This window comes from Pistacia vera, unplaced genomic scaffold, assembly GCF_008641045.1.
Source record: "Pistacia vera cultivar Batoury unplaced genomic scaffold, PisVer_v2 Contig838, whole genome shotgun sequence".
NCBI classification, from domain to species: domain Eukaryota; kingdom Viridiplantae; phylum Streptophyta; class Magnoliopsida; order Sapindales; family Anacardiaceae; genus Pistacia; species Pistacia vera.
Genome location: NW_022196710.1, coordinates 440,581 through 512,669, shown reverse-complemented (window position 1 = coordinate 512,669; position 72,089 = coordinate 440,581). Strand labels below are relative to the sequence as shown.

The window sequence follows — 72,089 nt, the reverse complement described above, 5'->3', positions numbered from 1 at the left end:
AATCTTACCTTTTTTCCCATCACCATAGGTAACATGGCTTCTTCCCAAGTTCAAGATTAATTAACAAGGCTTTGTTACCTGTCATGTGTCTTGAACACCCACTGTCAACATACCACAAGTCATTTTGAAAAGCAAGTAATGAAGTATGAGTAACAAGACAGTTAGCACTAAGCTTAGGTTTCCACATTTTGCCATTTTTGAAAAAATTGTTTTGATGTGTGACCCAAGAGACTGAAGTAGTGACCTTGCTGACTTAAATCATTATTTTCAATGCATCTTTTCAATACATGAGTTCAAAACAGTTTAGTCTGATATGACCTTCTTTTGGAAAAATGACAGATAGGAACAATCTTTTTACCATCAAGGTCTGATCATGTGGGTAGCAAAGTTTTTTGAACTAATTCAGTGGCTTTCACAAAGGTGCACTCCAGGTTGGAGGTGCTAGCACTATGAGAGAATCCCAAACCTGTTTTATCACCAAAGATCTTCCCTTGTCCAAGAACTCATCACGCTTGTATGAACCTCTTTAACCTTCAACAATGACCTTGCCCTAAGTTAGTTTATTTAAAGCTTGATTCAATAAAATTTCTTTATGGACAAATAGATAACAAGACTTTCATTTTGTCATTCAAAATTTTCTTATCTTCTAACAAGTGAGATTTTTAGATTCAGAGATTTAATTCTCTTGATTCCTTTTAACCAGCCTCATACATGTTGTCATAAGCCTCTTGTTGCTCTTTGTAGCATCTAAGTCATCTAGGACACTATCACTTTCCTCTTTGTTAGCGACAAAGGCTAGGAATTGTTCATTCTCTGTGTGTCATCACCCTCACTCCAGAGTGTCACTCCACTCAAGTGGTAGCCAGGCTTTTCCCTTTTCCTTTTCTTTATAGTGTTGCACACTCAAACTGAATATGGCCATAGCCTTCACACTCAAAACATCTGACTCCTTTATTTTCTTTTTTTTCTCTCGAAAATCTTTTTGACAATCCCCATTGACCAAATTAGTCAGAAAAACTTTTGACAAAGGGTTGTTTCTCTTTTTAGCCATATTTGGCTTTCTCATGTTCTTTTTCAAGAATTTCAAAAGTTTTTTGTGATTAGAGCAAGTTCATCATCTTCATTACACTAGTATCACAATAATGGAGATCAAAAGTTACCTCATGCTTTAACGCAAGCCCTTTACCAAATTTCTCCATCAATTCAGGCTAAGCTTGAAGGTCTGTAGGGATCCAATCAGTTCATCAAGTTCCATTTCATCAAGGTTACGACATTCTTCAATAGAGGTTGCTTTGGACATAAATCTTTGAGGCAAGGAGCACACCTTTCCAAACAAGTTCAGCATCAGAAAAGATTTTACCTAAAGCAAAACACTCATTAGTGATATCACAAATTTGCCTTGAAAATCAGTAATGGTTTAATTATCATGCATAACAAGATTTTCATAATCCATGATTAATCTTCTTAGTATGGTCTTTTTCACAATATAGTTCCATGATTTTTAATTGGAGTCTATCCCATGCATCTTTAGCATTTCACAATTTGCAATGTTTTTCATTTGTCACATACTAAAACATTAAAATGGCATGAAGTGCTTTAAAGTTAAAATTAGACGCTTCTAACTCTTCCTTGGTCTATTATCGGGGACTTTCCTTGACTCCCCTCGCTTCATCGTTTTAGGTTCTTGCCAACCAACCATACAGCATGCCAAGCCCTCTCATCAATAGATTTTAAAAGGCACCATCCTAGAACTCCAAAATGTATGTTGGTCCCCTCCAACAAGGGTGGTCTATTGTAAACCCTCCTTCACCAAAAGAACTTATGATGACAAATAGTCAGTGTGATCACACAAGACTTCGTGGTCACCTAAAAATTGAAAGAAAAAGGTGACAGTACCACAACAAGTTGGTCACAAAAAAAAAAAAAAAAAAAAACAACAGTGATCAACACCCAGGTGGCACATAAGTCAAAGCAGAAAATACAGAAAAAGGAAAAAAAAAGATCAAAAGGAATAAAAAACAATCAACTAGCAGGACAACTGAAATAACTTTCCAGAACAAGCTCTAATACCAATTGAAAGATTTAATTCTTTGCCAAATGAATTAATCCTAAGCGGAAAGGGTTGCTATGTGATTTTAAGAGTTCTTTGAACATAAACTAAAGCATAAAATTAAACCAAGTAAAACAATGCCAGATTTTTACTGGTTCAGCAAAATGCCTACATCCATGGGACCAAGTCCAGAATAGCTAATCCACTAGGTTTACTTTACAGTTTAATTCAAAGTTAGAGATTAAGCCTCAGTTGCAAGAACACCCCTATTTTGCAACGCTTCAATCTCTACCCTTTGGTTAAACAATGCACAACAATAGCTAGCTACAAAAACACCCAACCAACTGGTTAGCCTTGAGCTCCTCTTAAGGTGTAGACAGACGCACTTTGGTTGAAGAAGCTCAACAAGCTTCATTCATCAACTACAAACAAACGTAGAGAGCAAGGACGCATTCTAGGTACTTGAATGAAGGTATTTTTAAGTTTTACCTAAGCATGGAAACTTTCAAAAACAAAGGAAAATTCCAAGAATTTCATAGTACTTTTTCAGAGATAATATCAAGCCTAAGAAACAAGTGCATTGGAGAAGAGTTTATAAGTAAAAATCGGCGGACAAGTGGCTGGGATAACTTATAGATTTAACTTAATAAAGTTTATTCCATTACTATGCCACCATCAAAGAGAATAAAACTTTCCAGTACATTAATATAATTTGACAAGTGTTAAGGACCACAGAAATATCTTATAAGAGAATAGACACACCATTGAATTCTAGAAACACAACATGTTTCCCATTAATATCTACCAGATGTATTGTGATCACTCTGACTTAGAGGTGCTCACCCGATATAGCAAATAAACAATATATAAGAAGTGGTCACTTTAACGCGAGTGATAACTGGAAATTAAACAAAACGATTGTGCTAAGACAAAGTGAGGTGTTTATACCATGACTAAGATTACCACTCTAGATTCATAAGTTGACAAATAACTTATAGAATATTGCCCGTGCTGCCCATAGAGGAACCGTTTGTCTCAGTGCAAAATTAATGCTTAGTGTTCTTTTTTCCTCTTTTCATTTCAATCTTATTTTGGTATCCAAAGTATGTACCGATAATAGTTGTCTCTTGAAATTCCTTTCTAATACATGTGAATTTCAGGACCCTCGACTGGGAAAGTTGCTAAAATCATGCCTTGATTGATCACGCTGAGATTGTGCCTTGACTCCAATTATAAGTTTCCTGATTTTGTGTAATTATACATTCATTACAAGATATTTTCCATTCCTGTACTTACATATTTTGTATAAATTGGACATAATACATGTAAGAAATATAATACATAATACAAAAAATATTCTTCTCTTTTTCTTTCTCTCTTGGCCTACTCTGGCATTTCCTTATAGTCTCTGCCACTCTTGCCTTTTTATCAAAATTTGACATATATTATAGATAGGTGTTATCTAAATATAGATAGATAATATAATTATTTGATTTAATTGATAAGTGTTAGAATTTTTGGTTTATGTGACATTAGGAATTAACACTCTATAAAGCCTTGTATGTCACTGTTTAAGTAATATTAGTATTTAACTCCTATATAAATCTTTGTATTTTTTTTTATGCCTAAGGGTGTATGTGCCAGCTTACGCGCACCTCAATTAATTCCCTAGGACCCTAGAACTACCGGCCAGATAAGTACTCCAGTGGCTACCCATATTAACAATCGAGGAGGGACACGAACTTAAGACCTTTTGAGTAATACATCAAAGAGTCCCTATCGAACCACTCGGCCACCTAGCGATAGTTAAGCTTTGTATTTCACAGTTTATATGTGAGAATTGTGTTACTTTAATTTCATTAGTATTATATATTAGATTAGGAGTTTTTTTATAATTTAATATTAATTCTAATAATCCTTGTTTCTTAGGATTATTTTTCACATAAGATTATGATGAATTAGGATTTTGTCCACCTAGGATTATACTGAATTATTATCCTATAAACATTATATTATTTTTTTGTGAATACAAACCTATCTACGATTCATCTTTCTTGAGAACTTTTGAATTCCTAAAGTATTAGAATTAGAGTACTATAACTAGCTGATGTATGGGATTTTGTGTAAGTACTTCATTAAGAGTTTGTGGGTAGTTTCTAGGTAGAGAGTAAAAGATCCTCAATATTGTATGTGTCTCTACTTTTAGTGGAGAGAATATTTCAGTGCTGCAGCCCGTGGACGTAGGCATATTGTTGAACCAAGTAAATCTGGTATGTCTTCTCTTTTCTTCTCTATTTATTGTTCCTTCTAATTGAATCTATTGATTGTGTGTTTGACGAACTATTATGCAACATTATATAATTTATTAAAAAATTCTAACGAGTATAATATATTAATTTCATTATTTTATGTTTCGTAAGTCCAATCCCAAATACAGTGAAGTGAAGCCTTCTTGGTTTATGGCTTAAAAGATAAAACAATAGTGTTTTAGGTTCCCAAATCCATGACAACTCAAATCGCTTCCGTAGTCGGAGCCAATTTGCTCTGCCAACACTCTACCACGCTAGACCAAGACACCACTGATTATGTCAGCAATCTTGATCCACAGGTTATAGTAAAGTTACGGTGGGAGTATTGTTTGTTCATGCTGATCCTATTGTTAATGTGTATGTTCCAAAAGATAGAGTGACAAACCTTCGTTTAGTATATGGATTTGTAGAATTCCAAAAGCGAAGATGTTGATTATGCAATTAAGGTGCTAAACCTAATTATGCTTTATGGGAAGCCAATATGTGTGTGATAGAATTTGAGGTGAGTCTGATTCCTCACCCAGTAAAGTCTTGTTGAATGGGAGGATTACCCCCTCTTATAAACCAGTAGGCTTGAGCATGCCTAGTCGGTGTGGGACTCCAACATTCCCCCTCACAGTCAAACCCATATGTTGGGATATGCTTATTGATGAAGGTAGTTGTCGGCTCTAACTTCTCACCCGCTGGTCAAGCACTCAGCTTAACTAAACATGAGCTCTGATATCATGATATAATTTGAGGTGGGCCTGACTCCTCACCCAATAAGGTCTTGTTGAATGGGAGGATTACCCCGTCTTATAAACCGGTAGACTTGAGCGTGCTTGGTCGGTGTGGGACTCCAACAGTGTGAATATATAAGACATCGCAAGATAAAAAGAGCATAGATGTGGGGACAAACCTTTCTATTGGAAACCTTGATCCTGATATGTTAAAATTCTTTTGAGGCACCTGATGCAACTATTGAGGCAATGAATGGGCAATACCATTGTAACCGACAAATTATTATCTCATATGCATATAAGAAAGACTCTTAAGGAGAGCACTATGGTACCCTAGCAGATAGAATTTTGGCGGAAAACCATCAAAGACCACCTCCACCACCAATGGGAATTAAGAAGAAAATGATGCGAGTTCCTCCCTAGTTTGTTGTCTTAGTTTGATTTATCTATCTACGTAACTTTAAACGGTAGTAGTGGTGTTTAGTTGAGATCTACGAAGAAAGTTTTAGTGTTCAACTTTTTTTGTCAAATCTCGGCTTCACATTAATTGCTATAATAAAGTTGAAGGTTAGATAGATCCTCAAAGATAACCATTTTGATACCAATATTGTTTCCACTATGAGACGATAAATTTTTATTCACTAAATTCTAAAGATCAAATATTCAAAAAGTTTTTCAAATAAATATAAATTATATGTCTCATTAAATGTTCTCATGTAAGTTTAATCACTATTGAAAAACTAGTCTTCAATGATGCAAGAAAGGTGTCGGAGAAAACATTTCCATGTCACCGAGAGAATTATTCGACACCAACAATAATGTTGTTCCATCGTCAAAAACCGCTGGTTGAGGAAAAAGTTTATCGACACAAGGAGTAGCACCAGAAAATATTTATCAATACCAATATTGTTTTTTGTTCCATAAAGTTGAATATTGCTAGTCTGTAATATGTAATTTGGAATCATAAGCCAACATATTGAAAGCATCAAAAAAAAATTTAGTTTCCAACAAAGTGTTAATGTCGAAATTGGCGACACAAGTCAGCATTGGCGAAAGCCACATGGACGTCTCGTCAAAGTAGTGAGCTTTTACCAACGAAGGTTTGCGTCAATAACCACTATCGATGTTGTCCAATGCGTCGAAGATCCCTTTCCAATGCAAAGACATGCATCGCTACTCTACTGGATACCTTTCCAGTGAACTAGTAGGTCATCTAGGATGACAATTATGTCCCAGACTGTGTATCGAGTGAAGAATGCGTCAGAAATGGTATGAGTCTAGGCAAAATTGTCTTTGAATTCTTATAGCAACGTGATCAGGGCACTTCGAATCTTTGGTTTCATGTTCTTTCTGATCTTGACAATCTTTTCTAGGCATATAAACATTAGTGGGATATCATTCGGTTATAACTTTGAACCGCTACTAAACTTGCTTTCTCTGTTTTTCTTGATTCTGAAACTTTTTTCCCGTTTCTACATTTAAAAGCAATCTTGCTCAAACTCCTTCTTTTATCCTTATGGCATAGCATTCCCTAGATCTTTACTGATCTCTGTTCACAATTCCTAGCTTGCCTCATATTAGAAACCTCATTGTCAAGATATGGATCAAAATTATGGCTTTAAGAGTGTAAAGAAATAGCATCCAAATATCACATTTCACGGTGATGTTTAGTTTATGACTAATAATTCCACAAAAATGATAGCTTCAGTAGGAATCTCACCTAATGTTACATGGAAATTGAACCATTCCTAAAGGAAAGACTATGTTCCAGTAAACCTAATCAGTGGTTCTTGAGTTGGAGTTAAACTCTTCTTATCCAACTCCATCTTTTCAAAAGCTGATAAGAATACTGTATTAGTTGAACTACCATTAATCTATCAATATCCTATGCAGTTTATGATTAGCAATCAAGGCTGAAATTACTAATGTATTACTATAATGGAAAAATGTTTCCCCTATGTCCTCATATGTAAATGTGATAGAATATGGATCCTCGAAGAATTGACCCATTGAAAGCACATGAAGAACCACTCTTGCATTCCTTTTTTATTCTTTTTTTAACAAAGGTGTCTAAGCCAACTTACGTACACCTAGACTAATCCTTAAGAGAGACTAACATAGTATTTCACACAAAAACAATGAACATCACAATCAGACTACACACTTTAGCTAGTTTTGTGTTAAAGATAATTGATTAAATTTCGAATGCCATAAGGAAATACCTTAATAATGGAAGTACGAACCCTAAAAACTGGATTGAGCAACAATAGTTTGGTTTTTTACATAAAGTTGGATTATTATGGTGAAATTGGATACCTAGATTTTAGTTCATTGGTTTTTATATCACTTGATTATTGGTTTTCTGGTAGTTTATTTAGTGTTATTTTATTTTTACTTTATGCTTAGTTACGTTATCAATTCTTTAATCTTACTTGAGTTCACTTGTTGTAGTTAAGGCATATTATATTAGGACTAATTGAGTGTTTACAAATCTCTATGGGACGACACTCATATTTGCATACTAGACTACATAGCGATTCGTGCACTGAGTTATTTTCATTCATCATGCCCAAGTCATTAGGTATGACCCAAGCCTGATAAACACTTAGTAAAGTTATGCATGGCCAATAAGAGTCAAGAACATGTCTGCTAAGTGTTTGAAAACACACTTATACTTAGTGATTTATAGGTATTGTTTATGGGGAATTAGGGTTAATTTGCATGCGTTAACTTAGTTGTTTCATAAATGCACTTTTCGAGATCATGATATTTTTGTTGAGTCTTTAGGGCATAAAAGCTTAGGAATAATATATTAGGATGAAGACGATGTTTGCAAGAGAATGTGTGAAGACCAAAATCAAACGGTTTGAGAATCAGAGTTGAAACAAGGAACTTATGGTGTATTTAGCATGACATGCAAAACCTAGAAAATGCTTCAGTTTTGCATATTTTTAGTATTTCGACTATAATGTGAGCGGTAGACCACGGATTAGGGTAATTTTTGGACCATTGGAAATCTGACTCGAAGGCTACAATTATTATAGTTATGACTTAATCAGATTCTGATTTTTACATGTTCGAAATTAAGGATCTTTCAATGCCGCGGTAGAAACTTTTTCATGCCGCGGCAAGTGTGCATATGTTACTATTCTATGCTGCGGCAAAAACTTTTTGGCGCAGGAATCCTAGATACCTAAGGATTCTTGTATAGCTTAATGCGAGTTTTATTCTCCTATTTTGTGTAGGACGTTTCCCATCACTTTCCCACATTCCTAGCTAGCACTATAAAAGGGTGTCTTTAGGTATTTTTAAGATGGAGAGAACATTGAGAACAAAAAATTCTCAATAATGTAGAGATTAAGAGAGATTGAAAGAGGCTTAGAGAGAAGAACCGGAGAGAAGATCATCATCAACTCCAATAATCTACTCAAGCTTTCCTAATTAAGTTTTTCTTTTCCCTTATTATTTGTTATCATGAATGCAATGATGTTTTTATCTTTATTCATGGGTAACTAATTCTTTTATGATTGAGGGTGATTTCAAAACCCTAAACATGTCTTGTGATTAATAAAATCTATATCTTTTTATCTTTTTATCTTTTGATCCTTCTTTGATTATGTAACTTATTCTTTGTGAATAGGGTTTAAATAGATTATCTTAATTGTTTAAGTGGCCAATTAAATCGTTAGGATTAATCTATGAGTAATACTATACATATAACATTTCTCATACAACATTATGTGCCAAAATATGATTGATTGGTTTTTAATTAAAATTAAACTTTCATCTAATCATCTTTTGTCACATAATGTTCACTACAATATTATGCATTTCTAGCCATGGCATTCATTGTAGCTAAAAGTACAAATTTGCGTAGCTAAATGGTTTAGCCACAAATGCAATTTTCTGTAGCTTATCGTAGCTAGAAGTGGTGCAGCTAAAAGTTAGCTATGTAACTTTTTGCTTACGTAGCTAACAATTTATATTTTTTGCTATGAATGAGATTAATATGTAACTAAAAAATTAAATGTTTTTGCCATAACAATAATAAGCTTGCAGCAAAACCTTTGTCTTTATAGCCATGAAGAATAGTCTGTATAGCTATGTTTGCATTTTAGCTACACAAATATAAATTTATAACTAAATCTTGAAAATTCCTGCTACAAAAATAATATCCATATTAAATATATTAACCTTTTGACTACGTGACCACTAAAATCGTAACTGAATAAAAAGGTCATGTGCCCCATATATAGTGAAATTGTAGCTAAATATATATATTTTTTTTTTTGCTACAAAAATATAAAAGTCATATCTATATATAGAAATATATTATTATGGACATAGTTGTAAGTAATTGATCTACCTATGCAGCGGAAAAAAAAAATTCAATCGGTAAATCAATTACCTTTCTTTGCCAAAATCCGAGTATAGATTATACCGTTTATATGTTCATAAACAAAAATCTATATAAAGTAAATCCATTCAAGGATTAGAATACTTATGTACATTCGGAGGCTCCTTCGAATATCTCTGATTTTGGACACGAACACTGTTCACCATCTACTGTTCACGTCTACTGTTCACATGATTCTTCGTTAATCAATCCAAAGTAGGATTGCNGAACTCTTTAGGAATACAGATTTGAATAATGTAACTAGTGTTGACGATGAAATTGAAGGTGAATAATTTAATAAAAAAATTATTTAATTGTTTATTTGTGAAGCGTGAATGTGTGAAATGTGAATATTATATTTATGTTAAAAATTAAAATTAACTATTAATTTATTATTTTTTAAAATTAATTAAAATTTTAGAAACTTACTAATCAACCCCTTAAAAATACTAAAAACCCCCTATACAATTTCGTTTTGCCCCCAAAATATAAAAAAAATTGAGGGGGGAAAATAAAATTTTCCAAACCCCATGGGACCGGTCCTAGGACCGATCCTGGGCCCATAGGACCAGTCCCGACCAGGCCTAAGGCCTAGTCCGGGTCCTGGTTTTTCTCATGGGCCTGGGACCGGTCCCAGGCCCATGAGAGACTAGTCCCATTTGGGACCAGTCCCAAACGGGCCCGCAAGGGACCGGTCCCTTGCCTAGCTCTAATTTTAGCTGCACAAACATAAATTTGTAACTAAAACTTGAAAATTTTTGCTACAAAAATAATTTCCATAGCAAATATATTAACATTTTAGCTACGTAACCACTAAATTCGTAACTAAATAAAAATATTATTTGCTATGGACATATAAAAGTCATATCTATATATGAAAAGATATTGCTATGGGCATATTGTGTTAATAGCTAAACATTGAAATTACTTGCTATGAATACTTTTAATTTGTAGCTAAATATTATAATTATTTGCAATGGAACAAATAGTTTATATCAAGAATTTATAATTTATTGCTTCGTTTAAAATTAATTGTAACATATATTACTGTAATTAACAAATTTAATAATAATTACAAATTTATAGCAATATTTTTATATTAAATAGATAATATGACGTAATAAGAAAAATTATAATATAAAAAATAAAACATGAATAAAGTCATTTTCAACCAAATAATTGTCTACTTATAAAATCTTTCATCCTAGTAATTTAAAATGTTATCAACTAATTTTTTTTTACAAAATATAAATGCTTCAATGTCATTACTACTAGCACCAAAACTTCCTTATTAACCTCAATGTGGTTCCTAACAACCAAAATGAGACCACCATCACTGCTGTTTCATTTGTATGTTATAACAGTCACATCATCCTATTGCTTCTTTAACAATTTCTCCGTCTCATCATTTCTCAGGAACTAAATTTTCTTCCTCTTACCCCACTTGAGCATCCCTCTACTCTTAAGCTCATTCCAGCACCGTCCTTTCTTGGAAGGTTCCAATAAGACATTTTCAGGAATCTCAACAGGTGATGATGAGAGTCTACTGTAAAGTGGTAGTTCATGACCGACTTCCTCGAGTTCCATGGCATACTTTTCGTCCAGTGAAGGCATCTTTGCCTTGAGCTCTTTTTCAATCTTCCTGTTACTCAAGTGTGTGACTATCTGTATGCGCTGAGAGAGAGTAATAAGATAGATGTGCTTCGTATTAATACAAACTGGGATAAGTATTAAGTACTTTTCTGCCCAAACCAAGCATTTTGCGACGTCATTTTAATTTACCTACAAAACGATAATATTAATTAATAATAAAAATGAATATTCAGTTTACCTATTTGACTGAGTGCAGAGAATAAAAGTGGAATGCAAATTGCATAATAATTATGTTTAATGATACATTATCTAAGACTAACAAAAAGCCATACTTCTTGCGAACTTTCACAAGGTCAACCATTGGTGCGAAGTCTCCATCCATACACTATTAGGATTTTCAGTAGTAAAAACATTAAAAAATAAATAAATAACACAACATATCATGTCAAACTAAAAATAAGAGCACTAATAAGCAAACAGCAGATTCATGACATTAATTTTAAATGCCAAAAAAACTCAATGAGAACTAGAAGATGGCATAAATGCAAACCAGATATCTGCCTTAACGATGACATATATTCAATCCTCTGTAGTCATGGGAATCATTATATTCCTTTGTCCGATCTTAGCTTACCCTATGAACCATTACTAAGAGGCTATAATTTTTTGTGCACAAGTAATAACAAACCTTTTGTAAATGGTTCAGATAACCATTTCGTTTGAATAAAAAAGTCAATCTATTTTTTTTTTTTGAATTTTTGTCAAAAACAAATATCCAAAAGTTGTATTTGTAGAAAAGAGCATTTTGCATTCAAGATGCCCTTTTCTTTCGCTTTCTACCCCAAAACCCATCCCTAGCCTAATCCTTCTGCACTTTCCTCCTTTTCCAACTACAATCCCCATTTCCCAAAAGTTAAAAAGTTTCAAATTTCAGGCAAATTCATATCTATTTAGATTTTAAACAAAAGACAAACCGATCTGAGTTTTCCTCGTAACCTTATGACAGACACAAAATGCTAAGAAAAACATAGGAGAAAAATTAGAAAGTGTTAGGATCCCACATTGAAAGGGAAAAAGGTGGGCATGTGGATTATAAAGGCTTGGGCACCCTCCCTTGGTAAGCCGGTTTTTCAAAGAGAGTTCTATCCAAGCCCATAAAAGACCCATGGCCCAGCCCACATTGTTGAGTTATTAGAGTGGGTTCCTATTAATTGGTATTAGAGCATGATCTTGTGCCTATGTGGCAACGCACGCATGGCAGGCTGACCCATGGCAGGCTGACCTTGGGCCAGGGCTGCTACCCCGAGAAAGGGCATGGAGGTCCGAGGGAAAAGGGGATCCGGGTAGTCACCCAAGGGGTAAAGAGGCCAATGGGGGTAAAGAGGCCAACATGGACGTCGGTTGCGGAAGCGTGGTGGAATGTTAGGATCCCACATTGAAAAGGAAAAGGGTGGGCATGTGGGTTATAAAGGCTTGGGCACCCTCCCTTGGCAAGTCGGTTTTCCAAAGAGAGTTCTACCCAAGCCCATGAAAGACCCATGGCCCAGCCTACATTGTTGAGTTATTGGAGTGGGTTCCTATAAGAAAGAAAGCAAATAACAATAGCGCATTAACTCAATTGAAATATGTAAGGCATTTGCACATAGAGCCAACTACAAGTCCCCTTTCACCCACTCATGTCTTTGGTTAAACCTCTGAAAAGATTAACAATTTTCCCATAAAGCCTTATTACAACATCGAGAAGAAAAGAAAAACAAAACAAATAAAACAATAAATGAAGAGCAGTAATGCAAAGCTTGTAAAATCACATGAAGTGCTCACCCTTTAGCCTCTATAATTTACTAAATGAAATTCACATTTTAAGCATTGTAACTCATGAACCAAACAAGCAAAACTTTACAGAAGACATATCAAAATAGTGACCTCATCTTTTGTGGCCATTTTTGGTGGTTCTTTAAGCCGCACCAAACGGTGCTTAAATAGCTATGTTTAATCATAGCATAAAGCATTCATATCACAATGAGATAATTCTAAACAGAAATTCATTGAGTTCACAAAGGAAGTGAAACACGACACATATTTAATCAATATATAGTATCCAATCAAAGTTACAATGCTACAAAAAATCAACCATTCTTCACTATAATCAATCCAAATTAAAGAAATTTACCAATTTAATTTTTCAGATAGATGACTGAGATCGGAAAGAATGATTACACTTAACACCAGCATCACCAACGATTTCGATCGCCATACTCGTAGAGACACCAGTGAAGCCATAAGGGAGACCATAAGAAAGATGGGCATAGCCATCAAAGAGGCAATAAGATTTAGCCTTAGGGTTAATCCTAGTACTAATTATAATAGCAATAATCAAACTGTAAATACCCAACACTCCTGCCATGACCACCGACACAATAGACTTCATCACCAGTTCTGGCCTCATCACCAACACACCTACTCCACTTTTCGCTGTTTCATATACAGCTCCCATACCTACGATACACCCAATTAAAACCCCATATCGGAAAGCCAAATAAATAGCCAAATAAATCACTAAAAAACTAGATTAATTTGATATGTGTTTGGTTCTTATAGGAGATGACGAGGGTAGTAGTCACTATAACAAAAATGGCCTACGGTAACACTAGACAGTAGCACTTTTCCTTAAAGTGTTACTGTAGACTATCTATGGTAACACTTGATGTTAAAATGTTACGATAACTGTAAAACTTTCAACACAGTAGAGAGAGAAAAATGACTATAAAGGAAAATGTGAGAGGATGAAGAAAGAAAAAACAGAGCACTAAACTCTTTTCATATTTCATTACGTGAACAGTAAACTATTACAAAATTTATACTGCAAACTATTCTTCTCCACCGTTTGATCACTAAGAGACTAAGTAAATACAAGAAATATGGTTTGTTTGATTTACAACTTGCATCTCCACTTGCAGGCCAACTTGTATCTATTTTGTAACTTGTATTTCCCACTTGCATGCCGTTAGTAGATGATAAGGCCAACTTGTACCTGTTTTGCAACTTGTAGTGCAAGTTGTTTTCCCACTTGCATGCCGTTAGTAGATGATAAAAAGTGTGAACTGAAGTTGGCACAAATTTTACCCTGCATGTGTTTTCTATTGTTTGGATCTTTTTGCTTATGTGAAGCTTGATTTTTTGGTTAACATCGTCTCTCAAGCTGAACTTAAGTAAAAAAAAAAAATAATACTGTAGGGAAAGGTTGAGTAAAAAAAAACTGGATTGATTTCTTTCTGGACTGATTTTCTTTTTCAGGGATTGTTTATTTCTGCTACTGAATCCTCAGAATTTGAGGCTTGACATGCGAAGGATCGTCCCTCAAGCTCAAATAGGGAGGAGGCAGCAACAAGACACAAATCATCACGAATAGTTTTAAACCGAGAACCAGACAACGACTTGGTCAAGATGTCAGCAACCTGAAACTGAGAAGCAACATATTGAACCATCAAGCATTTAAACTGAACCATTTTGCAGACAAAGTGAATGTCAATTTCAATGTGTTTGATGCGTGCATAGAACATGGGATTGGCGGCAAGAGCACCTGCACTGGTGTTATCACACCAGAAAAAAGGAACACCGGGGATGGTAATATGAAGCTCACAAAAAAGATTTTGGAGCCAGGCCACTTCAGTTGAGGCTTGAGCCAAGGCACGGTACTCAGTTTCAGTGGAAGAGAGAGCTACCACCTACTGTTTTTTTGGAACTCCATTGGATTAAATTAGACCCAAGAAAGGGACAATAACCTCTGGTAGATTTCCGATCAGACAAATTACTTGCCTAGTCGACATCCGTATATCCTTCAAGGTGCAAGGTAGAACTCTTTCAAAAGGTAAGGCCATGACTCATAGTGCCCTAAAGATAACGAAGAACATGCTTATAGGCTTGCCAATGATTAGTTGTTAAAGCTTTTAGGAATTGGCTCAGCTTATTAATAGCAAAAGATATGTCTGGTCTAGTCATTGTAAGATACTAGAGAGCACCAATAAGACTATGATACAAGGAGGGCTGATCAAAAAGAGGTCCATCATCAAACTGCAACTTAGAACCAAACACCATGGGGGTAGAACACGGGTTGCAATGTTGCATACCAAAATGCTGGAGAACTTCTTCAGCATACTTTTGCTGATTTAGTTGAAGACTATAAGGTGTATGAATGATAGAAATGCCAAGGAAGTAGTGGACAGGACCAAGAATCTTAAGGCCAAAGGTTTCATCCAAACAGGTGACAACATGTTGAATAAGAGAAGCATTTTACTAGTTAATAGGATGTCATCTACATAAACAAGTACGTAGACAATTGTAGTATCTTGATGATAGTAGAACAGACTGGAGTCTGATGTAGAATTAGTAAAACCGTGACCAACCAAGGCTAACTTAAGCTTGTCAAACCATGCCCAGGGTGCTTGCTTTAGCCCATATAGGGCTTTGTGAAGTTTGCAAACATAGGATGGTTTGGAAGAATCAACAAACCCCTTTGGTTGAGACATATACACAGACTCGGTAAGGTCGCCATTGAGCAAGGCGTTGTTAACGTCAACTTGTTGCACTTCCCATCCATTATAGATAGCAAGGGAGAGTATAACTTGAATAGTGGAAGCTTTAATAATAGGAGAAAACATCTCAAAATAATCAATGCTAGGAACCTGATGAAAACCTTTCGCGACAAGCCGCGCTTTATATCATTAAAGACTTCTATCAGCATTTAACTTGACCTTAAAGACCCATTTATTCCCAACTAAGGTCATCTCATCTGTATATAGGACTAAAGTCCACATATGATTGGCTTCTAGTGCATCAAACTCGGCTTTCATGGCTTTGAGCCAAAGAGGATGTTGAAATGCATTTGCAACAAAGGAAGGTTCTGTATGATTTTCTGGAAGGATGGAACTAATGAGAGCTTTTGATTTATGTCTGGTTATCATGGGATGGACATTTTGAGTGGGATGGTGAGATGAAGGAAATGAGGGTGAAGGTGCTGTAGTATGGTAACCTCGAAGGTCAACCTTTAGCTGAAATGAGGGAAGGTGCGGGGAGGTGTTGATGACAGGTGTTGTGGAGGTAACATAATTAGGAGTAGTAGATGTAGTGGAGGACGGTGATAGTCGAGAGGAATCTGGCACAGGCTGTTTTAGAGAAGAAAAATCAACTGGAATTTTCCAAGCTGTGGACAGTTTGTGGTTGTGGTAAGAGCAGTTATAAGAGTAAAATTATGAGCAAAAGGGAAGACTTCCTCATTAAATTTTACACTCTGAACAGTGTATACCTTGCCATGAGCATTAAGACACAAATATCCCTTATGATATGAGCTATTACCTAAGAGAATACATTGCTCGGAATGGAAGGCAAACTTATGTTTTTGGTAGGGTCTAATGAAAGGAAAGCATTGGCACCCAAAGATCCGAATAGCATGGTAGTCTGGGGACTTGTGGAAGAGCTTTTGAAAGGGAGTTTGATTATGTAGAACCACTGTAGGTAACCTGTTAATTAGGTACACAGTCATATGGAATGCAAACCAATAATATTCAAGTAGCATGGAAGCTTGGGCCAACAATCTTAACCCCGTCTCAATCACATGCCGATGTTTACGTTCTATTTTACCATTTTGTTGGTGTGTGTGAGGGCATAGATGCCTAAAATGTATTCCTTGTTGAGCAAAATATATAGCTAAAGGGCAAAACTCTCCACTCTAATCTGACTGAAAGGCCTTTATTTTCTTGTCAAATTGCTGAGCAACCAGTTGTACAAACAGTTGTATTATATTGTTAACTTCAGATTTGAGCTTCATTGGATAGATCCAGGAGTACCAAGTGTAGTCATCAACCAATAGTAGGTAATATCTATAACCAGTAGCTAAACTAACAGGGATAGGTCCCCAAACATCTGCAATATCAAGCTCAAATGGCGTATGTGTTTGTAAATTGGAAGAAGGAAAATGACTTTGATGAAGTTTCCCATATTGATATGCTTCACAAAAACTAATTCTGTTTAAGCTATGATCTTTTATATTCAAATTTGTAACAAGAGTGTTAAGTACAGAGGAATGAGGATGACCAAGTCTTCTATGCCATAACGTCCCCACTTTATCAATAGTTGAATGTAAAGATTCATTATTTGCTATAGTAATAACTGGACATGAAGGACTAGGACTAGACGAGTTATTTAAATTTGCAGTGATAGATGTAGCAGGCTTTGAACTGATGGAGGAGTTTGCTGTATTTAAAAACACTTGAAAAACCTACAGTTGTGGAGATATTACTATAGAGGACTCAGCCTGTTGATTGTGGAAGCCAGTTGGAATGTCAAGCTAATAGAGTCCATTATGTACATAGCCTTTAAGTAGAATCACCTGTGATGTCTTGTCTTTAACAACACATTCATCCACAGAAAATTCAACAACCACATTGCTGTCACGTGTAATCTTTGAAATACTTAGAAGATTTTTTGTTACTTGAGGTACACAGAGAATATTTTTAAGTTGTAAGGACTTGTTTATGCAAGAAGGAATAAGGGTCAAACCTGTGTGAGAAATGCCAAGACATTTACCATTGCCCATTTGAAGAGACTCTGAACCATTGTATTGATTTTTCAAGGAAAGATTCTGTAAATTTGGGGTGATATGGTGAGTCGCTCTTGAATCAATATACTAAGTGGGATCTGCTATAGTGAGTGGAGTGGCTATTGAAGCTGTTGATTTTCCAGCTGAGCAGTTTTTCATATGTGTTTCTCCTGAAGGTTCACAAGATAACTATGTTTGATCTGCATGAAAGGTTGAATAGGTGTACTGAGACTAATTTGCTGGTGCTAAGTTTTGAAGTTGTACTGGATTGTGACTTATAGGTGAGGAGATAGAAGGAAACTGATTTGGACCATGGCTAAAGTATGGCTGCTGTGTGTTAGAGTAGATGCCCTAGAGCCAATCAATTATTGTAGAATTGACTCTTTGTAATAATGTTCATTAATCAATAAAAGGCATTTTATACTATATCGCGTAAATCATCATTTTATGTATTGATATATGTCCTTAGAATGGTAGAACCATGACGAGGGTATCAAGTGTTTCAAATCTTGATAGTGAGAACCCTATGAGCATATATGGTGGTCATTCTAGAAACGTCCATAGCCCCAGTATTATTCTAAAGAAATGGCACAGATAATACGGTAAAACTATCATAGTGTTAAATGACCCTGTCGAAAGGCAGTGACTAATCTCACTTGTCAAGGTTGTTTGGTGACAACCTGGTGCAACACATAGGTGCTTATTGTAGGCAAGTTCATTGGACTGACCCACCAAAGGATTCCATATGGATGATAACCCCAGTGTCTATGGAACAAATCCTCTAACGAATGGTGGTGTATGTGATCCTTAGACTTGAGATCACTAGAGCGCCTTGTGCACTGATTGGTGTAGTTTGACACTAGCCTAACACAGTTCTATTCAGAGCTGTCAATACGATAGTAATTGGCTACATCAAGGAGTGTATCAAGACTATGGTGGATAGACAAAGGATTCATCACTCTCGGGTATAGGAGAAGTTACCTACGACGCAATTTAATAAATGACAATGACACTAAAACTGTGGCCATAGTGGGATTGAGTTGTTGCCCTATCCAATTTATAATACAGGTCATTGGTCCAGTAACTGAATACATAATATCGAGAGTAACCAAACGTTGACATTATTTCTATGCCTTGGTCTCGTCGAGATAACAAATGATGAAATGATCGAATTGTACGATAACCATATCATTGACAGGTAGCTACTTTGTTGAATCCGAATCTATCGGGTGGCCATGATGCCTTGTTAAGAGCCAATCTTGGTCTGTGTATAGTAAGATGATTAATTGGTGTTAATTGCGATACTATACACTGTCGGTATGATGAGGAGCCTATGGGTCACACTCATAGAAGATAATTTAAGACTCAGGAGGTATGAAGGGCGTTTTTGTCTTTTTGGGCGAAATAGTATTTTGGTAATTTCACAGTGCAATTAAATTTGCTGAGGTTGTAGCCTTTATTTAATATGTTAGAAAAATTAAATAAGTGAGATTACGTTTAAATATGTGTTCGCATATATTTAAATAAGTTATCATTATTGTTAAATGTTAAATGTAATATATATATTATATATATATATATATATATATATAATATATATATATATATAATTTTAATTGAGATAATGATGAACCTAATATTGAAATATCTAATTGGGAGTGTTTGGAAACATGGGGTGTTTGGGCTAGAGCCCAAACCTATTCCATATGGGAATATGGCAATTAAAACATCACTATAAAAGAAAAAATTTCTTTGTGAATAAGATAGATTTCATTATTCATTCTTTTCATTGAAAAAGAAAAACCCCACAGCCCCAAAACACTCTCTCCCACGCCAATTTTAGTTTTGATTGAAAAATCAAATACTTTTCATTTTCCTTCTTTGTTCTTAAGGCTAAAGAGGATCTAGCAAATCCCTCTTTAGTTCCTTGCGATTATCTTCGTGTGGACTACGTCGGTTCGATCCTACACTTGGGTCGGTAGAAAAATACGTTCAGAGACAAAGTTGGAGGAGCCTCCAAACTTACGTATGATTTCTTAAACTCTAAACTAATTTTCTGCAAATTCTTGTTTTGATATAAATTGTAAATTTGTGCCCTGATCTTGGTTCTATTAAACGATCCGTGTTGTTATTAATTTTCTGTTTTTCGCTGCCTCAATGGATCGTTTCCTAATAGTGGTAGCAGAGCCTAGGGTAACAGATTTTACAGTTTTATATGGATGGTTGATTACATGTATTTGATTGATAATATGTTGCCTTAAAGAATCTGCGTAAAATCTGCTTTAAAAGCATGTTTTAAGAAATCAATTAATCGATTAATTTTAATTTGTTGATGATCTGCAAGTTTGGTATATTGGGTGATGGATTTTTGTTGAAATCAGTGTGTATGATTGATTGCAAAATCCGTTTGGTGTGTTTTCGGTTACTGTTTGAATTGATCCGAAGCTACAAATCAATGCACGCTCGCCGCGGCGATATAACCTATCGCCACGGCGTGCGTGTTTGGCATTCACGCTAATTACGAAATCAGCGCTCGCCGCGGCGATATAAACCATCGCCGCGACAATTGTCCTTAGGACGAGCGCTATACAAAATCAGTGCTTGCCGCGGCGATATAACCCATCGCCGCGACGATCGCACGTAGAGCATGAACGTCAAGTTAACCAGCGCATGCTGCGGTGATCTAACTCATCACCGCAGCGAGCGCACTTCTGAGGGTGTAGGGGCCAGATTGTAAAGTTTTAAAACTTTTAGACCAAATGTAGATCTACAAATTGTCAGGGGGTAATCAATAATTAACCCACCAATTGCAAAAATTGATTGTTTTTGAAATGTATGCTATGCACTTGTTTGTATATTGCATGGTGCCAGGTACATGAGCCTTAGACCTATGGTGAATGTTTTAAATTTTTTTTTTTTTTTTTTTGGGTATGTATGGTTGTAGTTTATTAAATAAGGCCTGCGTGTCATGCCTTTCTCCTCTTCTCATCTCATTCTCCTCGAATGTAAATCGAGGTTTCTAAATTTGTTGATGTAAAATTAGTTTAATATTAATTTTATTATAAATTTAGAATGATGTTTTTGTAATGTACTTGGAGACGGAACAAAGGACGAGGCAACCGTACTTGAAGACTTAAGATATTTATTACAGGACCCCTAGGTGACCCACCAATTCCTCTAGGCTCGAGGAAATCAGTTTTAGTTGGGCCATGTATCGGCACATTTTAATATTGTGTTTAGAATGCATGCTAAGGTTGAATATTGAATAACGTGTCAAACAATGTCATTTTAACAAAGATAATAATCTGGTGAGACATTAAATAACAAACCCTCAATTAAAGTATATTAAGTCACGTAAGCCTTCCATCACCATGGTTTTAATCAACCCAATGTTTGTCGAAACCTTGTTTGCCAAAGCGAATGGTACGCTTCTACCAGTGGGAGGTTAAAATGCATTAGAGTTTTCCTTAATAGAGATGGGTCGACTTAAAATGACGGTTTTACTTGTTCGCCAAAGCGAAGGTTGATAAACACGTTATGGGCATAGTAGAGCAGTACACATATTATGTGTACGTGGTGACATGTAGTGTCCACTTTACTGATACTGAGAATCACACTTGAGGACAATGGTTGGGGCCATTGGATTGTGTGATTGGCTTGTTGGCTTTTTAACATTTGAGGTTAATAGTAGGAGCTATCAACTAGTGTGGATTAAGTTTATTGGCCTACCTAATCAACTCATTTTGGCTTGTTCGCCAAAGCAAAGGTTTGAAATAGGCCGGATGGGATCTCGGTCCACTAGGAAAGTCAACGGGCTTTTCCAAGTTAATAGTGAGGGTTATTGACTTGAGTAAAATAGTGGGAGCATCGTTTAATAAAAGACCATATTGAATAATAATGAACTTTATAATGACTTTATCTTTTCTGCAATTGTAGATTCACCAAAATGAGCATTATGAACTTGCGACCGATAATTAAGAAAGAAAACAGGTTGGATGGATCCAATTTCTTATATTGGTATCGAAATCTTTGGATTATACTAAAGTCGGAAAAGAAATTGCATATCCTTGAAAAGCCATACTTGGCTGAGCGTGAGCCTGGTCCTAATGCCACTCAAGAAGTAAAGGATACTTATCAAAAGTTCCTTGATGATGCTGATGGCGTTCAATGCTTGATGTTAGCATCGATGACACCAGTGCTACAAAAGTAGCATGAGAATATGGACGCTGCTTCTATCATTCTACACCTCAAGGAGCTTTTCAAAGGAAATGCTCGACGTGAGAGGTACAAGGTGTTGAAAGCACTATTTGGGAGTCGTTTGACTGAGGGAGCCCAAGTTGGTCCTCATGTGCTCAAGATGATCAAGCACATATAGAGAGGCTTGAGACTTTGAGATTTGAGTTGGATGCAGAATTACAAATGGATTTGATTCTGCAATCCTTGCTTGACTCTTATGCACCGTTCATAATGAATTTCAATATGAACACGATGGTGAAAACCCTGTCGGAACTTTTGAACATGTTGAGGACTGCAGAGTAGGACTTGAAAAAGTCCAAGCCTATTTTATTGGTTACTGCCTGTAAAGGAAAGGGTAAAGCCAAGCCCAAGCCCAAGCCCAAAGGACAAGTTGCTCTTGGGCCTGAGAGTGGCATAGAAAAGGGAAAAGTAGGCTGCTTTTTTTGTGGTAAGCTTGGCCATTGGAGGAAACACTACAAGGCTTTCCTCGCAAGCAAGAAGAAGCCAGATGCTACGGCTTTAGGTATGTTTATGATTGAGATTAACTTCTCTCCCTCAAAATCTTGGGTCATTGACACAGGATGTGGTACTCACATTTGTACTGATGTGTAGGGACTAAGGCAGAGTAGAGTGCTCACCAAGGGAGAGGTGGAACTATGAGTTGGAAATGGAGCACATGTGGCTACATTGGCTGTAGGGACTTACTGTTTATGTTTGCCTACGGGCTTGTTGTTGGATCTACATAACTGTTATCACGTACCTTCTATTTCTAGAAATATTATTTCAGTATCCGCTTTGGATAATATGGGGTATCATTTGGAGATATCTAATGGATTGTTGTCATTTAGTTTGAATGGTATTCTATTTGGAATTGCAAGGTTATATAATGGATTATATGTTCTTGACTTAAACAATAAAGATATTCTCAATGTTAAAACCAAGAAAACTAAACATAGTGATCAAAACTAGACATATCTTTGGCACTGTAGATTGTTTCATGTTAATAAGACTCGCATTGCAAAACTTCAAAGGGATGAAGTTTTGGACCCTTTTGACTTTCAGTCATTTGAGGTATGCGAGTCATGCCTATTAGGCAAGATGACCAAGTCTCCTTTCACAGGACAAAGTGAAAGGGTTATTGAGCTGCTAGGCATCATCCATAGTGATGTATGAGGTCCACTAACAGTTGAAGTCAGAGGTGGATATTCATACTTCATCACATTTACTGATGATTTTATTAGATATGGTTATGTCTAGCTTATGAGACATAAATCTGAAGCCTTTAATAAGTTTAAAGAATTCAGGAATGAAGTACAAAATATGTTGGGTAAAAGTTTTAAAGCTCTTCGGTCGGATCGAGGAGGTGAATACTTAAGCTCAGGGTTTTTGGAGTACTTGAAGGAATATGGGATAGTATCACAACTCACCCCTCCTTGTATACCCTAACACAATGGAGTGTCAGAAAGGAGGAACAAGACCTTACTTGACATGGTTAGGTCCATCATGAGTTTTAGTGATTTACTTGCATCATTCTAGGGTTATGCTGGGGTTATGCCCTAGAGACTACGACTCACGTTTTGAATCGTGTGCCTTCAAAGTTTGTAGATAAGACTTCATATGAGCTATGGGTTGGGCGAAAGCCCAACTTGTCTTATCTAAGGATTTGGGGTTGCGAAGCTTATGTTAAGAAATTGACTTCAAACAAGCTAGGCCCAAAATGTTGTAAATGTATATTTGTGGGATATCCAAAGGAGACCAAAGGATACTACTTCTACCACCCAGAAGAGCGCAAAATTTTTGTTGCTCGATCTGGTGTCTTCCTAGAAATGAAATATTTTCTAAGAAGTACTAGTGGGAGAAAAGTAGAACTTGATGAAGTTCTAGAACCACAAGATATATTAGATGAAGGACGGGATGATGTGCCACTGAAGGTGGTTGAACATCATGAGGAGGTTATTCCATAAGCTATGGCTCAAAATGAACCACCTCAGGTAGCACAGGAGCTACGTAGATCTGGGAGAGTACGCCATGAGCCCGTGAGATACGGTTATCTCGTGACTCAACATGGTGATGTACTAGTCTATCAAGACCATGAACTTAGAACCTACAAAGACGCTATATCGGATCCAGATTCTGTTAAACAGCTTGAAGTCATGAAATCTGAAATGGACTCCATGTACCAGAACCAAGTGTGTCTCTGGTGGAACCACCTGAAGGGGTAAAACCTATAGGGTGTAAATGGGTCTTCAAAAAGAAGACTGACATGGATGGCAAGGTGCATACTTATAAAGCACGACTGATTGCCAAAGGTTTCAAACAAATTCATGGCATTGACTATGAAGAAACCTTTTCGCCGGTTGCCATGATTAAATCCATCCGGATTATGCTTGCGATTCTGCATATCATGACTATGAGATTTCGCAAATGGATGTCAAAACAGCTTTCCTGAATGAAAACCTTGAGGAGGATGTGTATATGACACAGCCTGATGGTTTCGTTCTTGATGGGCAAGTTGATAGGGTATGCAAGTTGCAGAGATCCATATATGGACTCAAGCAAGCTTCAAGGAGCTGGAACATTCATTTTGATGAAGCCGTAAAAGAATTCAGTTTTATCAAGAACGAAGATGAGTCCTATGTTTACAAGAAAGTGAGTGGGAGCGCAGTAGTATTCCTAGTGTTGTATGTCGATGACATACTTCTGATCGGGAATGATATACCGAATTTGTAGTCGGTAAAGACTTGGTTATCCAAGTGCTTCTCCATGAAGGACTTAAGGGAAGCAGCCTACATCCTTGGAATAAAGATCTATTGTGATAGATCGCGTAGGTTGCTTGGCCTAAGTCATGGTGCATATATTGACGAACACCTGAAAAGATTCAGTATGGAAGAATCCAAGAAGGGATTTCTTCCAATGTCATATGGTGTTTATCTCTCTGAGGAATTGTGTCCTAGAACATAAGACGAGAGAGATATGATGAAGAGGATCCCATATGCATCAACAATTGGATCCATCATGTATGCCATGCTATGTACTCGGATTAATGTCTCGTGTGCTTTGAGCACTTATAGTAGATATCAATCGGATCCAGGTGAGCGTCACTGGATGACTGTCAAGAATATTCTTAAGTACCTGAAGAGGACTAAGGATATGTTCTTGGTTTATAGAGGGGAATATAAGCTCACTATAAGAGGATATAGTGATGCTAGTTTCCAAACGAACAAAGATGATTATCGATCGTAATCAGGGTTTGTATTTTGTCTTAATGGTGGTGCAGTGAGCTGGAAGAGCTCCAAGCAAAGCACTGTAGCGGACCCTACAATGAAGGCTGAGTATATTGCATTATCAGATGCGGCCAAGGAGGCAGTCTGGATTAAGAAGTTCGTTACTTGGTGTGATTCCCACGATTGTTGATCCTATAGACATTTATTGTGACAACAATGGAGCAATTGCTCAATCCAGGGAACCACGGTCTCATCAGAAGTCCAGACACATACTCAGACGATTCCATCTCATCAAAGAGATAGTTGAGAGGAAAGACATGTAGATTAGTAAAGTGCATACTGACGACAATCTCGCAGATCCACTGACAAAGCCTTTGTCGCAGCAGAAGCATGAAAGGCACCTGAGATCATTTGGTATTAAATACATGAATGATTGGCTATAGTGTAAGTGGGAGATTGTTAGAGTAGATGCCCTAGAGCCAATCAATTATTGTAGAATTGACTCTTTGTAATAATGTTCATTAATCAATAAAAAAAGGCATTTTATTCTATATCGCGTAAATCATTATTATTGCAATATGTATTGATATATGTCCTTAGAATGGTAGAACCGTGACGAGGGTATCAAGTGTTTCAAATCTTGATAGTGAGAACCCTATGAGCACATATGGTGGCCATTCTAGAAACGTCCGTAGCCCCAGTATTATTCTGAAGTAAGGGCACAGATAATACGGTAAGGCTATCATAGTGTTGAACGACCCTGTCGAAAGGCAGTGACTGATCTCACTTGTCAAGGTTGTTTGGTGACAACCTAGTGCAACACATGGGTGCTTGTTGTAGGCAAGTTCACTGGACTGACCCACCAGAGGATTCCATATGGATGGTAACCCCAGTGTCTATGAAACAAATCCTCTAACGAATGGTGGTGCATGTGATCCTTAGACTTGAGATCACCGAAGCACCTTGTGCACCGATTGGTGTAGTTTGACACTAGCCTAACGCAATTCTATTCAGAGCTGTCAATACGGTAGTGATTGACTACATCAAGGAGTGTATCAAAACTATGGTGGATAGACAGAGGATTCATCACTCTCGAGTACGGGAGAAGTTATCTCACGACGCAATTCAGTAAATGACAATGACACTAAAACTATGGCTACAGTGGGATTGAATTGTTGCTCTATCCAGTTTATAATATAGGTTATTGGTCTAGTAACTGAAAACACAATATCGAGAGTAACCGAAGGTTGACATTATTTCTATGTCTTGGTCTCGTCGAGATAACGGATGATGAAAGGATCGAATTGTATGGTAACTATATTGTTGACAGGTAGCTACTTTGTTGAATCCGAATCTATCGGGTGGCCATGATGCCTTGTTAGGGGCCATGATGCCTTGTTAGGGGCCAATCTTGGTCTGTGTATAGTGAGACGATTAATTGGTGTTAATCGCGATACCATACACTACCAATATGATGAGGAGCCTATGGGTCACACTCATAGAAGATAATTTAAGACTCAAGAAGTAAGAAGGGCGTTTTCATCTTTTTATGTGAAAGGGTATTTTGGTAATTTCACAGTGTAATTAAATTTGCTGAGGTCATAGCCTTTATTTAATTTGTTAGAAAAATTAAATAAGTGAGATTACGTTTAAATATGTGTTTGCATATATTTAAATAAGTTATCATTATTGTTAAATGTTAACATATATAAATATGTGTTCGCATATATTTAAATAAGTTATCATTATTGTTAAATGTTAACATATATATATATATATATGTTGATTTTAATTGAGATAATGATGAACTAATATTACAATATCTAATTGGGAGTGTTTGGAAACATGGGGTGCTTGGGTTAGAGCCCATGCCTATTCCATATGGGAAAAAGGCAATTAAAACATCACTATAAAAGAAAAAGGTTTCTTTGTGAATAAGATAGATTTCATTATTCATTCTTTTCATTGAAAAAGAAAAACCCCACAGCCCCAAAACACTCTCTCCCACGCCAGTTTTAGTTTTGATTGAAAAATCAAATGCTCTTCATTTTCCTTCTTTGTTCTTAAGGCTAAAGAGGATCTAGCAAATCCCACTTTAGTTCCTTCCGATTATCTTCGTGTGGACTATGTCGGTTCGATCCTACACTTGGGTCGGTAGCAAAATACGTTCAGAGACAAAGTTGGAGGAGCCTTCAAACGTGCATATGATTTCCTAAACTCTAAACTAATTTTCTACAGATTCTTGTTTTGATATAAACTGTAAATTTGTGCCCTGATCTTGGTTCTATGGATCAATCCGTGTTGTTATTAATTTTTTGTTTTCCTCTACCTCAATGGATCGTTTCCTAACACTGTGTGCTTACAAAATAGGCTTGAGCAGGAGTTGTCATTTGTGTAGATTGTTGTGTCATATTATAGTCCATTCCAAAGTGAGATTTATGATTTTGATTCCCTTGAAAGTAAGTGTCAAACCGATGGTAACATTGAAGGGCCATGTGACCACTTTTCCCACACAATTAACAAAATAATCTTGGCTTATGGAAATTCCTGGCTCCGCCTCTGCCTCTGCCGAAACTTGGATTATAATTCTGGAAATTTTGACCAATCTGATAGGAATTTCTGTGTTCATTTTGGTTTGGAGGTAGAGATTGAGTGAGATGTTGTGTTGGCTGTTCTGAACTATTTTGCAGCGGCATGTTTTGAGTTGAAGAAAAAGACTGTTTAGTTGCTAAGAATGCAACAACTTCATGAAAGCTTATATAAGCTGCATGTTATTTTTCCAACCTCATCTCATGTTTATACAGTAGGAATTGAGCTTCCTGTAGAGATACTTCACTACTCCTTGACATTAAGGTTGCTACCATTGGCATCATATTCAGAGCCAAAGCCATCAAGGATATATAATAGCAATTCTTCATCATTTATGGTTACTTCATTAGCAGTAAGAAAACCAGCAATCTCCTTCATCTTCAGTACATATTTGTTTATGCTAGAGTTTTCTTTCTTAGTGGTTTGCAACTGATTTCTTAAGTGCAACACTCTAGCCTTAGAATCAGTCAAGAAATGCATCTCTAAGGTATGCCATATATCATAGGTTGTCTCACAATTTGCTACGTACCTAAACATAGTTTTGGATATGGATGAGATTAACCAGCTAAATAGAAATTGATCTATTGTCTTCCACATAATATGATCAGAGTTGATTACTTTCTTAGATTCATCGGTTGAGGACATAATAAAAGCAGAGGGACACGGTTTCTCACATGCGACAAAACTTTCCAACTCATAAGCTTTCAAGATTGGGAAGACTTAGGACTTCCAATATGCGTAGTTCCTTTCTCCTAGCTTCACAGTGATAGTGGGCAAAGTGTTGTTCAGAGTTGTGGATGAGAAGGAGTTTGTCATTTTTCAATCAAAGCAACACCAAAAGGTGAAGACGTACTTGGATCTACCATTGATGTGTGTCAAGATAGCTCTGCCATTGACGTGCCTAAACATAGTTTTGGATATGGATGAGATTAACCAGCTAAATAGAAATTGATCTATTTTCTTCCACATGATATGGTCAGAGTTAATTACTTTCTTAGATTCATCAGTTGAGGACAGAATAAAAGCAGAGGGACACAGTTTCTCACATGTGACAAAACTTTCCAACTCATAAGCTTTCAAGATTGGGAAGACTTGGGACTTGCAATATACGTAGTTCCTTTCTCCTAGCTTCACATTGATAATGGGCAAAGTGTTGTTTAGAGTTGTGGATGAGAAGGAGTTTGTCATTTTCTCAATCGAACCAACACCAGAAGGTGAAGGCGTACTTGGATCTGCCATTGACGTGTGTCAAGATAGCTCTGATACCATGTAAAACTGAGAAAGATGACTGTAAAGGAAAATGCGAGAGGATGAAGAGAGAAATAACAGAGCACTAAACTCTTTTCATATTTCATTACAGAACAGTAAACTATCACAAAATTTATACTGCAGACTATTCTTCTCCACAGTTTGATCACTAACAGACTAAGTAAATACAAGAAATATGGTTCGTTTGATCTACAACTTGTGTCTCCACTTGCAGGCCAACTTGTATCTGTTTTGTAACTTGTATTTCCCACTTGCATGTCGTTAGTAGATGATAAAGCCAACTTGTATCTGTTTTGCAACTTATAGTGCAAGTTGTTTTTCGACTTGCATGCCGTTAATAGATGATAAAAAGTGTGAACTGAAGTTGGTACAAATTTGACCTTGCATGTGTTTTCTACTGTTTGGATCTTTTTGCATTAGTGAAGCTTAATCTTTTGGTTAACAGATTACAATTTGTATATGTAACACTTTAACTTTTTGTAACACATTTTATATCAATGGTAACCTTTTTTTTTTTTTAAATGTTATGAAAAATATATCGACAATAACATTTTTAAAATGTTACAATATACCTAATACTATTGTAACTTTTTTATAATGTTACTATATAATCAAAATACAGTAACATTTTATAAGTGTTACCATAAACCCAATTATTTATCGGGAAACAAAATATTATTCCCGTCAATATGAAATGAGGTTGATTTTGTCTCATTCCCAGATGGCAAAAATCTTCTCTACGACGGCGAGCGACCAACTGTGGTGTCAAGGTGTCAATAATTCTTCGACCAGGTAACCATTTCAATATTTACTTTGAGTTACAGAGTTTGCCTTTTCTTTTCTTAATCCTAAACCCATAGATTTTACACCAACATCTCTGTTCCTTTTCTTCTTCTTCTTGGCTCTCTAATGGTGGCCATTTCAACTCTACATGTACCAACCTAATTCCTGAAACCTTCTTCAGACTCCAATCTTTCTATTTCCATCTCAAAATCTTCCCCTTTTTCGCCTCCACTTTCATGTTCAATCTGCAAATCATTGAATGGTTCAAAGAACTTCTATTTTGTTGTTTATGGAGGACTTTTTGTGCATTAGAAATGAGGCAGTAGGTCGTGGAATTCTACGATGGCAATTTAATAGGAGGGTTCCATGATACCCACTACTCTCTTATTATGCTTTGTCTGTTGAGGGCCACTGTTCAAATTTATTAATCTTATTAGTTGTGCTACATTAGCTCTGATGTTCCTTGTGGTGTGGTGTCCCTTTCTGGTGGTCTCGAGTTACCAAAGTTTAGAGGACGTTTTGCTTCGTCCCTTTTTCAGTTACTTCCCTCTAGGTTGAATTATATCCTATTTGCCTTCCTTGATTGGGCTGGTTCCTCTATTGCTTTTTGTTTGGCTGTTATGGGATTGATCATGTTTGCTCCTCTCGTTGTGGTCTAGGTTGCCGTTTGCTGGGTTTCTCTTTTCTCTCCGGTGAATACTGTATAGATTTTTTGTATAGTGGCCTCCTGCTCTCCTTGTCCTTCGGGGCTTGTGTTCACTTTGCCCCCTGCCTCTTATGTTTCTCTCTTGGGCCTGTCCATTCTTAATTCGGATGCTGAGATCAAAGATTTTGTTGATAATGCTAGTACTTTCTTTCCTATATATACTGGATTTGGCTTGGGTGAGTCAATCATATCTAACTTAGCCCTAAAGTATAAGAAGAAGGCATGGTTTGCTATGACAAAGGATTTCTCTAAGGATATGATGGTGTTGTATGATTTTGACAAAGCTCCAGCGCTGGTTGCTATTCAGCCAACTTACAACGAACGCAATATCTTTTATGGGCCCTTTGAAGGTTAGTTTGTCTTCAAATAATCTATTTACTTCAGTTGGTAAATTGTGTTAAAGTTTTATATAATTCATGATAATCAAATCTTGCTTTCCGAAAAATTGAAAGCTAGTTGCCTGCTAACACTTTTTTCTACTAGATATTTGCCTTTGCTTTAAATGGTTACCATGACATCTAAATTTCTTAGTCTTTTTAGAGCTTCATTTCTATATGGGCTTCAGTTGTTTTAGTGGAAGAACAAATTGATGGGAAAAAAAAGTTACTGAATGATATGTCTTTGCTAAGGTGTTTATGCATGATCTTGATTTCATCTTGTTTGATGTGTGCTTCCAGATTTTCTTAAAATGTTCAATTAGATGCAAATGAAAACCTTTTTCACACAAGAAAGTCATTTTTGAGTCAAACATGAAGGGGCAACATTATAGTAGTCTGTCTTCAAGATTCATTTATTTAGTCAATTTTCATTTGTATATTTGCAAGGGTTATTACTCTCCCTGCATTTATCCGGTCAGGAGTAGCAATTTTAGGTTACATATCGTTCACTTGTTTTTCAAGTAGTTGCAATTGAATGTTTGAGTACTTGTATTGCTGAAAAGACTAATTAAAGCCCATTATTTGAAACCTCAAAAGAGAAAGTTAATTTTCATTTAGTATGGAGTTTTGGTGATAGGTATGGAGATAATGATGTGTTCTTACCTTATATCTTTGATAGACAATCGAGGATCTAGTAATTTTCAGAATTTAACTTTTCAACTTTTTTTTTTTTTAGTTAGACTTATTTTTGTAAATTGAATTTATTTATTTATTTGTGTTAGTAGGTTTTATGTAATAGATTTTTTTCCCTATTTGTTTAGGTCTTTGCCACTGTCTAAGTAAGGCCTGTATTCTTAATTTTGTAGTAGACTTGATTGATTATTGGAATAATCATATTGTTGTTTTCTCCCCCAAATCTCTCCCTTTCACTTCTGATGCTTCTAGTTTAATTTAGGGATGAGGCAGTAATTTTCAGCTAGTAAGAGTATACAGAGCCTTACATTGAACAATAGGTTGTCGGCAGAGTGGCTTCACTCATGATTCAATATTACTAGACTTTAATTTCATAAAATAGGTTTCCATTTCTGTTAGTTTAGTATTACATGGTTGGAGTCCCATCAGTAGAGGAAATGGTTTGTGAAGTTGTGGAAGTCAGCTCTTTTTGAAGGAATGCAAGGGCTTTAGATTCATGAAAAGTTAGATTTGATAAACCTGAGCATAAACTATAAAGGGATGCAATGGGGAGAATTGGAATGTGAAAAAGGAAAAGTGACATTGGAAACATGATTGCTAATATGGATAATTTAGAGGGCGAGGTTAGGTTGAATAAAGAGTTACCGAACAAAGGAGCAAACTGAATAAAGTTTGAATAAATTGTGTTTAAAGAAGGAATTTGTGGAGATTGAAACTAAAAGCTCAGTATGCCAAAGGATGAGACAGTATCTCCAGATTGCTTCTAGTATTTTGTACCCTTTTATCATTGATAAGATCATTAAAGGAGCATGGTTGGTCCAAGTTAGCTCAGGAACGATGACAGAAGTTTGATGGTCAATGACGACAGAAGTTTGATGGTCAATTAGTAGTCAGTAGATCTCTGTTGGTCTTCAAGAATTTACTTTTAATTGAAAGGGTGTTACATGGATCTGCTTTTGTGTTGACAGGTCTCTCATTGTCTCTAAATTTGAAGTAACCGTTCTTCCCATCCTTCCCTCCCTGTTTTTGCTAAACAATTTATACATCTTTTAAAAAGAATTTAACAGCTAACCCCGAAAAACCCCAATATGCTTTTCCTAAGCCATGTCCATAGAAATAGTTTCTTGGCTTGAGATTGTACTAGTGTTCAATCCAAGCCCATGGTGCATTATAGTCCAACATTACATAAATTTCAAAGAAAAAAATTTAGCTTTAAGGTGATTAACTGAGCTAATTTGGGGACCCTATTACTGAACTTGGATGTTCTTGTTTACAGCAACTATGATAACTAAACTAAAATAATGTTATTAATTTGGGAATGAGGTACCTCACAATCTTAGTTTGTTTAGGTTTCTTCTTTATATTCTAATAACTCCGCAAACCTTGTGGTCCCTATGGATTTTCTGCTTCTATTTGAGTTATAAATTATTGAGTACTTTTGGATTTTTTTCTTTTTCATTTGTAAATTCTATTGATTGTGCAAAGCAAAAGTAGTTCCAACTGTCCTTTTCTAAATATGCAAATGAATTTTTCGTGGAATTTGTAAAAAAAAATTTCTTCCTCTATCCATGCCTATAAACCACTACACACCGAAGTTGCTGAAAGATGATAAAAGGAAAATTGTTATAACATTGGTGGAGGATGAGGCTGATGAGAAGTTAGAGAAATTGATCAAGCTGTTGAAGGCTGCTGCTTCTGCAAATCGTGACTTAGTTTTTTCATATGTTGGCATTAAACAGTGGGGAGGCTTTGCTGATACATTTGGGGTCAATAAGAAGTCAAAATTGCCAAAAATGATTGTTTGGGATGGCGACAAGGAGTACTTAACTGTAAGTATTTAATTTTGAAATCTCGCTAACTTTCTTGCTACAAGTTTCTGAATGATAACTTTTGCATTCCTGTAAAATAAATAAAAGAAACATAAAACTTTATGGAGTACTGAGTTATCAATTAAAAAAAAATAATAATAAGTCAATAGTTATCAATTAAAAAAAAAAAAAAAATAAGTCATAGTGCATAATTGAGAGAGAACCCTCTTGGCTGAATAATTTTTTTTTTCCTGATGTGTTGGCATTATTTTCTTAGACGCATAAACCAGAATACGTACTTATATATTACATTTGTTTTATGGAAGGTTGCCCCCTCTACTATGTTGACATTGTTATTAGCCTTTCTGTATATATTTTAAGGTGATGGATTTGGAAATGTCTAGTAACCTGTGAAGTTGGTTTATGTCGCAAGTGAGACTTATTTTCTCTTTTTCTTCATTTATTGGGAGAAAATAACTTAGGTTCCCTCTTATTAATGTTTGACAAACCTTATGATCAAATACTTATTGTTTCACTTCCGAGAATATTTTGTTTTGTGTTTTTTTCTTTTACTTTACATTATAGTGTTGCAATATCATTACTTTGCCCATGTAAAATGGTGTGTTTTTTACTATATGTTGTATAGTTCAAATAGGGTTTGGGCTTCATTATTTCCTATTGAGGTTGAGTTATAACTTAGAAACTTACTGTTGCTCTTTTAAATTATTGGATGCAGGAAATTTTGGGCAAGGTTTTACTCCTCATGCATTAGTGTAGTTGCTGGTGAGGTATGCATTATCTAAGTATCTAAATTTTCTCATGTTGAGGTATATATGTATTCAATGTTTTAATTGTATGAACACACAATTTATGTATAGAGTTTGATCTATCTTCAAAAGTTTTTAATTTTTATTTAAATTGTGTACCATGACATGAAATATATCTTAGTAGGTCACTCTACTGTCTTTGTAAAACTTTAAAGGTTTTGCACTATACCATAATAATGTGTTCTTTGTTATTTAATTGAGTGGAGAAAGATTCTTGATGGTGTGCAAACTACAGTCTGCAATTTTACAGTCGGCATTTTTGCAAAAATGTTCTTTGCAAATATTATAATATTGTAACATATATTATAATGATATAATTTGGAGATAAGATTTGAAAATATGATCTTTTAAACTTGCATGGTGTCATTTTTTAGAACTAGTGATTGTGAAGTTGAAGATTTAAACATGTTCTTTTCCTTTTTCTTTTGCATTAAATATTTGGGGTGCTTTTGTCTTAATCTTTTCTTGAATTTACAATAAATGTGTGTTGTCATCTTTGAGAATATACATGGGAATTTAAGATGTTTTTTGTATTAATGGTTTTGTAGGTTGTGAAAATGCAAGAGTACTTTTTTGGTAAAGCACAATTGGGAGTGAAAGATGGTATGCATGATGATTTTTGTTTTTAGAATTTTTTGAATGATTGGAAAGTATTAACTATTGTTCATAGTTAATTTTCCAATCATCTAGGTATTATAACGTAAAAATGATTGGCATATATTTGTTAGGCATATATAAAGCTTTTTGTATATGAAGGTTTATATGTTACAAAATATGAATATGAAGCATATTAGATTTTATGGATGTAAAGGATGTTGGGTGTCTATTTATTAGGCATATAAGCAAACTTTTTGTATATGGAGGTTCACCATCAATGAAATGTTCTTTAGAAATTAGTGTATCATTGTTTATAAATTGTATTATTAAAATAACAATTGTAACGGTTTTTATATATGGTGTAACAGTTTTTATATATGCTATAACAGATACATTGATAACACTTTCAGAATGTTATAGAAAACTAAACTGTAACAGTGTAAGAAAGTTACAGAAAACTTATTTATACCATTTTGAGAATGTTACAGAAAAATAAACTATAACAGGTTAAGAATGTTATATAAAACTTATTTATAGCATTTTGAGAATGTTACAGAAAACTAAATTGTAACATGTTAAGAAAGTTACAGAAAACTTATTTATAGCATTTTGAGAATGTTACAGAAAACTAAACTGTAACAGGTTAAGAAAGTTACATGAAACTTATTTATAGTATTTTGAGAATGTTACAAAAAACTAAACTGTAACAGGTTAAGAATGTTACAGAAAACTTATTTATAGCATTTTGATAATATTATAGAAAACTAAAATGTAACAGGTTAAAAATGTTACATAAAACTTATTTATAGCATTTATCTAATGTTACTAAAAATCATTCGTAACTACGTATAAGTGTTATAATATATTTAACAACAACATTTTATGAAAGTTACTGAAATGATTAGTAACATGTAAAAAGTGTTACCAATGTCTAATTTTTAGTAACATGGGCTGTCATAGCATCCTTATAAATGCTTCGAATTACCTATGGTAACACTTTTTGCATGTTACCGTAGGCCATTTTTTATGTAGTGAGTAGCGCCGAGGAAGTCGAAGAAAGGAGCAGTTTCGTCTCCACTGAATGTTGAAGACATGTTGATTTAATTTGATGATTGCAGAGAGATGGATCGGATCTGAGAATCTTGGTCTTCAATCCCTCTACAGAGAATGTCTTCGAATTGAAGTCTTTTCAACCTTTTTTTTTTTCCTCAGTCGTAAAGCCCTTTGTAAGATATCAAATTATAAAGTAATCTTATTAAAAACCAAATTAAAAAAATAAATTAAGTTAATCATTTTTTTTTTTTTTTTTTTTTACATTATAAAAATTGGATTGCACTATGACAATCACTGTCAAAGCCGACAATGACTATTTGGCTCTGACAAGCCACTACCGAATTCCGATTCGATGTTTGAGTGCAGGTAGAAGAAGTATATCCGTCAGCCACCTGCGCTCAACCGCCACATCAACTTCTAGCAAAACCAATGGGCTTACATAGATCGACAAATTCCAATCCTAGCAACACCAACTCACCAGAACCACCCGTATTTTCTAATCCATCAATTCTGGCTATACCAAATGGTCCAACCACACCAAAATCTACTTTTGAATATCATCCCACGTTGGCCACCAAACCCTTTATGTACCTGTCTGACTGTCTCACCTTCTTCACATATATATCCCTTTATTTGTCATCAAATCCTGTATGTACCCCACGTTTGCCACCAAACCCTTTATGTACCTGTCTCACCTTCTTCAAATACATATCCCTTTCTTTGTCATCAACACATTCCACTTTTACCAATTCCTCTTCTAGGTAAAGGATTCAAACTCAAGGGATTTGGAATATATATAGGGTGTTCTCAAAATTCTAGGATTTGTCTTCCTCAAAATTAGAGAAAATGATAGATTTTTTATTTCTATTTTTTTAAGTTTAAAATTACATAGCAATTCTCATTTCATATATGTTCTTTGTGTATTTTCATTTTAGTTATAGTAATAAAAACGAGATTCAACAAGGGATATTGATAAAGTATTAGAAAAGTTTGTTCTTTAAATAAATTTAAAATATGAAAATACAAATGTAGTTATCTGAAAAGCATTTTAGTACTTTTAAAAAATCGTCATAGTGTTTAAGACTTAATTATCTTTTGCAGGACCCAACTTTTTAATCGCCAACATTTAAGATATATTGCCGCGTGTAAGATAATGCGGTGGATCATCAGTTAGTGATAGTGATATTGTTTTGTTTTCTAAAACAAAAATACTATATCCACCGAAAAAATTACACCGAAAAATTACACCGAAACAGGTGGAGCTCCTTTTCTCTGACAAGAAGCCAAAAATGCTAAAACCAAACAACACAAAATATAAAAAAAAAAAAAAAANTAATTAATGTGGTAGTTGGTAGATAGTAGTTGGTAGGTGGTAGTTGGGAGTTAGCTAATCTCCACCGTTGATCTCGGACGATCTAGACCGTTCATTGTACATTCCAACTACTATAAAAGGGGGAGGCCTTCATTTGGCCAAACCATCCAAGAATTGTAAAGTTCTCTCAATTAGTAAAGATCTCTCTTCTAGCATATCTTGTGAGTTTGTGTGAGTGTTTTCTTACTTGCAGGGCTAGGAGCGTGAGCAAGCAAGGCTGACTTAGGGCAATCGTCTGGAGATTAGCACCTAAGGCCGAACGAGTCCGAAGGGAAGCAATCGGGTCGTTACACTATGCCAAATGGTCCAACATCGACTCCTCAAATCCAATTTGAATATTTGCCCACGTTTACCAACAAACCCTTCATGTACCTGGACTGAAACACCTTCACGGTTCAGCCTATCTATCTTTGTGATCACCACGTTCCACATTTATCAATTACTCAAAATTAGGATTTGGAATTTATATAATTTAATTATGGCGTTCACCTTAGGTCTTAAACAAACAGTCCCATCTTAGAATATTGTAATTAAGTTCAAAATCACATCACATGTACAAATTGATCACATATATTTATGATGGTCACGTTCACATTATATCACATGGATCTCCCATATTCTCCATTGATGAGTTGCTTCCTGCCGGACGTTTTTTGAAGGGTGAAGACTTGGAAAGACCAAGGGTATGCGCAGAAACCCAATTCAGTTCTCATCATATCTACCCATTGGTTTGAGATTTGCTCTTCAAAAATAGAGAAAAACAGTTTTTTCACGTTTTCTAAAGTTAAAAAATACAAAATAATTCTCACATATGTTCTTTGTGTATTTTCATTTTCTTAATTATAAAAAAGAAAAAACGAGGTTCAACAGGGATATTGATAGAGAATTAGAAAAGTTTTTTCTGTTGTGATTTCCAAATTCTAGAACGTATTATTTTAAAAAAGTAGTATTTTTGAATAAAAAAATCAATAAAATTGTATCTCAATGAGTTTTTGGAAAGAAAAAAAAAAAGGTTTTCGTAGAGGAATACAAAAAATTAGATTTTAACTCTAGCCATCTTCAAATTCTAAAAGAAAATGAAACCTCATATTAATACAATAGATCAATAATTATTAGTATTTTTTGTTAAAAGTTAAGAGAAATAATCATTTCTTGAAAGCACTTTAATATGTTACAAGAAATAATTTTTGTTTTATTAAATCAAGTATTAATTTATAAATTTGTATTGGATTATTTCAAAATTAAGAAGACAAATTAAACTGATTAAATACTATTTGAAATATTAGCAAAGGCCTTCCCGTAAAATATGGCTGTTGGAGAGTATACTTGAAATGCATATAGAACCGCTCTCTTTGCAATTTAAAAATATATAGCTAAACCACTAAGAATTAACTTGGTAAGTTGATTTTTGACTGACTTTTTAATTATTATTCTATAAACAAATGCAAATAATTAGTCAACAATGAAATGGTCAAAACTCTAGAAAGTTCAAGTGTAAAAGATACAAGTTCTTATCATAAATTAAGCTACAGATTTTGCCAATTGCAATACAGTTATTATGTCATCGTCTATGTCATTGAGTATCACATAGTGGATAAGATCTACCCATTATCAAATGATAACAAAAAAAAAAAAAAAAAAAAATGTTAAAGTTCAAAATTCTCCAACAATAAATACCAAGACAGTTAAATAATGGTAACAGATTAAAAAAAAAAAAAAAAAAAAGGAAACAAAATAAGTATATGCTTAATGTAGACCACTAATTTGATATTATTCTTTATCTTAAAAAAACTCTCTAATTTACAAAAGAAATTATGTTTATCTAACCATTAAGAATTCATATCTAAATACAAACTAGTAATGCCTATTTCTAAACACATTTCCTAAAAATTTCTAATTTAGATAGTCGGTTTATAAATACATTTCCTAGAAGCTTCTAACTTAGATGGTTGCGTCTATTTAATTAAAATAATAGGCTGTATCCAATTTATTAAGTATGATATCATTTTTTTAATTGGGTAAGTCACATCAACGGAAACCAACAGTCAATGTTCACAAGAACTTTAATGGCAAGTTTTGAAATTATATTTCAAGTAAATCAGTTTCAACACTTCTAATTCTGATTCCTCAATAAATAGCATGCAACAACGACGCGCTATTAAATACAAAAGAAAGTCGAGCCTTCGTATCCTTATAAAACCGGCTCTAAATGTATCCTCGTTTTTATAATTATCAAACTCAAAACCCATAAATCAAAGATAGAGATTTCTGCCATGGATACCTTCTACATCTCGCATGGATCCCCCACGTTGTCGATTGACGACTCTCTGGAAGCCAGGCATTTCTTGAAGGCGTGGAAAGACAAAACGTTTTCTGAGAAACCAAAAGCAATTCTCGTTATATCTGGCCACTGGGAGACCGATGTTCCCACTGTTAATACCGTTGAAAAACATGACACCATCCACGACTTCTATGGCTTCCCAAAAGAAATGTACAAGGTACGCTTTTCTTTATGGAATTGAGGTAAAGTCGGAGCGATTTTGAGCTAATTGTTTTGGGAATGAACGTTGACTTAGATCGTTTTCGTTAGTTTTAGGATTCATAGTTTGATTCTATTAGACATTTTTTATTTACATGATAAATCTTTGATTCGCGAAAGAGTTATCTTATCCCATGCTACAGATGATTGAATGTGAAAATATGAAGTTAGTGGGGGTTTGGTAGATGATCTTGTTTAATCTGAAGTTAGTGGGGGGTTTGGTAGATGATGTTGAGTTGTTGATTCTTTAATTTGGTTGTTTGTTTTAATAGTTCGGCTTTTAATTCTTTATTAAGTAATTTTCTTTTGATGTCTATCTTTTAACTTCTCTCATAATTTGTCAAAGTTGGTTGGCTATCCTATTTTCTAATTCACCCAATTCAATTCCGAAATGGAATTATAGTAGGTGTATCTTGCAATGGTAACTTTACATGTAATTAAAAGAAAATACAAGGAAAATGCTTTCAGGCTTCAAGTTTTTGGTGCTGTAATCAAAATTTGATGCAATTAGCATTTAATTAGTTAGCACAGTGTTAATTTATCAACATTGAGGGAGCTGTATGATCAATAATGATATGGTGAGGAATTTTATTTTATTTTTAAGAAACAGAACAGAATGTATAGTGGAGGAAGTTGTTGTGATGGTTTAATATCACAAATCACTGCCAGCTATTTGCAGTTTTGTGTCTTAAGATTGAATTTTAATTTTTCAATAGGCTACAATCGTTGTAGTGAATTGCCTCAATTATTATGTTATTATCAGCTCAAGTATCCGGCACCAGGAGCTCCAGAATTGGCGAAGAAGGTGAAGGACTTGCTTACAGGTGCTGGCTTCAAACATGTTAAAGAAGATAAAAAACGAGGGCTCGACCATGGTGCCTGGGTGCCGCTGATGCTAATGTATCCAGAGGCCAATATACCAGTGTGTCAGCTCTCAGTTCAGTTGAACAAAGATGGTACTCATCATTACAACATGGGGAAGGCATTGGCCCCTCTCAGGGAGGAAGGTGTCCTCATTTTCGGTTCTGGCAGTGCTGTTCATAACCTGAGGGTTCTCCAATTCGGTAGCGATGCTATTCCTACTTGGGCTTCAGAGTTCGATACCTGGCTTAAAGATTCTCTCCTTGAAGGAAGGTAATCATTCAGGGCTTGAGTGCTTTCATAATTCGTTAAGTCTATATGTTTTGTATCATATTGGGGAAAAACATATGAAACTGATCTACGCTTGTATGTAGATTGTACAATTGGTGATATTGAATTGTTTTTGTTATATGACTTGACTAATCAATTCTTCGTGCAGATACGAGGATGTGAACCACTATGAAGATAAGGCACCACATGCGAAAATGGCTCATCCTTGGCCAGACCACTTTTATCCGTTGCATGTAGCTATGGGTGCTGCCGGCGCAAATTCAAAGGCAGAACTCATTCACCATAGCTGGCAATTGGGTACTCTTTCTTATGCCTCTTACAGGTTCAAAACAGCCTCCTAAATTCCCAGAAATTGCCCTGCGGCCTTTATGTGACGTACGCCACTTTCATTGCTTTAATTGTTAATTAAAATTAACAGTTATTTTTAAAGTTGCTTGTGCTCATGTAATCTGTGTTTGTGTGAGTATGCTTTCATTGAATATAAAAATAAAGATGATTTCTTGAGTATATTGCTCGCTAGCTTTGTTTTGAGAAATGATTTCTCCAGTAATTAGTGGATGAGAGTAAGAGAGTAACATTTTATGTATAAACTTATACAGTTGAACTACTGATTTCATCATACATATATAATACATATAGAAGATTTAATTATTGAAACTACCGTTGGATAGTCGAGTGGTTGCACAAAGACCCTTAAAAATATTAATTAAGAAGTAATGAGTTAGAATAAACTTAATTGCTAATGTCTAATATCGGTCCTTAACTTTAGGATCACGAGAGATTAGTCTAGGTGAACAAAAAAAAATTCCGGATGATATTGGAGGGGTATCAATTGTGTAACAGGAAAATTTAAATTGTTGTTAAAGGTCACAATTACAAAAGATATGTTTGGACATGCAGAAAGAGTAATTATTTGGGCCACAATCCCCACCGGACCAATAATAGATCAGAGGAGAGGACAAACCTAACAGAAAAGTCCAAAAGATATAACCAAGGAAAAATAGTGTTCATGCAATAGATCTCTTGGCATTTAGCACCTTACTAATAAACTAAAGAAGTCCCATTTTTTATTAAATATTATAAATTATAAAATGATAAAGTTGTCCTTATATTAAATTATAAAAATTTAACTGCAATTTTTTGTTCTTTATAAATCTTTTTGATACCCCACTATTATCTCACAAACCCTAATTTTTTATTTTTATGAGAATGAATAATAAAAATAGGTTTCGATTATGGATTGTTTATAGTCATATATAAATGTATTGTTATTTTTTTCTTCAAAGTATTGACAGTTGTTTCAATCTATATATTTTCTGAGTTATTTAACTCTATTATGTTATTAAGATTATTTGTAAGGAATTAAACTAAGCATGTTTAGTTTATTAAAAGTTATTGTTATTCTATTTTGTTATGCCCGGAAAATAAAGGGTTGACGTGGAGTCACGTGACGAGACGTGGCCTGCTCCCGTCAAAATGATAAGCGCACGTCAGGCTTGCCATGCACCCTGGAGCTCCCACGTGTCCGCCTACCTGCTCCAAATCGCGTAAAATCAGTTTGGGAAATGGGTACTGGGACGTAAAGCCTGATTATGTTCTGACATTCACACCAACCCAAGGATTTAATGATGATTACACGCATTCAGCTGGGTATAAGAAGAAGAAGACCCCTTCATTAAGGGGATTCGATCATTTTGACATTTAATCTCTCTCTCTCAAAAAGGCTCTGTATTTTACTTTTCAATCATTTGTAAGTCAGTCCGCTTTAGCGACCTGACCCACCATATTAATACAAATAAGTGGATGTAGGATTTGCTACCTTAGCATCCGAACCACTTTAAAAGCTCTCATTGCATTTATTTCCTTTTTATTCACCATCACGTGTACTTCTTGATCAATCAACGTTGCGCACGTGTCGGTTGGTTGGTGTCTAAAATCACGCATCAACAGTTTGGCGCTAGAAGGAGGGCTGATTTAGCGTTTACCCTTCATCAGGAGAATCTTCGACCCACTGGCCCTACAGTAACAAATGGCCCGCCAATCAGAACCTGAGCAAGCTAATCAACGCCCTGAAGGAGTCCCCTTGACCCAAGGGGATACCCTCTCCAGGGTACTTCCAGTTCCTTAAAATGCTGCGGGAGATATCCCGGCAGCTTCGCAACTCGACCCCGCCATTAGAAGTTACCTGGAGAGGTTCGACAATACTCTCCAGACGGTCAACCAGAGGTTGGACCGTTTGGACCAAGGCATGTCATCTACAACAGCTGGGGCGGTGCAACCGCCAAAGACACCTGCAGGTCGCGCGAAAGCGCCGCAAAGGGCAATAGCCCGAGCTGCGAGCACTGCAACGCGTAGACGCAAGGGAAAGCAGGTGGCAAAAGGTAAGCCTACGGGCTCCCAAGGACCAGCGAGCACAAATCGCGCCCCTAGCAGGGTGCCGGCAAAGCTGAGTCTCGGCGAAAAAATAAATCCCGAGCTGTCCCATGCCACGTCGTAAGCAAACTCAAGCAAAAATGTCAGGCGCGATGATTCATATCACCGCCAGCAGAATGATCCCGATCGTTTGCGGGTGGCCCCCACACCTCGCGGGGCGGTTCGTACCACCGCGAGGGTCGTGAAAACGCCCCGCACAACCCATCGCCTTCACACGCCACTAGCCAGCGTGTGTTGAGTGCGGCCGAAAATGCCGGTCGAGGCGAAGAGGAATCCGACCTCCGGACTTTCCTGAACCGTAATCGCGAAGGCCGTACTCGCATGGGTGAAAGCAACCCTCAATTGGGCCCGTTGTTGCAAATTGAGGAGCTACAGTGAGCTCTGGACAGGTTAAGGGAGCAGCAAAGCGAACAGGCTCAGGTCGCCTCTGCATCCCCATTCTCTCCCGAAGTGCTAGCTGCTCCACTCCCACCAGGGTTCAGAATGCCCGACATGCGACCATTTGACGGGAACCATGACCCGCAGGATCATTTGTACGAGTTCAACGACCTGATGGAGCTCCACCAGGTTTCGGACCTCGCTAAATGCCGCTGTTTGGCCGTGATGCTCACTTCTCACGCCAAACGGTGGTTAAGGTCGCTCCCAGCAGGATCGATCAGTTCGTGGCCTCAGATGAGCACGACGTTCTTACGGCATTTCCAAGCCAATCGGAAATTTTCGATGCCTTTGAGCTATCTCAGCAACATAAGGCAAGAAAGAGACGAATCCCTGCAGTCCTACATCGACCGTTTCCACAGGGAGCTGAACAAGGTGGCTCACGCTCCAGAAGAGTCCATCCGAACACTTATAATGGTTGGAGTTCGCCCGCAAACCGACCTGTGGAAAGAACTGCAGGCTGAGGACGATGTTTCTCTCACCGGATTTTACAATCTTGCAGAAAAGTATCTCCGGATAGAAAATTCGTTGGAGGCACTCCGCTGCCGCGATCAAGGCGCTTCGAGCGGTATGTCTGGTCGGGGGGAGAGTAGAAGAGCTGATCGCAAAGGAGACATTGATGATCAGCGAAAAGGAAAGAAACCCCGCTACGAGCACAAAAAGTCCTACGCTCCTGTTCCTCGTCGCGACAGGGACAGACCTCAATACACTCCGCTGAACGTGTCCATATCTACGATCCTTGACAAATCCGAGGAGGCCAGCCTGCTCGGTGAGCTAGAACCAATGAAAACTCCCGCTACGGCTAGAAACAGCAAAAAATACTGCCGTTACCATCGGGATAACGGACATCACACTGATGAATGCCGAGCCCTAAAGCAGGTAATCGAAGAGCTCATTAAAAAGGGGCACTTCAAGGAGTATATTGATGACTCCCCAAAGGAGAGCCAAGGGGAGCAAAAGAAAAAGCGTCGTGATCGCAGCGGGTACAGTAGTGTTAATATAATTTTCGGAGGTCCACACCTCGCGGGACACACGCGAGGAGCACAAGAAAGGTATGCTCGCGAGGCATATCACGACCCGATCAGAGTAATGAACACTTCGCAGCCACCGCAAAAGGCTTGAAAAGAGGAGCTGATCACCTTCTGCGAAAGGGAAGCAGCTCGCTTGCACCATCCTCACGAGGATGCCCTGGTGATCACGCCCCTGATAGGATGTCATAATGTCTGCAGAATGCTTGTGGACAACGGAAGTGCTGTGAACATCCTGTTCAAGACTGCTTTCGATAGAATGAACTTAGACGAGGCTGACCTAAAGCCCGCCTCGATACCTCTCTATGGTTTTACAGGGGACCACCTGATCCCCAGAGGAATAATCCAGCTACCAGTCACGCTCGGCGACTATGACGAGGTGACTAGGGTTACCGAATTCCTGGTCGTGGACTGCCCACAGGCCTTTAATGGAATCATGGGGCGACCTCTGTTGAGAAGCTTCAAGGCAGTGACTTCCATTTATCACCTCAAGATGAAGTTCCCCACTCCAACAGGGATAGGGGAAGTAAGCGGATCACAAAGCGAATGCCATATAAAAGCGGTGCAGATGGCAGACAAAAGAAAGGGCATTTCGCGATGTGTGCCTTGCCAGGCTATGGCGATCAGTCGGATTGAGCCTCAGCCCGGTCCAGCGGAGGATAACATAGATCCGCGAGTCCAGGAAATTCCTCCTAGTGGCCAGGTTGAGGATCTGACCGAAGTTCCGGTTGATCCAAAAGAGTCGAGCCGAGTATTAAAAATTGGGAGCTGTATCGACCCTCAGCTCGCTTCCGAGCTGATAGACTTCTTAAAGGAAAACATTGACGTGTTTGCCTGGTCGCATGCAGATATGGTCAGGATCAGCTCGGACATTATTTGCCATTCATTAAACATTAGCAGTGAGGCCAGACCGGTTCGCCAGAAAAGAAGAGCGATGGATCCAGAGCGGTACGCCGCACTAAAATCGGAAGTGGAAAACCTCCTCCGAAATGGGTCCATCCGAAAAGCACTCTACCCGACTTGGGTCGCTAACTCGGTCTTGGTAAAGAAGCCGAACGGCAAGTGGCGGACCTGTGTTGACTTCAGCGACCTCAACAAGGCTTGCCCGAAAGACAGCTTCCCTCTGCCGAGGATCGACCAGCTCGTTGATGCCATCTCAGGGCACGAGCTGCTGAGCTTTATGGATGCGTATTCGGGATACAATCAAATCCTGATGTATGGGCCGGATGAGGAGCATACGTCTTTCATTATGGACCGGGGGCTATACTATTACAAAGTTATGCCTTTCGGTCTCAAGAATGCGGGCGCGACCTATCAGAGGTTGGTCAACCGAATGTTCTCCGACCAGATCGGGAAGACAATGGAAGTCTATGTGGACGATATGCTGGTCAAATCCCAGGTAGCCTCAGAACACATTGCGCATCTCGCTGAGATGTTTGACATTCTCCGACTCTACAGAATGAAGCTAAACCCTCTCAAGTGTTTGTTCGGGGTGTCATTGGGAAAGTTCTTGGGGTATATGGTTAATCAGCGGGGCATAGAAATAAACCCCGAAAAGATTCAAGCCCTGCTCGATATGGAGAGTCCGACCAGCAAGAAGCAGGTCATGAGTCTGAATGGGCGGATTGCGGCACTTAGTCGCTTCATATCAAGGCTAACGGACCGCTGTTTACCATTCTTCAATGTTCTGAAGGCGAACAAGAAATTTGAATGGACTCCCGAATGCGAACAAGCATTCCAGAGTATAAAAGAACACATAGGGAAACCACCTCTCCTCTCTAAGCCTCTTCCACAAGAAATCCTGCTCATCTACCTGTCCGTCTCTCAGTTCGCGGTTAGTGCAGCTTTAGTGCGGGAAGAGGAAAAGGCGTAGTGGCCAGTTTATTATGCAAGCAAGCGTTTATCGGATGCCGAGATGCGGTATCCAGAAATGGAGCGACTAGCCTTTGCTCTGCTGATCGCGTCCAGAAAGCTGCGACCTTACTTCCATGCCCATACAATTAACGTAATGACTAATTACCCCCTCAAACAGGTCCTCCAGAAACCAGAAGCCTCGGGTAAGCTGCTCAAATGGGCCATGGAACTGAGCCAATTCGACCTGAAGTACAAGCCCAGATCAACCATTAAAGGGCAAGCTGTTGCGGACTTCATCTCAGAATTTTCCTATAGCGAGCAACAGCCCAGCGAAATCGTGCAAGAAAGTATTCAGAACCTGTCAACCTGGAACCTCTACGTCGACGGGTCATCGAACAGGAAAAGAGTCGGTGCGGGTCTTCTCCTTGTAAGCCCTGAAGGGGCTCGAATTCATGGTATTCTCCGGTTCGGGTTTAGGGCGACCAACAATGAGGCAGAGTATGAAGCCCTGCTCGCCGGGTTGCGACTTGCCAAAGAAATGGGTGCAATCGCAATCAGCATTTGCAGCGACTCCATGCTGGTCGTCAACCAAATTCTGGGGGAGTACCAAGCTAAAAAAGAGAACATGGTCCGCTATCTGAAGGAGGCTAAGACCGCTCTAGGGTTGTTTAAGCGCTTCAAAATCACTCAGATCCCCAGAGATAGCAATTCCATAGCGGACGCTCTAGCAAAGATAGCCTCGTCGTTGGACTCAGAGGCTCCAGAAAATATTCCTGTTCGTTTCGTGGATGCTCCAACTATCAGCTCAACCGAACAAGCCGTTAACATGACTCAACCGGATTCCTAGATGACTCCCATCTCCCAGTACCTCAAGGATGGGACTTTGCCAGACGACAAGGTCGAGGTAAGAGTCCTGCGAGCAAGATCTGCTCGTTACATGCTCATCGAGGACCAACTGTACAGGAGAGGATTCAATGCCCCCCTCCTCCGATGTGTAACCGGTGAAGAAGCAGACTACATCATGAGGGAAATTCACGAAGGAATCTACGGTAATCACACAGCTGCTCGATCTCTCGCGAACAAGGTAGTTCGTCAAGGATATTATTGGCCCCGGATCCAGGAAGATACGCATAACTTTGTCAAAAAATGTGACAAGTGCCAGCGGTTCGCGAACATTCTGCGAGTCCCCTCGCACGAGCTGATAATAATGTCTAGCCTCTGGCCATTTTCCATGTGGGGAATCAACCTTATCGGTCCCATGCCAGTTGGAAAGGGAGGGGTCAAGTATGCCGTGGTCGCGGTAGATTATTTCACGAAATGGGTGGAAGCCGAACCACTGGCCGCGATCACGACCAGAAAGCTAAAAGACTTCGTTTTCAAGAACATAGTGTGCCGCTACGGAATTCCCCACACCCTCATCTCGGACAATGGAAAGCAATTCGATAACGAGGAGTTCAAACAATTATGCGACGAGCTGGGCATCCATAAAAAATTCGCCTCAGTCGCCAGACCGCAAGCAAATGGCCAAGTTGAAGCAGTCAACAAAACCATCAAGCACACCCTAAAGGCCAAGCTTGGGGCGGCCAAAGGAAATTGGGCTGACGACCTCCCCGAAGTCTTATGGGCGTACAGGACCACTCCAAGAACTTCTACCTCAGAGACCCCTTTTTCGCTAGCCTATGGCTGCGAAGCGATGGTTCCTGTAGAGGTGGGAACTGGATCACTTCGGAGGGACTTGTACGATGAGGTTGAAAACGAAGCACTTATGAGAGCAAGTTTGGACCTTGTTGAAGAGCATCGCAGCAAGGCTTCGCTAAGGATAGCAGCCTACCAGAAGCGAGCAAATAAGTTTTTTGATTCAAAGGTCAAGCGAAGAGACTTCCAGGTCGGGGACCTTATGCTAAAGGAAGTTCTCCTTGGGACCAGAGAGCCGAGTGCGGGGGTACTAGGGCCTAACTGGGAAGGACCATACCGGGTCGACAAGGTGATTAGACCGGGGACTTACCATCTCAAAAGATTGAACGGTTCCAAAGTATCCCGAGCTTGGAATGCCGAACACCTCCGGCCATATTATCAGTAATCCCAAACTCAACTCTCAATCAGTTTTTGTTAGCTTCCTTTTTAATGTAAAGCATAATTTTGTTCGCTGGAAACAGTTCGCATGTGTTCTGTTCGCGTGTAATAATTCGCATAAAAATTGCCTATGTAAAACTGAGTTGTAAATTGAACTTATGTATGAAAAAGCGAACTGCAATTAAAAACAAAATGTATTTTCATTGATGTACAAGCAAAAACTAGACCCACTTTCAATGGAGTCGACTTATTACACTACGGCTGGTCGGGGGGGTCCTTCGAAGCAGGACCCGAACCCTTTACCTGGTCGGACCCCCTGGCGGCTGCTGCTGCTGCTGCGTCATCTTCCTCTGCCAAGACCCGCAAGGTCTCTTGCCAACCCGACGGGAGGACGGACACGTCCAGACTTGGGTTCTTCGGTCGCAGCATATAAATAGCCCCGATCGCCCAGTCGGCGGCCTTTTCCTCCATCTCCTCTGACTGAATCCGCATTTCTTCAGTCAGTGAAGCGATCTTTTCCCGACTCTCCTGGAGTTCGGCCTCAAGAGCTTGCTTCTCCTGTTCGGAGGCCTCTCTTTCCTGTTCAGCCTTCTGAGCCCATATTGAGGTCGTCTGGATCTCCTGGTCCTTCTCTCCAACCTACTTGGAGAGCCTGGCAGTTGTCCTTTGAAGTTCCTTCACTTCCTCTGCACGTCGCTCAAGCTCCGCCTTTTGGAAGTCCACAGTTCGCAAAGCAGCATCCTTTTGGAGCATGTATCTGTTCGCCGCTTCGAATGCTTCTTTTCTTTCAACTTCAACGGACTCCAGGCTTTTCTTGAGCTTCTCGACCTCCTCTAGCTTGCTGGACTCCTTCGCGGCCCCCAGCCGAGTCTTCTCCATAGACATCCTCATCGCAAGCAAAGCATGCGAGCAAGGAATGATTAGAAATGAACTAAATGAAGTTTTAAGAACAGCTCGTTTACCTTGCTTAGATGCTGGAACGACGTGGTCATCAGGTCATCCCCCGTGTCAGCAAACTCGTCATACGACTCCGATAGTCCACACTCGAGCAGAGAATAGACTATCGGTTGCAGGTATTCGGGCAGGCTCCCCAGTGAGTCCAGCACTGGTACGTCCTTCGCCTTGTCGGCAGTGGTCGCCTCGCCCACAGGTTCCTTGCCCGACCTCCTTGAGTCTGCTCGCGACCTCAAGGGCTCTTCCTCAGATTCGGTCTCAGATTCGTCGACCTGAACCTGTTTCCTCTTCTTCGACCTTTGGGTCGGAGCCCTCCGCCTTGGGCGAGCCGGTGGTGCCTGAGCGACCTGTCCTGCCCTGGTCGCTTCTTGCACAGGTAGGGGCTGCGAAGGCGCAGAAGTTCGCACCGGTTGAGCCGGAGTATGACGAGCAGCTTCCGCCGCTCTCTCGCTCCTCGATCGAGGGAAGACAAACGGTGCTCGGCAAGGCTGCGTGGACTCCTTCGGAGGCATAGTTTCTGCATGCAAGTGCGTTAGTAAACAAAACTACTCCACGACCAGGAAGGAAATCAATGTAACTTACCTTCTAGGGGCTCTAAAGACGCGTCGCTATTGATAAAACCATACTTCCGCAAGTTCGCGGTAGTTACGAGCTTCCTCGCATCCCGGCTTTCCTCGGGAAGCACTCCAAAAGATACAAGCCTGTCCGGGTCGTCGAGCAAGTCTTTGCTGGTCGTTCTATTAACTGCAAAAGAAGAATACAGGTCGTTATCATAAAGCATGCGAATAGATAATATACCTAACGAGGAAGAACCTACTTGGTATCTGAAAGTGGCAGTAGCCGTCATAGTAGAAAAAGAAGAATTTCGTCTCGTAGGCCCCCGCGTTGCTGGGATAGCTATGTATCTCCTCGGCAATGGTAGGTCGCCGGGACAAGTAATACGAATCCTTGTCCCTACTCTTTTTAAGATAATAGGCGACGCCGAGCTCCACCGACATTGGCTCGCCCAAGCCGCTTTCGCAGCACGCGATGTACATCGCGACGGCAATGACATACGCGTTTGGTGTGAGCTGCATCGGTGCGATCCCGAAGTGATCCAGGACCGACCTGATGAAAGGATGGAAGAGAATCATCCCTCCACCCTTGAAGATTTCTTCGGAGATCGCAGCAAGGCCCTCAGCAGGATGTCGCGACGACCGGGTGTGGTCGAGGAACACCTCTGCTCGGACGTTATATTGTCTTTTAATCCTATTAAACTCTTCTCGGGTGAGAACCGAGAAGACGTCAAGGGACGTGTCTGCGAGAACTTCCCGCATGGACGAGCTGGTTCCTTCCTCGGGTCTGGATGTTGACAGTTCCATTCCAGTCTGCAACACCGACAGACACGATCATTTTAGTCTTCGTATTTTGTCCCATGTGACGGCATGGGACAAATTCCTTAAACCCTAACAGTAACCCGAGCCGCCACCCACGGCTCGAGTCCGGCAACAATGGCGCGTCTCTGGTGGGACACCAGGGGACTCAACGCCGTTGCCCACCAACCAAACAAACCAAAAAAGGGGGGGGGGGGGGGGGGGGGGGGGGATGCGTAACTAAGGCCGAATCTTGTTTCAGACGTCTGAGAAGCGCCAATCGGAAAAGAATAACCTCTGGTTTGCAAAGGCTTATCACGCGAAGCAAAAGGAATTTTACTGGCCTCATCTGAAAAATGTGAGTTTTTATATGGACTGCGAATCGACGGTTGCAACCTCTTGGAACCGAAACGACAGCCTTCTCTCTCTCCCTGCATTTAATGCGCCCCACGTCGCATTAAATGCCGTAATAAGGGCTGATGTTTCAAATGTGTCGTGCGGTTAAAAGCTGTCAATACGACGTCGAGTCAGCACACCACGCATTTAATGCACCTGACACATTACAGCACGAGCAGAGCGCCCGACAGCATGGATGCAGGTTCATTGAATCTCTCCAAGGCATAGAAAAGAGCGTCCGACGAATCCAGGTCGCTAGAATGATGGTTGTCAGGTCGTTTGGGCAAAGAATTGCGCGAGGTCGTGTTCGCATAAGGTCCTGTCCCGAGCTTCTTCCATTCAGGTCGAAACAGCCAAAACCTCCAATCGCAGCATGACTTAGTTTCCAAGGTTCGATCCTCAAACCTTAAAAACTAGGGGACTTCTGTTATGCCCGGAAAATAAAGGGTTGACGTGGAGTCACGTGACGAGACGTGGCCTACTCCCGTCAGAATGGTAAGCGCACGTCAGGCCTGCCATGCACCCTGGAGCTCCCACGTGTCCGCCTACCCGCTCCAAATCGCGTAAAATCAGCTTGGGAAATGGGTAATGGGACGTAAAACTTGATTATGTTCTGACATTTACACCAACCCAAGGATTTAATGATGATTACACGCATTCAGCTGGGTATAAGAAGAAGAAGACCCATTCATTAAGGGGATTCGATCATTTTGACATTTAATCTCTCTCTCTCAAAAAGGCTCTATATTTTACTTTTCAATCATTTGTAAGTCAATCCGCTTTAGCGACCTGACCCACCATATTAATACAAATCAGTGGATGTAGGATTTGCTACCTTAGCATCCGAACCACTTTAAAAGCTCTCATTGCATTTATTTCCTTTTTATTCACCATCACGTGTACTTCTTGATCAATCAACGTTGCGCACGTGTCGGTTGGTTGGTGTCTAAAATCACGCATCAACATATTTAGATAGTATTAACTAAATAGATGAGTGTGTGTTTGATTTGAATGATTAGTATTAAGATTCCTAGTTTGAGTAAAACTAGGATTTAACTCTATCAGTTTACGTGCGAGAAGAAAATGTGAAGACATTTTTTTCTTTCTCTCTCTTGTCTTGTGTTAAATTAATTATGTTGGTAATATGTGTTATTATTTTAAAATTTCTTACACCTAAATCTACAAATTAGTTTCAAAATATCCACTTTGTGTTTCTTTTTTTCAAAACACAAATTTCCACAACATCTAGTTGTTTCACGTATAATTAATATTAGGGATGGTCAGAAAAAAAATTATTGCTTGAGTTCAATTTGTCGAGTCAGTCGGTTTTGTTCGGTTTGGTTTTCTAGCTGAAATAAATATTGATTGATTAAAATTATCCTTCAAACTAATTGGTTCAATTCAAGTCTCAAATTGAAATGTCCTGAACCGAGGTAACATTTGATTTTTATTTAAAAATAAATTACTCTACTCATATAATGCTTATTCAATAAGATGATGTTATGTATGCATATATTTAATTTCATTCATTTATATGATTGATGTGGATTCTTGTTTTTTGATTAGTATCTAAAATCTTATATGCAATAAGTTTAAAGTAGAAAATAAAAGATATGAAAATTTTAAATTCTTGGTGAAATATTTCACAACCAGATGTTATGATTTGTGATAGATGGTTTCAAAAAAGCACATGTAAATACAACATTAACAAAATTTAATTCTATGGTTAAAAGCAAACATTGTAATGCTAGTTTCTATTTTTCAATATTTAAGAGAATTTTTTATTTGCCCCTATTAGGGATCAAAAGTAAAATGTAATCCAAGTTTTTATTTGCCTCGTTTTCGACCAGATCCACGACCATCTAGCCATTTCTGACCTTTGATCTGGCCAGATCAATGCACAATTGGCCAGATTCGGTCGATCGTGCATCGTTCTGACGACTACTGGTGGCGACCGAGGGTGGTGGTCGACGGCCGATCATTGTCTTGAGTGGTTGGGGGCATTTGGGTATTATTCATGTAAATAGTAAGGGTGTTTTTGTCAAAAAAATTAATTTATGAGGTTACAAAAGTCATTTCCAACATTTAGGTTAATTTTTATTTAGACATATGAGAGCATTTGTGTCTAAAGTGTTTATTAGTTAAGGGTAAAATTGGTATGAACAGTGGATTACCTTAGTAATAAAAAAATAACACCCTTTTAGAACGATGCATAACCTATCGGATTTGGCCGATTGTGTGTCAACATGGCTATTTTCGATCAGATCGAAGGCCGAAAACGGTCAAATGACTGTGGATTTGGTTGAAAACGGCCAGAGTAGATCCATCCATTAACGACCAGGTCTATTATGGCCATTAATGACCATGGATCTAGCCGAAACGGCTAGATCTACTTTGGTCGTTAACGACCATCTAGCCATTTCCAACTCACAATCGGCCAAATCCGATCAGTCTTGCGTCGTTCCGGCGACTGCCACTAGTATCTGACAGTTATGGTCAATGGCTGGTAGTCGTCTTGGGTGATTGGGGGTATTTTGGGTATTATTCATATAAATAGTGAGGATATTTCTATCCAAAAAAATAATTTATGAGGTTACAGAAGTCATTTCGCCCATTTAGGTTAATTGTTATTTAGTAGACATATAAGGGCATTTGTTTCCAAAATGTTTATTAATTAGGGGTCATTTGAATCGGGTTAATATTAAAACTTACCTTGGTAATACAATTTTTTTTCCCATGTTACCCCTAAACAGTTGAGCATTTAGTCCAAATTAAACTTATATTTGTTAACATTTACAAAGCACCTAATTCACTCATGTAGACACTTTTGTCCTCGCTTTTAAATTTTTCGGACGACATTGCTTTTGTTATTGTCATTATTTATAGAAATGCCATTATCCCCAAAACTAGCCACCACCACCAGAGGCTGCCAAAAGTCTCCATAATGGTACGACCAACCGTATATGGTCGGCCATGCGTCAGTGAGGCTTTTTTCAACCATGGATCATAGATTCATTATCGAAAAATGCTAGATTTGGCTATTTCACGGCTGGCTACAAGTAATGGCTTAGGGTGGGTAGGGGTGTTTTTGTTAAGTTTAAAACATTTTTTGTTGTTAGGGTGTTTTTGCTAAATCTGAAAAGTAGGGGGTTAAAAAAATTATTCAAATAATAATAATAAAAAAATACTGTTATATTAATATTTAAAAAGGAGGACAATTGAGTAATCTATATAACATACCTAACCAAACATATTATTTATCAATTTATTCGAACCAACTAAACACATTTTCTAAACATTCCGAGTAATCTTCAAGATGATCTTTTATTCTATTAATATAATATCTCCCTATAATAAAACATTATATGATCTAAACACCCTCTTAAGGTAAAATTGGTATGAACAATGGATTCTCTGGTAATAAAAAAATAACACCATTTCAGATGGCAATTGAATTACCCCCTATATTACCTATAGTAATCACTATTGTAATTGGTCGATAACCGGAATCTTTCATTACTTGACATCCAAACATGGTAATTTTTGGATTAAAAAATAGATTATCAGTGTTATCTTTTATGACTCTGAACCATATTATGGTTATATATTATGATATTATATTATTTGCCCAAATATCATCTCTCAATCAATTTTATGGAGTCTAGACCTTTTGACATTGAGTACTTGTAAACTATATGATAAAATGTGATACATTAATTACATTTTCATTTAAATTTTAAATTCTATCATTGAAAATTATATTAAATAACATAAAATTGATGTAAAAATATATTTATATGTTATGATATTGTGAATAAATCACTATATGTTAACAAAATATTAATGTATATAATGTATATAATAATTATACTTAGAACTTAATATATATATATATATCTATTGATACTCTAATAGATTTTTTTTTTAAATTCAAAAAATAGTATATTAGTCATACATATAAATCATGATCCATATAATTTGTAGATTAGTAATATTATCATAACATTCAGTAAATGTTGTTTTAATTATATTTCTCATTTTCAATTTATCTTAATGTATTTTATTCAAATTTTTAACTAACTAATTTTTTTTTTTTTTTGTTATTTAAATTTCTATCATGCTATTTTTTGTTATTTGTTTTTTTATTAAATTATAGTTAATTAATTGTATTATAAATGGATTAATCCTATTCTAAACAGTTAACCATGTCATAAACGTGTCGCCTTTCATAAATGTGTTAGCGTGTCATAAACAGGCCGCGTGTCATTAATGTGTTAGAATATCAGAAACGGGTTCGCTGGTTGAGAACCGTCAACCCTAACCCATGCCTATTCAATAAGCATGTTGAGTTTTCAAACCTGAATCCAACCCAAATATTATTTTTGTTAACCCACTTCGTGTCAGGTTGGTGTGCCAATACTGTTTTTGCTACCCTTAACTGGATGTTGAAAGAATATTGAAGACGTGCTGAAGAATTAACATGGAAGAAGTTAATGAATACAAATCATATTTAAAATGAAGAAAAGAAGTTTTAAGGTAAGTGACTTAAGTTATTCCAGAAATTAGTTTTGTTTTTTTAATATGAAAATAATATGAAGCCAAAACGGGTTCGTTTCACTTAAGTCCATTGGAAACCAAAATGGGGTCGTTTCATTTAAGGCCATTACTGAACCTTAGCCGTCAGATCAAGACAGATCCAAGGGCTGAGGATTACTAATACGGACATATATAAAGAAAGCAACAGTGATGAAAGTGTGAGAACGCGTCTTTTTGTTAATCGGGTTTAGGGTTTGCAAAAAGAAAAACTAGGGTTGGTTTTTGATGGGTCTTTCTATATATAATCTGGGTAGATTGTGAGAGAGGGTTGCGTTTCCTTCTTGAGGCTGGTATTTGTCCTCTGTTTTCTTGCAGATTATTGAGAGATTCTTGAGCGAATAGGCCTTGGTTGAGAGTTAATCTGTTTTGGTAGATTTGTATGATTGTCTTCTTGTAATCGTTGAATATCTTTTAGTGCTGTGAGTGTCCATATTTCGGAGCTCAACGTAGATGTAGTCTATCCAATATTGGATAGACGAACCACGGTAAAATCGTGTCTTGATTTGTGTGTGTGATTCTTTGATCTTGAATCTTGTTTGTGTTTATTTGTATTACGAATTTTGCTTATTAGGCTTGGGTTATAACATAATAGAATAGTGAAGATTTTAGAAAAGCTGAAGAATAGAGCTAATATGAGTTTTAACTTGTTTAGATAAGTTAAAGACTATTTACATATTTAGGTTAATAGAGAGTTTATCTAAGTGAGGAAGAAGTAAACAAAAAATTAAAAACTAGAGTAGGAGAATTCGCTATTCTGAAATATACTAGTTGTTCAATTAGAACCAAATTTTTTGTAGTCAGTATTTACTCGCTATAACGAGAGTGGATTCGTTATAGTGCTATTAGAGTATTAGACGTACTCGTCATAGCGAGATGAAATTTGCTGTAGCAAAAAGTGCGAATTCAAGATTTTCTTTTTTAGATTAGTAAAATGATAAAACCAAATTGGAAAAATAAGCGATTTGGAGAGATTCCTAGAGTTAAGAAGAAAGTGTTTATAAAGTATAAAAAATTGTGAATAATTTAATCTAAGAATAAATTGGTAACTAAAAAAAAAAAAGATTGGGGTTTAGTCTAAAAGTGAGATCAATATTAAAAACAGTAGAAAAGAAAAAAAAAAAAAAAAGAAAAGAATTGCGAAGAGTAAGAATTGAAAGGCCTGCTAAAGCAACAACTTCTGTAGTTTGTATAGAATTGGCAAAGGAAAAATGAAAGATCAAATCATTTAAAGTTTTAACAATTTCACAAGTAAAGTCAAGTCCATAGTGTATAATTGGCTAATTTTTAAGTTTGCAAATTAATAAATTTATTGGTCAAAAAAGAGGAGCAGGAGCAACCTCAAAGTTTAGTTCTATCTATTTCCTTCCTTCTAAGCAACTTAAATTTCTTAATTAATTTATTTGCCCAAGTATGCTTCTTTGTCACATTCTTAATTGCCTTTGCCTTATTTTAATTTTAATCTCCTACAATTAATTAAGAGTAAAGGACTTTTTCCCACCCAAAAAATAGTTTAATGACATTTCCCATCCTCCGACTTTTAAAATACCACTTTATCGCCCAAAACACAAATATGTTAGCAATTTTTGTTGTGAAGAAGGATAGAATGGTCAAAAGCTAGTTACAAGGAAAGGTAGGATGGTCATATTGTTGTTTGGACGGAATCTTCTCAAACCCTAACTGCCAATTTAGGCCGTTTGACATGATTCCGACGCCGTTGATCAGTGTCGACTCCACCCTTAGCTTTCCTATCCTTCACTCACAAAAACCCCTCACTTTCCCACCACACCAAGCACGCCAATCACTGGCTACCACTGGTTTTTTGTTCACACAACCATTGAGCTTCTAGGCTAGATTCTGACCGATTTGGTTGCCAAAAATTCCACCTGTAGCATTAGTGACACCTCTTCTCCAAAATCCCCATCAACCTAGACCTTGGTGTTCACTGTTCATCGAACACCGACCCTTCAACAAAAGAACTAAACCACTGTCCTCGATGATTGAAGAGCTATCACAGTCCAGATTGTTAGGGTTATAAAAAAGTGATGGCCGATGATTAGTTTGATTGTAGAACGTTAAATTATGGTGGTCAAAGTCGACCAGAATCGTGTGTGAAAGTTTGATTTGCGGTGGTCGACGAGTAGAGATTGATATCTGGTGGGGTTACTTTTGTCTTTACAATTAAAATTATTGTATTTAAATGAAATTATTAACTGAGCTTGTGTTTCGATTGGACAAGTGGTATTTAAAAAATATGAAGGTGGAAAAGTGTTGTTAAGCCACTTCTTGGGTGAAACAAAGTCGTTAACTCATTAATTAATAAACCAAAGAATTAATAAGTACACTAGGCTAGTAGACAGCATAATCTTCGTTATGTACAGAGCTTAGCTTTATTAAATTTACTGGTAATCATTATATGATTAATTAATTTAAATTCCTAAATGTCCTTTTCCAATCGTTAAATTGAATCTATGTTTAGAGATTTAGAGTGCAGGCTGAAACATTTGACAATTTTTAACAAACGGGTTTCAACTTGTGAATTGAAGATAAAATGGTTTCTAATTAATCATCATTACATGCTAAATTTTATTTTATTTCATTAAAACTTCTGAATTGTAGAGTGGTCCACTCTACTATGATTTAGATAAAAGAATTTTTTATTTTTTTTATTTATTTATTTTTTTTTAATTAGGAGTGTTTGATCAAGTTTATGCACACATTAACTAATTCTCAAGACGTTGAAACTACCGGTCATATACGAGTTTCAATGACTACTCATATTAGCAATCGAAGTGGGACTCGATCTTAGGACATCTTGAATAATACACTCAAAAGTCCCTATCGAACTACTCAGCTAATTAGAGGTACTTAAGAGTTGGTTTTTAAAGATTATGGATTCAAGAAATTTTAAGAAAACATATATGGTTGAATTGCTTCTAAAAAATAATTTATGGGTAATTCTAAAAGTCAAGTTGAAATTAAATAAAAAATTAGAAAATAAATATGTATTTTCTTATATCAAAATCAGATGATTTTTCGGATATTAAAAATATCAGTAATGTTTTACTTACAACTAAGTCATACAACCAGACTAAAATTGGATAAAATTCATGTAAAATGACTACTTTGTTCGTTGTTTTTTGTCTAGTTGTATGACTCAGTTGTAAGCATAATATTGCTCTAAAAATGTTGAGAATACTCAAATTTGGATTATATATTAATTTGGATATTACTTGGAGACTACAATACTTTTATTATTTGGAACTTCGGGTGAATTAAAAAACAATTTTAAAATCAATTTGCAATTAATTTTTACTCAAAAGTTTGATAAATAACATCAATAAAATTACACTTACAACTTTTTCATACAACTTTTTTATACAATCCTAAGGTGACAGATCGCAATTGATTAGTTTGTATTTGAGTAGACGGAACCCACTATTAACTGATCAATCGTGAGTTATCACATCAAGATTGTATAAAAAAGTTATAACTGCATACTGTTCAAATAATATTCTTTTCAGATTTTAATAAAAAATTGTTATATATTGCACCACAGTAGCATACCCACATTAAAAACAATAGGGGCAGGTGCCCCTCCTTAAATATATTTATCAAATTACCGATTTGATAATTGATCCCAACTATATTATAACTGTTATTATTAGTATGATTTTGGAAAATAAAGGGTGCGTTTGGTTTATTATTTTGGGTAGGATTTTGGGGATAATATTGGATAATTGAATATGGGAGTATTACGAAGTAAAATTTAAAAATTTATAGAAAAACCCCCTAAGTTTGCTAATTTCATAAATACCCCAACATGTAAATTGACAAAAATACCCTCACCACCTGCAGTGCCAGATTCTGGCCACCACCGCCGGAATCTGACCGGAAAATCGCGTTACGACACAGACCGGTCGGATCTGTGTCGTAACGAGTCGTTATGGCCTTTTCCGGCCAGATCCACCACAGATCTGGCCGGAAAAGGCCAGATCTACGGCCTGCCGTGGCCATCGACGGTCGAAAAAGTCCAAAACGACAGCCAGCGACGGCCAAAGATATGGCCGTCGTTTTCGGTCAACGATGGCCAAGATTTGGCCGTCGTTGAGGTCAACGACGGCCATTTCTTTGAGATCTGGCCTTTTTCGGCCAAATCCGTGGTGGATCTGGCCGGAAAAGGCCAGATCGGTGAACTTCCGACCATTTATCGTCGGCAGGTTGGCCATTGTATAGATTTCGGCTACCACCGATGGTGGTTGCTGGAATCTGGCGAAATGGGTTGCGGGGGTGTTTTTGATAATTTTTAAACTTTTTTTTAGGGTGTATTTGATGAAATTAATAACCTTATAGGGTTTAAAAGTAATTAAAAAAATAGGGTAATATTCTTGGAATAATGTGCCAAACATTATTTGGAGAAAAGGATCCAGAATCTGGATAAAAATAATAAGCCAAACACATACAAAATTTTCAAGAAATTGTAGGAGAGTTTACATATGTTACCCCAAAAAAAAAAAAAAAAACATGTAATTGATTAGTGATGAATTTACTCAACTACTTCTGAGTGATTGAGTGATTTGATAGGAACTTTTAAATATATTACTCAAAAGGTTTTAAATGCGAATCATTTCTCAGTTACTAATAAAGGTAGTTACTGAAACTTTGACTTTATTGATAATTTTAAGATCTCGGAGAATTAATATGCATAATCTCGTATTAAAAAACAAAAAAAACAAAAAAAAGATTTTACGTGTGGTCTATTTTTGCCGTTTAGAAATATTAAAGCTTTGATTTAAGTTTTCAGTAAGAGAAGTAAAGGCTCTGCCACACTTTAAGTATCCGACTATCATTACTCATCTCTTCCTAGATCAACCTATTCAAACATATATAACATTTATTGATATATTTGAAGAGTAACGTTTCAGTCACCGACAGTAGTTTATCAAATTTATATATCAAATAACGTGATAAAATCTTGATCATCAATTGATATTAAGTTAAAATTAATCAATAGTCAGAATTTTACTATATCATTCGGTGCACAAATTTGGTGCACTACCATCGGTGGTTGTATTATTTTTCATATTTAAAACCAATACTACCACACATAAAAAGTGAGAAGCAATGACTATTTTTTTTTTAATTTACTAATTTATTTGAAGATAATATAATGAAAATTAATAGTTAAGGGTTGTTTGGTTCGTTATTATAATACTTTTTAGAATAATATTTTGAAAAAAAGTTAAATTGAGTGAGTATTACGATGTAGGATTTAAAAATTAACAAAAATACCCTTTATGTTTGTTTATTTACTAAACATCCCTATAATAAAATATTAAAAGTTAACAAAAACACCTTCAACCTATTCATTAAATACGGACAGCCGGCTACTACCGCTGGAGGATAGCCGGAGTCGCCGTATCGGAGCATGACCAACTAGATCTTACCGATCGTGCACAGATATGACCTTTTCTAGCCAGATCCACGGTGGATCTGGCTGAAAAATATCAGATCTATGGCTAGATTTGGCCATTGATGGCCAGATCTGGTCACATTTGATCGTCAACGACCGCCTAAGATATGGTCGTCATTGACGGCTGACTACGGGACGGCCAGATCGTTAATTATAGATCTGGTCGAAAAAGGATAGATTAGTGTACTACTGACCAGATTCAGTCGATAGTATGTCATTATACCAGATTCTGACTAGCTTCCAGTAGTAGTGGCCTAAATCTAGTAAATACAGGTTGTTGGAGTGTTTTTATAATTTTTAAAAATTTTTTTAGAGTGTTTAATTAAATTAATAAATTTAAGAAGATTTAAAAGAAATTAAATAACATAAAATAATATTACGAGAATAAACCAATTTTAATATTTAACTTTATTGGAAAACTTAAAATACTATTTTGAACAGCGAATCAAAGTAAGCCTAACGCATTTCAGCTTAAACAATAAAAAAAAAAAAAATCGTACTAATTATATATAGTATTTATTTAAGATTAGATGAGTCGTGATTCGTGAATCATGTGACAAAATTATCACTTTTTCATATTTGGTAAGAGAAATTTATAAGTCTGACCACATTGAGAAGTGTGAAAAACGTACGGTCATTAGCAATTCACTTACTCAACCTCATCTCTATGTCCCTTAAACAAGATGCTTTTAAGATACGAGTAATTCACACGTTGAATATATATCTTGTGTTTGATGCAAATTTTTGTACCGATTAAATTACAGGGCCATAAACACATGCCAACTAGAGATATTTGGCTGATTTGTAGGAGAATTGAGGAGATGTTTGTCTAAGCTTATAAACTAGTCAAACTAGCTTATAAGCTCTAAAATTAAGTTGACCTGTTTGTTTATAACTTTTTTGACCTTATAAGTTGAGCTTATAAGAAAAAAAAAAAAAAAAAAAAAAGGTTAAGGGGGAGGTACTTTTTTTTTTGGCTTATAAGCACTCTGCTTATAAGCTAGTTTGACCAAGTATATTACCACATTATCCTTGTTTAATTTTAAAATTCCTTAGTATACCCTTGTTTAATGTAGTACCTTTTTTAGTCATTTTATAATAAAATATACTTATAAACCACATTTTACCAAACACGTCAACTACTTATCAGTCACTTATAAGTATTTTAACCAAATACGTAATTGCTTAAAATTTCAAATGCTTATAAGCTAAAATTAGCTTATAAACACTTGTTGTTTATAAGCTAATTTTCATAAGCTCAGACAAACACCCCCTGAGTAAGATGAGTGTGTGATTTCTTGAAATCAGTGTAAGAGACGTGGATGATGGGAATGAGATAAGAGTTGTGAGAGAATTGCGTGAATAGCAGGGACAGAAAAGCAAGCTTTTTTAAGAGGTTCGGCCGAGCATTATAATTAGGTCTACATCCACTATATATTTTCTTTCTGAAGTGAATGATTACAATGATTTTCTGGTATAGAATGTGTAGAGAATTCTACTCTCTTTTTCCCACTAATCCCTTTTCTTTCCCCTAGTCTCTCTCTGTCTCTTTGTCTATATATGTCTATATATATGTCCGCTTTTCAGAATTGTAATTTGGTATTTATAGGAGTGGAGATGACTGTTCCTAGTGTGCTTTTGTATCAGCAGAATGATTTTTGTCTCCTTTGACACAGTTTGGGAGATCGAAGGGGTCAGGTTATAATTAAATGTAATCACGGTTACAACTGTAATTAATTGAAGTCTAGTCGGAGAATCATCACTTGGTTAGACGAAGCAGTTGCATGTATTGCATGTGGAGTTCATGTAGATTAGTGGGTTGTCAGGTGTCGCACTAAGCTTAGTCCTGAGCACATATGGTGGCCATTCTAGAAACGTCCGTAGCCCCAATATTATTCTAAAGTAAGGGCATAGATAATACGGTAAGGCTATCATAGTGTTGAACAACCCTGTCGAAAGGCATTGACTGATCTCACTTGTCAAGGTTGTTTAGTGACAACCTGGTGCAACACATGGGTGCTTGCTGTAGGCAAGTTCACTGGACTGACCCACCAGAGGATTCCCTATGAATGGTAACCTCAGTGTCTATGGAACAAATCCTCTAATGAATGGTGGTGCATGTGATACTTAGACTTGAGATCACCGGAGCGCGTTGTGCACTAATTGGTGCAGTTTGACACTAGCCCAACGCAGTTCTATTCAGAACTGTTAATACGGTAGTGATTGGCTGCATCAAAGAGTGTATCAAGACTATGGTGGATCGACAAAGGATTCATCACTCCCGGGTACGGGGGGAAGTTATCTCACGACGCAATTCAGTAAATGGCAATGACACTAAAACTATGGCCACAGTGGGATTGAGTTGTTGCTCTATCCAGTTTATAATTCTGGTCATTAGTCCAGTAACTAAATACATACATATCGAGAATAACTAAGGTTGACACTATTTCTGTGCCTCGGTCTCATTGAGATAACGGATGATGAAAGGATTGGATTGTACGGTAACCATATTGTTGACAGGTAGCTGCTTCGCTGAATCCGAATCTATCGGGTGGCCATGATGCCTTACTAGGGGTCAATCTTGGTCTGTGTATAGTGAGACGATTAATTGGTGTTAATCGCGATACTACACACTGCCAGTATGATAAGGAGCCTACGGGTCACACACATAGAAGATAATTTAAGAACTAGTTTATAAGAAGGGCGTTTTTGTCTTTTTAGGCAAAAGGGTATTTTGGTAATCTCACAGTGCAATTAAATTTGCTGAGGTTGTAACCTTTATTTAATTTGATATTAAAATTATCTAAGTGAGATTACGTTTAAATATGTGTTTGCATATATTTAAATAAGTTATCGTTATCGTTAAATGTTATGTGTGTATACATCTATATAATTATATATAATATATATATATATATTATATATATATATATATAATAATATAATATTATATATATATTATATATATATATATATATATATATATATATTAATTAAATTAAATTGAGATAATGATAATTAAAATTAATATCTAAATGGGACTGTTGGATACAAGGGGGTTTGGGTTGGTGCCCAGCCTATTCCATGATGGAATAGGGCAAAGTGTGCACTATATAAGTGCAACACTTTGTGAATTAAAATAAGTTTTTTCATTCAATCATTTTAGACTAAAAATTCCAGCCCCTTCTTTCCCACGCCAGTTTGCCTCTTTTGCTTGAATCAAATATATTTTGATTTCTTCTTGGTTCTTAAGGCTAAAGAGGGTCTAGCAAATCTCTCTTTAGTTCCTAAGGGTTATCTTCGTATGGACTTCAATAGTTCGATCCTACTCTTAAGTCGGTAGCGAAATCCATTCAAAGACAAGTTGGAAGAGCCTCCAAACGTGCATATGATTTCTTAAACTCTAAACTGATTTTTCTGTAGATTCTAATATAATGTATAAACTGTAAATTTGTGCCTTGATCTTGGTTCTAAGGAACGATCTATGATGTAAATAATTTTTGTTTTCTGCTGCCATGTATGATCATTTCCTAACACTTTCTTTCCCTTATGCAGGTGATTGTGAGGAGCCCTACTTGTCTGAGGAGTTTCAGCAACGAGTCTTGCACTTTTGCGAGCCTTTGGAGTGAACTCGGAACGTTGAGCAATTAATCACCCTTGATAGTTTGATCAAGTTTGGGTTTTGTCCTGCCAACCCAAGCTCGATCAAAGAAAGAATAGGGTATTTGAAGAACTTATATGATTTCATGCTAGCTAAATACAGACAGTGAAGCAAAGCTTCACTTTAGCATGGTCACTTTTTTCAGCCAAGTTTACAACAAGGTCAGTTTTATCAGCCAGGTTTACAACATTACCATTCATAGACTTGTAAACCATATGCTAACAGTTAGTTGAACAACTTGAGAAATCATATAGATATTTGAAAATAAGAATATAAATTCATATGAAATTAGAAATAGCCAAACATGTGAAATATAGGAACCCAAAGGTAAAACCTACAGAAGATTTATGTCTTATTTTGTACTCTTGATAACTTAGAAATGTACACACCTTTTCCCCTTCAATCAATAATAATTTTTCAGTCTACTATCATTTCAACTCATGAATCAACTTTGAGCAACTAAGATTTAATAAAATTAAAAATTAATAAAAAAAAAAAATTAACTCAAACCAATATCAAATACAAATAGTTAAAGTTCATGCTAACCTTGGATTTTGACTTTTTGGAAGCTTTCTTACCCACTTCTTCTTTTCTGCATCTTGCTTCCTCCAATACCCATTTTCTTACCATTTTCGAGAACAAGATGAGCGAGCTTCAACTTTCTTTTCTCTCTTTTTTTCGTAGTAAATTCCCATAGATTTTCTAATGACGGTTCACTTTCTCAGAGATGTTTGTCCTTAAGCCTAATCACTAACCAAAGCAGAGAAGATTGTCTAGTTTCTTGCCTTCAAGGCCGGGTGCTCTTGCTGAGCCATCTTCGACGAGGTCATTTTGGGGCTCGTCGAGCTCTGTGAAGGCCCACTCTAATGAGGGGGGAAAAAGGGTTGCTCCTTCGGCAAAAAGAGCAGAGAGTATGGCCATCCGTAAAGGGGTGGTTGGAACTAAAAGAGTGATGGTGAGCCATGGGAGGGCTTATAGGCAGACTTTTCCGATCCCGAAGGGATGGGATTTTGGTTGCCCTTGCCCAAAAAAGCAAGGTAAGATGTTTTGTTGCTATAGTGGGAGTACCCAGTTTTTCCTTCATTGCCTATCTCAATAGCAGAGGGCTAGTATGAAGGTCCTCCCAATGGCCTAGTCGACCTTTCCTAGAGGTTCGTGTATTGATAGGGGAAACTTCTAAAGGGTCTTTTGGAAGTGGGTCCGCTTCTTCGTTTCTAGGGCCGTTCTAGCAAGCACTTGTCTCTTTCATGCATGTATGTATTATACTTTCTTTGTTTATCTTGGCTGGCGTACATTGTGTTATAACGGGATTTGGTTTTCTTCCTTGTAGAGCCATGGTGTCGTTTCTTCGTTGTTCTGGGATTGTTATCCTTTCTTGGAGCAGGTTATTAGGGTGTGGGAAGATGTAGACCTAATCCAAAAATCATATGAGGATAAGATTGATGGTCTTGAGGAGGAGCTTGCACAATCGAGGGAAGGGATGGAGAGGCAAACTTAAACTTCTTAGTTACTAATGACTAGGAAAGAGGAAGAGTTTGCAATGAAGCTCGCAACATCTGAGAGGGGCCAGGGTTAAATGGTTGAGGGAGACTTTTCGGCGACATTGGTTACTAAGTTCAAAGAGAGGTGCAAGGCAGTGGTCGTGGGGTTGAGATAGTTGTGGGTCAAGTTACAGACTTGAAGTCGGACTTGAGCGGTGTACTGGTGAGGTGTCTAAGGCTCGGGAGAGGTCAGCCGAGCTAGAAAAAGGGGTTGCTGCAGAGAAGCATAGTTGCGCAGTTGTTGCCTGGTTTTGTTAAACAACCTCAAAGTCTCCTTCACTTTAGCATCGTCACTTCTTTCAGCCAAGTTTACAGCATGGTCACTTTTTTCAGCCAAGTTTACAACATGGTCACTTTTATCAGCCAAGTTTATAGCATCACCATTGACAGACTTGTAAACCACATGGTAACAGTTAGTTAACCAACTTGAGAAATCATATAGATATTCGAAAATATGAATATAAATTCATATGAAAATTAGAAATAGCCAAACATGTAAAATACAGATATAAGAACCCAAAGGTAAAACCTGCAGAAGATTTATGTCTTATCTTGTACTCTTGATAATTTAGAAAGGTACACACCTTTTCCCCTACAATCAATAATAATTTTTTAGTGTACTATCATTTCAACTCATAAATCAACTTTAAGTAACCAAGATTTAATAAAATTAAATAAAAAAAAACCTCAAACCAATATCAAATACAAACAGTTAAAGTTCATGCTAACCTTGGATTTTGACTTTTTGGAAGCTTACTTATCCACTTCTTCTTTTTTGTATCTTGCTTCCTTCAAAGCCCGTTTTCCTACCATTTTCGAGAACAAGATGAGTGAGCTTCAACTTTCCTTTCTCGCTCATTTCCGTAGTAAATTCCTTTAGATTTTCTAACAATGGTTCACTTTCATAGAGACATTTGTCCCTAAGCCCAACCACTATCCAAAGGGGAGAAGACTGTCCAGTTTCCTACCTTTGAGGTTGGGTTCTCTTGCTGAACCATCTTTGGTGAGGTCGTTTCGGGTCTCACCGAGCTCAGTGAAGGCCTAAAGTAACAAGGGGGGAAAAAAGGTTGCTCCCTTGGCAAAAAGAGAAGAGAGTATGGCCACCTATAGAGCAGTGGTCGGAGCTAAAAGAGTGATGGGTGAGCCACGAGAGGGCTCAAAGGAAAACTTGTCCGAACCCAAAGGGATGGGTTTCAGTCGCCCTTGCCCAAACAGGCAAGGTCAGATGTCTCATTACTGTCCTATGAGTAATTGATTTTTCTTTGTCGCTTGTCTCAGTGACGGACGGATGGCTAGTAGAAATGTCCTCCTAACTTACTAGTCAACCTTCCTCGGAGGTTTGTCCATTGATGGGGGCAGCTTCTAAAGGGTCTTCTGGAAATGGGTCTGCTTTTTCGTTTTTAGGGTGGTTCTAGGAAGCACTTGTCTGTTTCATGCAAGTATGTATTATACTTTCTTTGTTTATCTTGGTTGGAGTACATTGTGTCATAACAAAATTTGGTTTTCTTCCTTACAAACCCATGACGTCCTTTCTTCGTTGTTCTGGGATTGTTATCCTTTCCTAGAGCAAGCTACTAGGGTTTGGGAAGATGCATATCTGATTTGAAAGTCTTATTAGGATAAGATTGTTGGTCGTGAGGAGGAGCTCGCTCAATCAAGGGTAGGACTAGAGAGGCAAACTGAAGCTTCTTAGTTACTGCTGGTTGAGAAAGAGGAAGAGTATGAAGCTCACAACGTCTAAGGGGGCCAGGGTTAAGTGTCTGAGAGAGACTTTTCAGCTATATTGGTCACTAAGTTCAAAGAGAGGTGCAAGGCAGTGGTCGTGGAGGTTGAGACTATTATGGGTCAAGTTGCAGACTTGAGGTCAGACTTGAGCGACGTATTGTTGAGGTGTTTAAGGCTCAATAGAGGTTAGCCGAGTTGGAAAAAAGGGTTGTCGCGGAGAAGTGTAGTTGCGCGGTTGTTGCCTAGGTTTGTTAAACAACCTCAAAGTCTCCTTCATTTTAGCATGGTCACTTCTTTTAGCCAAGTTTACGACATGGTAACTTTTATCAGTTAGGTTTATAGCATTACCATTCACAGACCTGTAAACCACATGGTAATAGTTAGTTGAACAACTTGAGAAATCATATAGATATTTGAAAATCAGAATATAAATTCATATGAAAATTAGAAGTAGCCAAACATGTGAAATATAGATATAGGAACCCAAAGGTAAAACTTGTAGAAGATTTATGTCTTATCTTGTACTCTTGATAATTTAGAAACGTACATACCTTTTCCCCTTCAATCAATAACAAATTTTCAGTCTACTATCATTTCAACTCATAAATCAATTGTAAGTAACCGAGATTTAATAAAATTAAAAAAAAAAATCTCAATCAAATACAAAAATTTAAAGAATTTTTCAGTCTACTATCATTTGACTTTTTGGAAGCTTTCTTATCCACTTCTTATTTTCTGCATCTTGCTTCTTCCAAAGCCCATTTTCCTACCATTTTTTAGAACAAGATAAGTGAGCTTCCACTTTTGTTTCTCTCTCATTTCTGTAGTAAATTCCCATAGATTTTCTAACAATGGTTCACTTTCTCAAAGACTTTTGTCCCTAAGCCCAACCATTATCTAGAGGGGAGAATACCATCCAATTTCCTACCTTTGAGATTGGGTGCTCTCGTTGAGTCATCTTCGACGAGGTCATTGCGAGGCTTGCTGAGCTCAGTTAAGGCCCACTCTGATGTGGGGGAAAAGTTGCTCCATCGACAAAAAGAGAAGAGAGTATGGCCACCCATAGAGGGGTGGTCGGAGCTAAAAGAGTGATGGGTGAGCCATGGGAGGGCTCACAGGCAAACTTGTCCGATCTTGAAAGGATGGGATTTTGGTTGCCCTTGCCCAAAAAGGCCAGGTCAAATGTTTCCTTCGCCACCTGTCTCAGCGACTGGCGGAGGGCTAGTAAGAATGTCCTCCCAACAGCCTAGTCAACCTTCCCTGAAGATTCGTGTTAGAGTAGGTGCCCTAGATCCAATCAATTATTATAGAATTAACTCTTTGTAATAATGTTCATTAATCAATAAAAGACATTTTCTTCTATATCGTGTAAATCATATTGATATGTATTGATAAATGTCGTTAGGATGGTAGAACCATGACAAGGGTATCAAGTGTTTCAAATCTTGATAGTGAGAACCCTATGATCACATATGTTGGCCATTCTAAAAATGTCCGTAGCCCCAGTATTATTCTGACCAAGGACACAAATAATACGGTAAGACTATCATAGTGTTGAACGACCCTGTCGAAAGGTAGTGACTGATCTCACTTGTTAAGGTTGTTTGTCAATAATCTGGTGCAACACATAGGTGCTTGTTGTAGGCAAGTTCACTGGACTGACCCACCAGAGGATTCCATATAGATGTTAACCCTAGTGTCTATGGAATAGATCCTCTAACGAATAGTGGTGTATGTGATCCTTAGACTTGAGATCACCAGAGCGCCTTGTGCACCAATTGGTATAGTTTGACATTAGCCTTACATTGTTCTATTTAGATTTATCAATACAGTAATGATTGGCTGCATCGAGGACTGTATCAAGACTATGGTGGATCAACAGAGGATTCATCACTCTCGAGTATGAGAGAGGTTATTTCACAACGCGATTCAGTATATGGACATGACACTAAAGCTGTGGCCACAGTGGGATTGAGTTGTTGCCTAATCCAATTTATTGTTTCAGTCATTGGTCCAGTAATTGAATACAAACACATCAAGAGTAACTGAGGTTGACACTATTTCTATACCTCAGTCTTGATGAGATAACAAATGATGAAAGGATTTGATTGCACGATAACCATATTATTGATAGGTAGCTGTTTCACTTAATCCGAATATATCAGGTGGTCATGATGTCTTGCTAGGGGTCAATCCTGGTCTATGTGTAGTGAGACGATTGATTGGTGTCAATCGCGATACTACTCACTGTCAGTATGATGAGGAGCCTATGGGTCACACACTTAGGAGACAATTTAAGGATGGTAAATTTTAGAAGGGCATATCTGCCTTTTAGACAAATGGGCATACTAGTAATTTTGCTATGTAATTAAATTGACTGAGGTTGTAGCCTGTGTCCAATTTTATTATTGGAATAATTTAGCAAAATTATAAATTTAATTATTAAAATTAAAATTAATATTTAACTAAATAATTAATTAGGGACCTATATGTGATTCCACCTAAGTTTGGGTTGTTGCTAAACTTTGGGGGTGGAATAGAAATTTGTTTCATTATTTAAAGAAAACAAATTTGGGTTTATTCAATATAATTTGTTTGAGCCGTGGGTGAGAGACTTTGAAGAGAAAATTTCTCTCTTCCTTTCTCTTCATTCAATCTTCCAAAATCCATAATCCTTAAAGCCAAGAATTAACTCTAGCAAAGTTAATCCTTGGTCTCTGACGTACTGTCTTCGTGTGGATGATGTGAGTTTGATTCCACTCTCGAATCGGTAGCGAAATCGCGTTCAGATGATGACAGAGCCTCCAAACGTTGGTATAATCGATCTGCATGGATCTTGTGTATTCAATTTAAGCAATGCAAAGATATATATATATCGATATATAATATAATATATTGGGTCTGACCTATAGATATTCTATATATATATATATATATAATCAATGGGCAATATTTTTGTTTTTCCGTTGTCTTTACTCATCGATTTACTAACAGTGGTATCAAAGCCAAGGGCCTTGATTGTATATATTTTAACTGTATTTTGATTAATTAACTGAATTGATTGTTGGATATTACATGTTTAGTTTTTTGATCTGTTAAAAATGCTTAAATAGATCAATACATGTGTTGGATTTGTTGAGGGATTCGCATCGGATCGTTTTTGTAATATGCGTATGAACAATATTCTGGAAACTGCGATTTGCGTCATGGCACAGTTCTTCTGCGTTGCGGCGTAGAGTTTCATAAGCCTAGAATGCATAAGTGCACCGCAGCAAAATAAAAATCCACAACGACGTAATTGCGAGAAAACGTTGAGCGACTGTGAACCAGCATTTAAGCTGCAGTGTGATTACGTTATGTGATCGTGCAATTGTACAATTTCAGCTGTGGTGAAATAAAACTTTGCCGCAGCGTGAAATCATCGTAGAATCGTAACGCATGTTTAGGCCACAACATAATAAAACTACGTCATACCGTGAATATGATGATATAGCGCGCCAAATACGTCACGACGTGAATGCGTCGTTAGAGAGCGAGTTGCTGGTTTTGTGCCATGGCGAAATAAAACTTTGTCGCAGCACAAATCTGTTCCTACTATGTGCCATGGCATAATAAAACTATGTCGCGGCGTGAATGTTGCTGTAGCGTTTTTTATGTTGGATCGATGTGTAATTCTGCAAATTC

The 72,089-nt window shown here is 37.2% G+C and overlaps 2 protein-coding genes and 1 long non-coding RNA gene across 4 annotated transcripts; 2 read left to right on the top strand and 1 right to left on the bottom strand.

The window, feature by feature from the left end:
• Window positions 1–13,249: 13,249 nt before the first annotated feature.
• LOC116118119 (V-type proton ATPase 16 kDa proteolipid subunit-like) lies at window positions 13,250–13,561 on the bottom strand. Its single transcript, XM_031404087.1, has one exon. The coding sequence runs from the start codon at window positions 13,559–13,561 to the stop codon at window positions 13,250–13,252; it is 312 nt and encodes a 103-aa protein (XP_031259947.1).
• A 16,088-nt stretch (window positions 13,562–29,649) lies between these two features.
• LOC116118144 lies at window positions 29,650–34,898 on the top strand. 2 transcript variants are annotated; one of them, XR_004126099.1, is made up of 5 exons: window positions 29,650–29,772; window positions 30,423–30,819; window positions 33,279–33,368; window positions 34,084–34,135; window positions 34,723–34,898. It is a non-coding gene; the product is annotated as an uncharacterized LOC116118144 (long non-coding RNA). The 2 variants fall into 2 exon arrangements; XR_004126098.1 differs by having other exon boundaries at window positions 29,686–30,819.
• Window positions 34,899–39,322: 4,424 nt separating this feature from the next.
• On the top strand, window positions 39,323–41,394 carry LOC116118140 (extradiol ring-cleavage dioxygenase-like). Its single transcript, XM_031404115.1, has 3 exons — window positions 39,323–39,694; window positions 40,499–40,869; window positions 41,036–41,394. Exons 1-3 carry the CDS (start codon window positions 39,470–39,472, stop codon window positions 41,226–41,228), a joined length of 789 nt encoding a protein of 262 aa, XP_031259975.1. The 5' UTR covers window positions 39,323–39,469; the 3' UTR covers window positions 41,229–41,394.
• The last annotated feature ends 30,695 nt before the right edge of the window (window positions 41,395–72,089 follow it).

Bases quoted from the DNA above. Each gene is read 5' to 3' on its own strand.
- LOC116118119 (XM_031404087.1), bottom strand. From the start codon at position 13,561: ATGGGAGCTGTATATGAAACAGCGAAAAGTGGAGTAGGTGTGTTGGTG.
- LOC116118140 (XM_031404115.1), top strand. From the start codon at position 39,470: ATGGATACCTTCTACATCTCGCATGGATCCCCCACGTTGTCGATTGAC. The intron at 39,695-40,498 runs GTACGCTTTTCT...TGTTATTATCAG, and splicing joins TCCCAAAAGAAATGTACAAG to CTCAAGTATCCGGCACCAGG. The intron at 40,870-41,035 runs GTAATCATTCAG...TTCTTCGTGCAG, and splicing joins GATTCTCTCCTTGAAGGAAG to ATACGAGGATGTGAACCACT.